A 72,089-nucleotide genomic window follows, 5' to 3' on the forward strand; every position below is an offset into this window, starting at 1 on the left:
ATTTCATGCTTTAAATTATCTAAAAACTTTAAAAACGCTGATTTTAACATGTTTCAGGCTGCATCCTTCGAAAATGTAGGATGTAGTTTTGAACTGTGGATTTTGAGTTCTTTGACCAAAAGTTTTGTGCCACTTTGTTATGTTCAGGAGATTTCACTTATCAGAGCACACATATTAATTTAATATTCATCCAGATTTCAAATATAATCATCGAGTCCAAAAAACGAGTTCGAAACATGGCCGCTTTCATAATAAATTATTTTAAAACAATCTAAAAATATTCAAAATAAGATTAAAAAATGCAAATTTTTTTTCAAGCCTAAATTTTATTGTGCTAAATATTTTGATGCAACACTGTTTTGAACAATAATACAATAAATTATTCCAGGAATCTTTTAAATACATATTACACAAACAATAGAATTCATGATAACACAAACAAAATACTAGAAATTATGAAATTTCGTTCAGTTTTCATAGAAATATTTTAAATCCGGATAAATCTTTTTGTTTAGTTTGCTACAATAATTATTTTAATCTTGTTGTATATAGTATAATTACTGTTTTATATAAAGTATAATTTTTTGCAGTTCTGACATTTTTTTAATATTGTAACAAAAAGTGTCAAAATTTATATTGAGGAAATGTTCATTAGAATAACTTTTTTTGCCCTCATTTTCTACGCTTCTGGCTTGAGCTTCATAAATAAAGGTAATTAAGTTAAATATGTGTTAGCTTTGTTTTAGGGTTTTAAACATAACCGTGCAAAATTATATACATTAACAAATTTTAAAAAGTTTTGCCAAAAACTTAATTTTTTTAATGAAAAACTAGCATTACTCTTTTAAAATTAAAATCAAAAGCATTTTATATTTTCTGCGTTTCTGTTAATGTTTTATAAATTTAAAAATTACGAATTCAAAGCTAGTATTTTGAAATTCATATTTATTTTTTTCTGTAAACAATAACAGTGCTAAAGATTTCAAAACGATACTTTTATCTTAAAAACTGAAAAAAAGCACAAATTTTTAATTTAAGCATGGCTTTACTTAGTTTTTCTTAAGGAAAAACAGAAAATCACTAAACAAAAGGAAAAGATTTATAAAAAAATCTGTAAAAGTTTCATAGAATGTTTTTGAATTTAAAGAGTTCTTTTCAAAATTACAATTTGTTTGAAAATCTTTGAAATTTTAAATGATTTTTTCCGCAATTTTTTTTCTTCATATTTTTGTTTTAAATAATAATTATTTAACTATACTTACAGAAAAATTGAGCTCTTTCGTAATCTTCATTTTATAAGCTCGTACTGACTTGATATCAAAAGTGATGCAAAATGAATAAGTATAATAATAAAAAAAAAAAAGAGGGTGAAAGATAACATGTTGCCAGATATAAATCTCAACATTTGTATCGAAATTTTTAATAACACTGAAGAGATAAAAGTTGTTTCTAATTCAAAGATTCTATAGCTTCTGAAGTTTCTAGCTCTCTATAGCTACACTTAACGGAAATGGTTTGTTGATTTAGTACATGTGAATAATTGACACTCTACCGTATATTATGCAGTGTCTTTGTTATATTTTTCTTTTTACTTGAATACTGTTATATTTGTCACATAAATGAATAATAATTTTTTGTGATTATTGTTTTAAAATTGATTTTTTTTGCTTAATTTCAATCGCATTGAATTAAGATTGGACTGCATAAATTTATGCTAGTTTTGTGAAATAGTTTCATTTATGAAGAAACGTGTATTTTTCCAATGAATTCCAAATCCTACATTTTGATTCCATAATAAGTAAAAAGTATTTTTTTCATATTTTTATTTACTGTTCTTTCCATTTCTGTCTTTTTATATAATGAATTCTACTACAAACAGAGAAAAGAAAAAGTAGTCTACATTAATAACGCTTTTTCGTATTTATTCTACTGTTTAAAAGAATTAATTATGTATTTCCTCCATGCTAAATGGTATTAAATTTAACATTAAAATAAATATAAAAAGAAAAATGATGAAAAATTGAAATACTTAAAATAAATCACAATTTGCAATGCAAAATGTATTTTTGTCGTCATTTACAAACGATATCCTTAACGAATAAACATATTAGTATTTAATAAAACTAAAATGATACAAATGGCTAAACGATTATAAAGAACTTTATAAATTCTAGTAAAAATAAAAGAAGTAAACGATAAACTCCTCAATTCACCACTTTAACTGATAGTTAAGCTTCTTGCCGTAGCTTGGCACTAAAACCGTTTGATCCAGACTGTTGCCATTTTGGTGCACATCGATAAAGAAAAAGCGTAGTCTTTTTATGTGCTCTAGCATAGAGTAGAAACTCTTGATATATTTCTCTGTGTTAAGAAGTAAAATTTCTTCTCATTCATTACTCTTTATTGTGTAGCACATTTTGTACCCCTGAGTTTAAAAAAATCTTTTTTCCAGCCCATGGTTTCGAAAGTCCAGGTATGACTTTCATTAAGATAAATATATTAACAAAATGTGTTTACATAAAGTAATAATAGTTATAGTTATATATAGTAGTTATATATTTTTTCAACTAAATTAATTTTTTAAATCAAATTTTAAGGAAAAAAAGTTATAGAGGAGAAGCAACTACGGGGTTTGGTGAGCGGAGTGAACAGAAGACTAGTCAATTGAAAAATGTTAGAAACATGTGAACGCTATCGGAAATAAATTATGCATTAATAGACTGTAAATCTTTCGAATAAATAAACTATAATAAAAAACGTTTTTCAAACGTGAGAATTAATAATAGTCTTAATTTGAGGTGTATTATGCATAAACATGTTATTTGAGATGAAGTTTTAAATTTGAGTTATTGTTTTAATTAAATTTTTATTCTAGTTTCTTATTATAAAAATTAAACAGAAAATTCTAAATAAATATATATTCCGAATCGGCTAAAATGTAAATTTTTGATGTTAAAATATTATAAGAGACGGTTATTTAATGTTTACATTAAACTTTATACGCTTGTTTAATTATTTAACTAATATATTTAAAATGAACTGTGCTACTTGCTACAATTTAAAAGTTTTTCAAAAATATCGCCTTTTGACCAAATATTTTTATAAAAACGTATATTCTAATCAATCACTTACTCAATCAATTATTTAAGGTGCTAAATTAAAATTAAATTAATTACTTAAAGTGCTTAAAAATCAAAGAATATTAGAAGATTATTCAGTTTGTGAAAGTTAAAAAATGGTAAAAAAAATCGTTAAATTACTTCTCATTGTCAGACACCCCTATTTCACTAACTTATGCATCATACTTATAATTACACTGTTTTCCAATACTGTTTAAAAATGTTTAAAATAGTTTTTATACTGTTAAACTATTTGCAAATGCTTTTTATGTGTGGATACTGCCAAATTAAAAGAGAAAAATTAAAAAAAATATCAAATTATCTTGTTGTATCAAATTAGATTGTTCCTATTATTTTAAATTCTATCAGTCGAGTTTTTTAAGAGCATAAAATTTGTCTTTCTCAGGTGTCAGTTCGGCTTTTGGAGAAACAAAATGTTCGCCGTGTCCTTCTTGTCCACCATGCAATTCATGTCCTACTTGTGCACCATGCAATTCATGTCCTCCATGTCCTACTTGTGCACCAGGTCATGTACCATCACCACAATCATGTAATAATTGCCAGCCAAAATGCGATAATATAATACCGCTAGAGGATCAAGAACGAAATTCTGCACTGAAAAATAACAGAGAGCGAAGAACAATATTTCCGGTCGACGTTCCTCCTCCTCCCCGTCCTCCTTATCGTCCTAAGCCCTGCCGGTCCAAAAAGAAGTGCAAAAAATGCAAAAAATGTCCTAAGAAACGATCATGTGTAAGTAATAAAATATTGCTTAATTTTAATCATATCATTCACGTTATATCGATATTTGGGATAGAATTAGCCTTTCCGATTACTGAAAACCATTGCCAGTGCAATAGTGACAGAACCTAAAAAATCTCATGGATGATTTCAAGGTTTAGTCTGTGTGCCTAAGGAAAAAAAACTTTTCGGAATAACTTATGCACTAATGATTGGGTTTTGATAGATTTTGGGATAGTGTTTGTCTTTGAAACTATTGGGTCAATATCTTCCAGATTGAGGCTACCTTGGAATTCAAGAGGTCAAGAATCCAAATATATAAAAAAAATTATGTTTATTCAAAGAAAGTGTTTTTTTTTGTCTGATTTCGTAGTTCATTGATCACTTAATACTAGTCAATACTAGTCAGCACAGTGGTTGATGCAAGCCAGATGTAGAATTCGTATCGACTAGCCCTGGCTGGGTTTCGAACCCGGTTTACCTCAATGGAAGACGAACGCTCTATCCCCTGTTGAAGTTCTTAAATATCTTTTTAATATTTTAGATGCGTGGCTGGGTGGCGCAGTTGGTTTGTTGTCGGCCTTCTGAGCCCAAGTCTGGGGGTTCGATCCCCGGCCCAGACACCGGATTTTCGGGATGCAGAAAATCCTCAGTGGCCATGTCGTATGATTATGCGGTATGTAAAAGATCCCTGGAGTGCATTATTGGCTCTTGGCATTTCCGGCAAAATTAAATTCCTTCTGCACTTTAGCATCCAAGTAGAGTCTCGGTGCTGCCATCTAGTGTGGCAGAAACTGGACGTCCAAATTAACATGACCAACGGTATCTTACCCATTGTGGTGGTCCTGAAAGAGTGGATACCACCTCTGGAGAACGCACTAGGTCTGCTCATCGACAAGACCGATTGTGCAGCTCATTGGAAATAAAAAAAAAAATAATATTTTAGATGCTTTTAGGTTAGCAGAGGCAAGCTAAAAGTTGCTATAAATGTAGACGTTCGCCAACTTTTCTTTATATTATAACAATTTATTAAAATATTAATATTATCCTTATTTATCTTTTTGTTTAGAAATGCAAAAAATGTGATTGTCATTGTAAACCTCCACATGGGGCTCCAGCCCCATTCAATGGCTAATAAGTAAGTTTGTCAAGAAAATTGTTTTTACATACTATGTATAAACCAACTTAAAATATTTGTAAGTGTTTTTCTTGGGTTATCAAATTAAGTTTTTTCTTTATTTGATCTTAACTTTATATCTTTGACTTTATCTAAATTATTGTAAAATTTATCCGAAAAATTGTAAAATTTGTTTAATTATGTGAACTGAAATATACATTTTTAAACAAAGTAAAGAAGACTGACTCAATTTCAGTTGGTGAAAAAACTAGGTGAAAAATTTCCGACGGTCATAAAATAACGGAATTGATATAGAAATGAGCACTTTGCATATAAAGATGCACGCTTTTCTTCTTATGCTCTAAGGTATCATAAATTTTTCCAAATTTTACCCCATTTTCCAAACTTTATCAATCATTTTAAAATCCTTTCATTTTTTATTTTATCAAAATCATTATCAAAGACTTTCGGTAAAAAGTACCCAACTTTTGTGGGTTTCCCATAGAGCCAGAAACACGATGAATTTTACTATATTCTGGTAGTTTTGATTATAGTGTTTTTGCAATGTGGGAAACCTTTATAGATGAAAATTTCATCCGAATTATATAAACTAAAATTATACTTATATTCATTTAAATGTGACTTGAAAATTTCATTTTAAGCAAATAATTCATAGGTTTTCTTTGTATCCACAATTATAAATCTTAATGGAGACACAACAATTTTAAGCCCGTATTCTATTATAGATTCGTAAAATGTATTAAAACCAAAGAAAAAAGTTTTTAAAGTAAAAAAAAAAGATAAAAATAGAAGTATGCTAGTATGCAAAGTAGATGAAAATAGTAGTATGCCAGAGTGTAAAAAAATAGATTGAATAAGCGAACAACGTATTTCTGGAGGATGACCTACGTTCGTAAAAGTCATCTTTCTCCCAGTTAATTATTTCAAACTAAAATGTAGCCCTAAAGTATTGTACTACATGCGTAAATTAATAATTACAATTGAAACAAAAATATAGAACAGTTTGTATTGTATGAATCGCTTGTTTTTAAACTTAAATTTCAGTCCAACTTTTAACTTTTTTTTCTCAAGGCTAAAGTAGGTTTTGTGATTATATGCTCTTTAGTATTCTATGTCATATAGATGTTTATAATTACTTTTTTACTTCTATTTTTTAGAATTGTATCTGCTAGAGTAAATATAGATTCACCAATGAATGCAAACCTGGTAAACCTGATGCATCTGTTTCTAAACATGTGCAGCAGAGTAGGTCTTGAAACATCATCCTAACGAATAACAGTCTTTTTTAGCCTTCAAAAACATGTATTTGAACTTAAACGTGTATTTGAACTTAAACATGTATTTGAACTTTAACATGTATTTGAACTTAATTGTTGCGCATTCATTGTATGCTTTTTGATTTGCAATAAATATTTTCTTTAAAAAACGTATTATTATTATTATGCATTGTTGCTCAATATTTATAAGACTTAGAAACCTGAAATTGCGAAGGTGTGTAGACTATAGTGCAAGGAGTAAGATGGAATTAAGAAAACAGATTTTATTATTAATTGCTAATTCAGATCATTAATTGTTAAACTTGTAGTGAGAAATACAGAGTTGAAATTGGATGTTCCGATGAGATTATTTTGAATTACAAACTTAACGAGAAATGTTTTTATTTAAAATTTCTACTTGTTCTAAAACTAATGCAATTTTAAGTGGTTTTTTGCAATTATTTTCCTTAAATTATAATTGTTTATCTGTTGTTGTAGAAAAAATTATTATCTTTCTCACAATTTTCATTTTATAAGCTCGTACTTGACTTGATATAAGGCATTAATAAATAAAAAATAAGAGAAAAATTAGATGTTTCCAATTGAATTAAAAATTTGTAAAATATAGTTTAGAATATTAAATGAGTCAATGTACTTTTAACAAACTTTTTTTTCAACTTACAAGTTTTTATCTTTTGCTTGACAGTGAATATACATCTGAAGAAATGTCAAAAATAAATAAAATATTTGTGATTTTGTTAATTGCTTATTGGGTTATCAAAAAAAGTAATTGCGCAAAGTACCCTGGAGATATTTCCGTTGCACTTGTTTATGTACTTGCACCATTTGCATTAAAAATTTGCATCAATCAGATTATAAAAAAATTAGTAGCATTTGAACCTTGTTTCTTTAATAAACTAACGTTAAAAGTAGTTGGAATGACTAGCTACATACGAATGTTTTTTGAATCACATTGCTTAGTATATAACTTCTTTTTTTAACTGCAACGAATCACACTTCGCTAGTTTCGACCACTGTCTTACATGAATTGTCAACAGATCAAACATATTTAAACAAAAATCAAATTTTCTATTTCGAAAGCCATTTGAAAATGAAAACCATTTCAATTGCCATTGAACAGGTTTTGACTGATATCAGGCATTAGATTATCTACAGTGCTTATCGAAATAATAGCCGAAGACATCGAATAATGGAAAATACTTTTAAAATTTTTAAGTATTAATTGTCAATAAGAAGTACTTTTCTTGGTAGAAGGAAATTCTAGAATAATCTTTAAAATTTTTTTTAGGAACTATTTTGTGATAGTAAATTGATTTAATAAAACTTTTATTACGAGACTATTTAAAAACAAAAGTCCGCCTTATAAATACTCGCAACAAAATGCTTATTTTCACTAGATTTGCAATATTATTGTAGTTTGATCTTACTTTGAAACTGTGCTGGTTGCCGTAGAAATATCTAAATAAGTTGAACATCACGCTGTAATTAAGCGGTCTAGATTGTCCTTCCTAACAAAATTAAAAAAGAAATATATGTTATGATCTGTTTTATTCTGAGCAATTTGGCACCAAGTACAAAACAATACTCAAAACACTTTCTAAGTTACCACAAAAATACTAAAAATCACTCTCTGAAAACAAAAAAACACAACCAGAGTATCACCTTGCCGATTACCAAGTGTCAGCAAAAATATTTTTGGTGGTTTTCCCGATTAATAATAATAATAAATATTTATGAAGTAAAATAAATTTAAAATCATACCTCTGAAAATAAATAAAAATCTGCAGTTTTTAATCTTTTTTTTTATAGAAATGAGTTACAAAATACTTATATAATGCACTTTTTTTAAAAATTGTGTAAATAGAAAAAAAAAACGAAGGGAAAATATTGTACCCTTAGCAATTTCAGAAGAACAATAAGAGTTATAAATCTCACCCTTTTATATTTTGAAATAATTTTATTTAATAAAGAAAAAAATTAATAATAGTGAATAGCATTTTGTTTTACTGCATATTTTAACAAGCGAAAACGGTAAACATGAACGAAATATTTTATTTTATAACGGTCGCTGAACAGCAGACCCAATTTTTTGTGTTTACGACAGCTAATGTTTAAGATATGATTTTTTGTTCTGTAAAAAATTCTCTTCCGTAAAAGTGTTCAAACGGAAGTTTAATTTCTTCCTTGTCAACCGTGTTGACAAAAGAAAGTACAATGAATTTTTTTTCTTAACCTATATTTCTGCAAATCGCATAGCATTCAAGTTCCAGTTTTAACTTAATTTACAAAAGATATAACTTCTTTTGTTTAGTAATGAAAATGAAAATATAAATGAATGTGCATTTAGATATAAAAATAGGAGGGATTGTTTTAATGAACACGTATTTATGAAATGTTTTAAAAATGTATTTTTATGATATGCTTTTTATAATGCATTTTTATATTTTAAACATCAATAACTCCTTTTTATGTTGCAACGTTAATAAACGATTTTAAGGATTTATTAATCGTTTATAATGAATCGAATAATACTGAGTACTCGAATATAAACGTGAATTTTTTTTTACTATCGTTATTATTTACTATCATTGTTTTAAATGTAACTTGATAGTAAATTTCTTATTTCGACTTATAATAATAGGATAGATTTAAGTAGGGATATTTATCAATAGGGATATCAATCAATATTTATACTTTGTTCGCAATTTTTCAGTACCATCGGTTATATTGTAAAATTTATTACCAATAACCACATAAATAAGTATTGTTTACGTAAGCAGACATTAAAAAATCAATCATTAATAAAATATACTTTCAATTCACAAAAATAATTGTCCGATATGGGCTTTTTTAATAAGTATGGTAATAGGTATAGTATATTTAATTTTATAACCGTCGTTGAACAGCCGACCCAATTGTTTGGGTTTACGACTACTAATGTTCAACTCCGTAGCCTTGTAATTTTGAACCCATGGGAACTCCTGGACCAAGCATTGGGAGAAGTTTGCCTTCATCCAGGACTTTTTGATGGAACTAACTTGCATTTGTCTTGCATTGAGAGAAAAACCACGAAACTCTCTCACGGTTATGCTGAAGGCAAGGAATTTGCATATACATGAGGCAAAGGCTTGGCGCTTTTAAAACATTTCTTTTGGATATTATGAAAAAATACATTGATATAATTTTTAATTTGTTAATATTTAAGAAACTTTAAAATTATTATTATTTAACGAAAAGCAAAAAGAAAAAAGAGCTAAACTAAATAGTATATAAATGTAATAATTAAATTTGAAAAAAGTAAAAGCTAAAAAAGACAGTATTTTGAACTTTTTTTTTTATAAAAAAAAGTTCAAAGCTGTTCTTTGTGAATTTGAAAAACTATTAAAAATTTTAGATGAATATTTTCTTAAAAAGAATTGAGCAACAGGATGTTCAGGGACTGTGCGTTCTTCTTCTAACATTTTCACAATTCGTTGATTTTTCCGGCAAATCTGATGCCAACTTCCGCCTACTTATTTTTGTTAGAAATTTAGTAATAATTGTTTTTGTGAGTAGGCCAATTGTTGCACCGAATATTTGCAGCATTCTATATTATTTCTTTACAGAAAGTAGCCTATCTTTAAAAATTTTTTGCTAGGAACATTGTGATACTTGAAATCAATAAAATCAAGTCCACGTAAAAAAAGAAAGAAAAGAACTGTGCTAAAAAAAACAGGAAAAAAACGGACCATCTTGAAAAAATTTATATTAATGACTGGGTCTTCACATTCTAGGACTTAATCTTAATGGCTTAAGAGTGTGACCTCAAATATGCAAATAAATTAGTGCAGACGATATTTTAAGTTACGAAATCAGATACAAAAACATACTTTATCTGAATATAAACAAACCTTTTTTCCCCACGAATTCGGTTTTTTGACCCCCAAAATAGAGGGGATATCTGGAAAATGTGGTCCTAACAGTTTGGCCAGAACACTCCAAAGTTTGGACCCTGTACTGTACTAATTTTACTTTTTGCGTATTTCACTATATCCCGAGAACTTTTTAAGCGAATTGAAAAATTTTGCTCATAATTCTAAAATTTGTCTATCCAAGGACAATATTAAGCAAAAATAACTTTTAGAAAATATTTACTATTTTTCATAATTTTCTTTTAATAATGATCAAAAATTTTTCAGATTGTCAGGCATAGAAGTTTTGCATCATTTTAAAGAACATAATTTTACATAGCAAAATACAAAATTTCAGCAAAATCGGTTGAATAGTTCCTGAGAAATCAAATTTCAAATATCAGATTTTTTTGAAATTCAATTTCTCAGGAACTATTAAACCGATTTTGCTCTAATTTTGTGCCTTATCATGTAAAATTATATTCTTTTAAATGATACAAAAATTTGTATACCTTACAAAATTTTTAAAAATTCAGAAATTTTGTGTTAAAATTTTTGTTCCTTTGAAAAAAGCAATGTCTTTTCATTTGAATAAAAAGTTTAAATTAGTTCTCCCATTATCAATAAATTAATTCGCCAAATTTTTAAATTAATTCACTCAAGATGTGATGTCTTGTAATGAAGACTTGCCTCTCAGTGATAAAAATTTTTTTAATGGCTGGAAATATTACTGGCACAATTAGATTTTCTGAGAGATAAGTTTTTGGTTGTTCATTAAAGGTATTGCCTGGATTCAGACGTATAGCCAGAAATAAATCAGCTATCGTAGATAATCATTTGAATGCTGAATGTTTCAACATTTACTTGAACAATATTTTTTAAACAATCAAAGCACATTGTCTGAATAATGATGCGCCTGATTAACCACCTAGTAGACCTCAATTCAGTAGATAGTCACAAAATCAATCCTAGACATACTCGGAATTATGCAGGAAGGATACAATATAATTGTACAAGATTTCGCAAAAGATATGTCTTCCAAATGGACAAAAATCAAGATGAATTACTTAGAAGAACTTATAGATTGCGTCAAATTGTCTAAATTGTAAAATTGTGTCAAATAAAATTTATGAGATTATTTTGAAAAATTTGGGAACAATTCTAATTGGACACTAATTTAATTAAATTGCTTTAGTAGATTTATATATTTGAAAATACTGTTTCGGATAATTTTTGTTTCTTTTCATTATCTCTATGATTCGAGAGTTATTTAACATTATTTGTTCTAGGTATGAAATAAGGTAGTTATTGAAATAGCACACAATATACTTCTTTTTCAAACATAACTAAAATTTGTATTGTTTGACTTTTTATTTCGATATACACAGCATTTCAAAATCATAATTAATAATAATTAAATACAGAAATACCAAAAGGTATGAAGATTCGTGAAGAAAAGTAAGCTACATTCAAGAAAAAAATTAAAAAAAAAGTTTGCACAAAAACAGTTTTCTTACGATCTTTGCGAATACTGACAAAAGGAAAAAATGTAGAAAAAAAAAAACAGATTCTGCAGAAAGTATAATGACTAATAAGTACCAAATTTTAGGTTAATACATCCTGTATAGTGAATTAATTTTTTGAATTCAAAAATTCATTTTTTTATAAGAAAAAGTCCAAAATAAAAATATTTTACACAAAGGTAACTTCTTCACGATCGATATGAGTATCGGCTTAATAAAGAATGTATAACCAAGCGGTTGTACTAAAACCAAAAAGTATTATACGAACTGATACGGACAAGATAATAAATAAACAAGCCGCAATTTTTAAGCTTTTATAGTTTTTATCGTTCTTCATATTTAACTTTTTTAGAAGTAAAATACTGAAGTAAAAAGAAAAATTACAAGAAAATAAGTTTTTTTTGCAATTTTTGTAAATGGTGTGAAATAGATCATACGTTAAATTTTTTTTTTCGGTTTCGTTAATTTGCACTTAATTTTTGAATAAAATAAATATTAAAAATTTATGCTTGGTGCTATTGTCTTAATTATCTTTAAGTTAATACAATGGCGCATTTGTTTTTATTTTATAAAGATTTAAATATAATTCTGAAAACTTTAATCTAAAAAACTATTGAGGAATTTACATAAAACAAATCGTAATTTGTTAAAAAATATCTGATATTTCCAAACTTTAATCGTCTTTTGGAAAATTTTATAATTCAATTCTATTTTCAAGTACACTGTTATAGTATATTCTTAGAATTCGTTAAACACACTCCAAGTCATTCGTGGTAATGCAAACAATAGGAACTCGTAAGAATAAGTCCAGTTCATAGAATTGTTTTAAATTCGTCAAAATTAGGATTAAGTTATTTAGTTTAACACAATTATACTTTTATTTTTGTCGTTTAAAGCCAGAACAGTTATATATAAAGTATACTTTTTAATAGACCAGTTTTGTTTGCCACTCTTTAGATTTAAAAGTGACTTTTATATCGAAGAGATGATTACAAAAATCAGTATTTTTATCCTTATTTTCTACATTTCTTGTTTGGGATTCATAGATACAGGTAATTAATCGAATATGTTTATGTTTCATTTCTGAAATTTTTGACATAACTGTGTAACAGATTTGAAAATTATTTACATATCTTTGCTTTAAAATGGTTTATAAAAAAATTCTCTCCTGATTAATCAGTAATATTATTTAAAAACAAAAATTATTTTTTTTTCTGTTTTATATTTCTATTGTTTTACGTTAAATAAATTTGAAAACTATGAATTTAAAATTATGATATATAAATTTATATTTATGATTTTTCGTCAATCATAACAAGAAAGCTTAGGATTTAAAATAAAATATTTCTGCATCTTGAAAGCGTAATAGATCTTGAAAACAGAACATGAATTTCAAGTGTTGAAACATGTGCGTGTTAAAAAATTTTAATCAAGTTTTATTTTTAGGAAGAAGAAAAAAATCATTTTAATTTACTCAAAGAAATTTCACAAAACTTAAAAACTAAAAGGAAGGCGTTAAATAATTACGCCGAAGTGGCGTAATTACTCAATTTATGGAATTACTCAATTTATGGAATTCATATTTCAAATTCAGAGAGCGGGGATACATTCTTTAATCTTGATGTCCCCTAAACTCGTATTTTGAATAGAAATTTAGTTCATTATAGTCAGGAATGCATTTGTAAATTTATTGTAATTGAATTTATTTTTCATTTTTAAAATTTTTCAATGGCTAAATTATAAATTTTATTACATATTTAAATTTACTTTTGTTAAATTTTTTTAAAAAACTAATTCTACAACTATAAGAAGAATATCAAATTTTTTAATACTTCAAATTTTAATTCTTACTCAATATGTTAAGTAGCAAGTTATAAACAATGCTATTTATTATACCCGAACTTATTGTAAAGTATAATCTTACGTTTAGTGAACTAAAATTTACAAAATATCTTTAATAGATTCGTTAGGCATAGCAATTATGAAAATAATAATTTTTGTGCAAAGCTAAATAAAACTATTCACTAGGAATTTATTTTAATTTAAAATTTGCCAATTTCGTTAAAAAAATATGTCAAAATGACTCCTTTACGTTAAAAAAGAAGCAAAACTGAACTCAAATGTAAGAAATCACTAGCCCTATTTCGAATGATTATTTACAATAAAAAAATAGCTCAAATGTAAGAATTATTTAGCCTTATTTCGAACGACTTCTTTATACTAAAAGCAAGGAGAAAAAATTACATCAAATGTACGAAATGATTCGCCTTATTTTGTGCATTTCCTGTTAAAAAAAACAAAGATATTTATATTTAAGAGCTAGTTTATTTGTTCGGAAATTGATAGCAAAGATTTTTCTTTTCATTTCTTTTCATTTTCTTTTCATTTATGACTGCTTCTTTTTTAAATATTTCCTTTATTTTAACAAATTTTAGCTGATTTTAACATATGTTAGTCGAAATTATTTTAAAATATGTCTTGAAATAAAATCATTATTCTTCTTAAAGAGAAAATTAAGGACATTTTACACTGTTAAGATATCGCTCTAAGTCAGTTATATCAGTTTTCAGATCTATTCGTGGTAAATTAAATTGACACTTGGAACGCATACTTAAACTCGTGGTAAAAAAAAGATCCCTTGTAAAATTTCAGACCAAGAAACTTGGTTTAGAATTAGTAAGTGTGAAGTAAAGTGATTTCAGTTTAAATATAAATATATATATATATATATATATATATATATATATATATATATATATATATATATATATATATATATATATATATATATATATATATATATATATATATATATATATATATATATATATATATATATATATATATATATATATATATATAGTATAGCTAGTTTAAAAAACAGTTTTAGCTTAAGTATATTAAATCACAAAAAAACGTTGCTTATTTGTAAAACTCTTTATTTTTTGTTTGTTCGAAAGGATTTTAATAATTTCAATAGAAGTGGAATCATTAAAATTTAAATTTTCATTTCAAAATTTTTCGGAAGGTTATAGTTCTATTGTTTATGCCTTCTTATTTACCACTTAAAGAAGAAATTAATGCGGAGAGAAGAAATTAACAATAAGCAAACAGAGCATTTTGGTGGTTTGCTGAATGTGAAATTAAAAAGAAAATCGAATCTGGGAAACGGGATATTTTAAGTTTTAAAATACGAAAAATGTTTCGTTATGAATTTTCCCTTAAATTACAAGGACTCAAAAATCATTCGAACATTTATAAGTATCTAGTTTCTGCGGCAATGGTGCAATTGTCAAAAAGGCTCAAATTTAATGTAGCAATAATTTAATAAATAAAATCAACAAAACAGTACACATAGTATGCTGAGCGATTATAAGACTACCTAAGTCTTAAGTCTTTTATTTCATTTCATGCTTGCATCGCACGTGATTCAATTACGTAATTTCTTTTATAATTCATTTACATAATATCGAAACGCTATGTTAAAGAAACAGAAATTCGCAACAGAGGTTGTAAAAAATATAGCTAGATATTGTGAAATAATATAGTTTAGGTATAAATAAGAATTAATGAACGATGTAAGAGAAGTTAAAAAGTTACACTGCCTACGGGGTTTCGAAACGAGGTTCATCAAAATTTTGTATATTTTTGCGTATGGTAAATGCATCTTTGTTTGAGTTCTTGAGTTTTTCTCTGCGTACGTACGTTACCTCTTACATATTACATCTGCTATTTAATATAAAGCTTAGTTCTAGTTATTTCATGACATAACTGATAAAGTTAGTTGAACAATCTAGTATTCTAAAGTTTAACTTGCTCGTCTACAAAACTACAGTTTCCAAAATGGTGAAATGAGTTGTTGGAAGCAATGTTTCAGAAATTATTGAGCTAGTTTAAACTACACATATTATCAAAGTGGCTGCCGTCTTTATATGGTGCAAAAGTGAACCATACTATCACATTTTTTAAACTGTACTACAGTTCAGTTCGAGCAAAAAACTGATTCAGTTTAATACCTTGAAGTTGCTACAAATTGGCACTGTAATATGGATTAAGGTACTGATATTATAGTTCAAAGTTTAATCAATTGTTTGAGAATTTAAAGTCTTAACTGGATTAATGAATGGTTCATGAAAATTAGAGTTTCAATTGAGGGGAGGGGGAAGATACTTCAAAATATAAAATGTTTTTTCTTTATTTCGCATATTTGATATATCATGCATTTTTGGGGACCATTGAAACATGGTATATGCATGTTTTCGGTGGTTTTCAGCCCGTTTCTATGCCAGTAAATAACAAACCCTCTTTTTCTACGAAAGTTTATTTTTCTTCTCTGTAACATAATATGTTTTAGCCACATAATTACCTTGAACGGCCAACTTGAGTACATTTTCCTGGATGTATACGAATATCATAATAAATTAAGACTGAATCCTTAACGCCTTACATGCCTTACAAAATGATTAAACCCGTAAAACAAACGTAAATAAAATTCTACTAAATATATTGGCATCTATAATGCTATTTATTCGTCCATAGCTTAAAAAAAAGATTTATCGTTTAGCAGTGTTAATGCTTGTTTTAATTGTATACAATTAGGATTCGGTAAAAAGCTTTTAAAAAGATTATAAATCAAACATGGGCGTGAAACAATTTGCAAGTCTTTTACATAAATGTTTTACTTGTAAGTTGATTTTATATAAGTTTGTGATAAGACTTTAATAATTTTTTTTTATATTACGATTTAAACTATAAAGGAATTCCTTTAATAATCTCGCTTAAATATTAATTTCAGCATTTTTATAAAAAGTAGAACTTGCAATTTGCACTTTAACCGATTACACATTAAAATTATTTCAAAATTGGATAATTTTATCATTTTATGTGCTTTTAGAAAAAAAGCATTGTTAGCGACATGAAAATTTAATTTTTAAATTTTAATTCCCCCCTCCCCCACTAGACATATTGCTGTCGATTCTTTTGAAAACAAGTTATTCTGTTTTTTGCGTGGTGTGAAGTAAAACACATAGTATTCCGCTTAATTTGAACAGAAGAAACAAAAATCAAATTAATTGAAGATTACGAAATGAATAAATATTTTCGAGGTAAAAGTTTGCGTATTTGTTATCATTTTCGAGACATTTTTCTATGTTTTTCTTTCGTTAAGTTAGTCAAAAATTAATTTTTGCTCATTTTTACCAATAAGTTATATGGAAAGGAAGTAATGAGGGGGGGGGGGCAAAAGCAATTTTGCATAAATTTTTTTCATCAAGTACTTACAGTATCATTTGAACTAGTAAATTATAAAAAATTAGAAAAATAAATGGGGAGAAGAAATTTTGCAAATTTTTTTACCAACATGTTACTGAATTATAATAAAATATAATAGTTAATCCCAAAGGTAGATACAAAATTCTTTTTTTGAAATTTTTAAGCGAAGTGTTGTAGAAACAGAAATAAATGGCAAGTCATAAGAAAAAAAGGGGTGACGGGGCAAAATGTACTTTTATACATTTTTCAAGCATCATAGGAATAAGAAAACAAAACAAACCGAAAAATAGTAAATCATTAAAAAAAGTTATCAATAAAAGATTTTTTTACATTTTCATCATCTAGATGAATAAAATTATGAAAAATAGTTAACATATGGATATAAAAAGTAAGATATATATATATGGGTGATTCTCACGAATCATGACAATTCGGACCAAAAAATTTATTCAAATTTAAAGTCTTCAAAATAATCTAAATTTTTTTGTATACTTCTTTAGCCACACTTATTAATATCTTATAGACAGCAGTGTAGTTTATTGACATTTGCACGAGAAAAAAAATAGAAATTCACCAAATCTTGAATACCAGGAAAATGACATATTACCTTAGAAATTTAAAAAACAGTCATTTTAAGTTAATAGTAAGTAACTCAACTTAAGCCTTTATGTTAGATGGACCATAAATTGCTTAAATTAATTCTTTTTATCCATTGTAGAAAGAAACAAAAAATTGTTTGTTCCTGATATGCGCAGAATAAAATTGTGCATAATAATCAATCATTATATAAATAAATAACTTTGATTACATCCAAGCATATTATAATCATACATAAACTTGTTATTAGGTTAATATTTGCTTTCCCTCTTTACAGTATTAGCAGTTAAAAAGAATTTCTGGTAACACTTCAATGTCCTGGCATTCATAAGCCAGGTAAATGACAGCCAGGATAATGACAAATTCGCCATTTTATAGCATATAACTTTACTTTAATTTAATATTTTGGCCAAAGACGTTTATATTCTTCAGAAAACAACAGTATTTCTTAAAATAACCCAGATAAATCTATGTAGTTTTTGTTATTAATGATTTCAAGAAGCCAGGAAAATGACAGCATAAAAATTTACTCACCTTGAAAAATTTTTTGAAATTGATTTTTACCCAGAAAATTGGTTCGTTATTCCTGCAAAAAGACATGTTCAGATAGGAGGGTATCTAATCAATATATTAACATAAGATATTGATTCCTGGCGCTATCTATTTTGGTTATAAATCACTAAATAAAAGTAGCCAGGAAAATGACAGATTTTCATGGGACAAACAAATTATGGACAGAAAAAATTATTTTAAACTAAGTTTTAGTAAGCAATACTCTCTGTGTATATTCTGGAAATGCTTACATAGGATAAGATAAAAAAAATTAGATTTTGAAAAATGTATGAGAAGTTTTGAAGCTCTAGTTATTATTGGAAATATTGTTTGGGACATGCCAGGAAAATGACATTCTGATATTCAATTAAATTTTTTAAGTATACAAAACAGTCAAAGCTAGTGCAAAGTCATTTTAAAATGCTAACAGCAATGCTATTTATTATTTCATTTTTAAAAAAAAGTTCTTTTAGTATTATAGTATTAGATCTTGGAGCAAGGGACAGTGAATTGTCATGTTTCGTGAGAATCAATGTGATATAAACGTTTTGTTTTTGAAAGAAAACAAAAACAATGTGTAATAACTTTGCAATCTTAAAAATTTAAAATCAACATTTATTTTGTAAATTGTCTGAAATAAAAGAATAACCCATGATTTATAATCCATAAAATAAAAAGTTTAATTTGCAAAACAAATCTCGTTCATGAACGAAATATACAGTCCAAGCCTATTACATGAATAAACAATCATAATTGATTGAATACAAACGGTGCCTACCTCTAAAGTAAGGAATTGATTGAAAGACTTTTTAATATTCGATGGCCATTTGAATTTTAAAAACAGCAAACAGCAAACCTCCGAAAAAAAAAACTTGCCAACAAGATTCACCGAACTATGCATATGCCCTAAAAGTTTTATATAGCATCGCTCTAGAACAGGGGTTTCCAACTCACATGCGGCCGGCGGTTGCAATTAAAAACACCAGTCAAATGGCGGGCCACAACTTTATCAAAATTTTATATAGGCCTCTTTTATGTTTGAAGGAACATTAAATATTGCTGTCATATTTTTATAAAAGTTTTTTTAACATTAAAAAAGAGACAAAATAACAAGCATTACAAAGAATGCTTGTTACGCATCATTTTGAATCTTCTCCTAATCCGAAACTTAGTGACAAGATTTTTTTTACTTTCAAATTTAATTCTGTGATAAATTAAAATTTTTTCGACTTATTAGCAAAAACTAAAAAAGTATCTGAAATTAATTTTTTTTCTTCTTTTCCGCTCATGCGATATTCAATTCAAGGAATTTAGATAAAACATGATATTCATTCCCTCTTTTATGCACTTTAAAATTTACAAATGTAAATAATTTCGTCCTAAATTAGTGGTTTCAAAAAGTTAAATTGGAGAATTTCTGATACGCACATGCCAAATTATATTCACAAAAAAAATTATATATATAAAAAACGAAATAAAAAAAGAGAGCAACATGCACGATTATTTTTGTATTTAAACAAATATTTTCTTGGATGCAAAACCTGAGAAATAAATTTTTTTTTTTGCACCGTTGGTATGTTAAATTTCACAGATAACAAAAAAAAATTAGTTTTTTTTTTTAACGAGAAAAGTATTTTAAGCCCGCGTAATTTTAAGTAATTTTTTAGTTCGCGGGCCATAAAAAAAGGCTTCGAGGGACGGATGTGGCCCGCGGGCCGCCAGTTGGAAACCCCTGCTCTAGAAGTTCTAGATAATTCTCTGTTTGGAGCAATCTACAACTTCAAATTAGACAAAAAATTGGTTCCGTTGAAATCCGATATTTTAAAAAGATATAATTGTAAGAACCAAAGGGCGACTTAAACGCTGCCTTCGGCTGCCATCTTTAAAACTCAGGCTAATATTGATGCTAATGCTCTCTAATTGGTAATAACGTTATATATTTCAAGTCATATATAAACATGACTAATATATTAATAATAAAAAGAAGTTGCTTAATTTATGGGACACTTTTTCCCCTTTTTTTCACTATTTCAGTGTTTTTTCCCCCGTACACAGTCGTAGCGAAAAGTGAGTTATTCTTTGCATATGAGTGTTTAGATACAGACTTTCTTAATATATATGTTTGATTCTTATTACGTATCTTTGTGTCTAGTTACGACTCAAAATCAAGGCTGGCTTTAGTTAACTGTACTTAAGTTACACTGTACTGTACTACGCTCGAGGCAACAAAGTTAGAGAATCACTTCTGTAGTGTATAATACACTAAAAATTCCTTCTTTTTATACTTTATTTGCTAGACTGTAGTTTATAGAGTGAGTAACTAGTTAAAGTGTAAATATTTGGTGTAAAAACACAACACTTCCAAACTTTCACTAAACAAATACATTTGCAGATAAATTCAAATATAATTCATGGGTTCTGCAAATTATCAGCAACAGTTTGAATGCTTCTTTCAAAAGTTTCATTCAAAAGCGTGTAAACAGTTTGAATCTCTTTTAAAAATGTCCGTTTTTGATTGATAATTTTTTCCCATGAAGAGTGTTTAGTTCAAGCAGTAAATTAATCACTTAAAGTGCTCACAAAACTGTATTAACAAAATTGCTTGAGAGCCCTACGTAATGAGGCATCTTACGAATTTCATCTATTCACGTATCAATTTTATACATGTCTTATCTTTGTTCTTTACCTAAACTTCAACTTAAATTCTTGCGAAAAATATTTTTAATGTGCATACCATCTATTTAAAAAGAAAAACAAATATTTAAAGAAGTATAAAAAAAGTGGTGTTGCCCTTTAAAAGCATAAAATATGTCATTTTTAGCTCAAACTTCGGTACTTGGGGAAAAGAAACAATGTTCTCCGTGTTCCACTTGTGCACCATGCAATTCATGTTCTGTACCATCGCCTCTATCATGTGATATTTGCCCGTCAAGAACAGAAAAGATTGAGATACCTCTCAAGAATTCCGTACATCCCAATTCTACGGTCGAAAATGGCAAAGAACGAAGAAGTCCATATTATCCACCTGGCTGTCCGAAGAAGAAATGTAAGCCGTGTCCGCCTAAGAAGAAGAAGAAGTGCAAAAAATGCAAAAAATGTCCACCATGTATTGCCGCACGTCCATGCAAAAAATGTCCTAAATTAAAACCTTGCGTAAGTAATAAAATTCTACTTTTTTTATATGTTTTTAATGTTACCTCGATATTTGACATAATTTTTCATTACAAACTATTGCTAAGACAAAGATGATAAGAACTGAGAAGAAATATATGAGAAAATTTTAAGGTTAAGTAGATACGAAGGTCAATCAAAAGTTACATGGCGAAAAAAGGCAAAATGGGGTGGAAACATTGTGACCCACCTATACGAATTCAACCCTTCGAGGTCCACATTGTATCCACTAGTTTGAGGATTCAACCTCAAATCCACTAGTCCTTCCTTCCTCAAATCCACTAGTTTGAGGATTTGTTTCTGTTTATTGCTTTAAACTTTCAGTGTTAGAAATTTTAGTGCAAATTGGAGGGTTAATAACTTTTATCGGTGGTCAGTTGGTTCGCCCACACATACTCATAGGTAATCAGCTATGGCGTACCAAACAAATGGTGGGAACGCATTAGTAAGCATAGCTTTCAGTTAGTTCAACTTTTTTAGTTTTTCTATTTGTCTCATAATGGGCATGGTCTCAGCATGGTTACTTGATCTTTGACTCGAATGCTTAGGGCAAGTTACAGCTGAGGTTACATTAATTGGCTTATGAACTTTATATCCAATATATTTTATCCTTTGCATGGATCTTTGGATTTTCGTTTTGTCCACAAATCGCTTTCAGCAACTCTTGTGATATGCAAAATTGCTGTCTATGGGATGTCTGCAAGTGACGTAATGCGGGTATCTCGATCCTGACTGGCAGATGAAGCGTGGGATTTGTCTACGTTAGCAGCTGTTCTTTCCGTTCTATTTTGAGTAAGGCAATCTCGTCTAGTATCAATTCTCTTAAGTGTTTCATTCCATATTCTTTCGCAAATATTCTTTCATAAAGATCTCAATTCTTTCACTATATATTTCTTACTTAACACAAAGACAGGTATGAAGCCATGTAGATCATAAACAAACTAATTATGCATTGCCAGGTACACAAAACAAAAATATATCATGTTTACAATAAAATACATAAGCAAATAAAGAATCAAAATAAAGTAAAAGACGTAGACGAGATAGAATTATTCTTCAACAAATTCGATGTGCGATACTGTTCTGTATTTAATAACTACTACTTCAGTAATTTCACGTTAATTGACATTTTAAGTTATGTGGAGAAACTAAGCTCAACTTTTACGCTCCATTTTGCTTATAAACGATCAGCTGCCGCTGTCGTCATAGATCACATTTGTTGGTATCCGTGATCTTCTTCGTATTGAAGTACAAGTACCCAATTACTGCGTTTGCAAAAACCAGCGATATGCAAAATTGGGATTTTGTATCTCCTAAAATTAAATGCAATTGAAGAAACCTTAAAATAATTCAAATTTCGATAACAATGATATTAAAATGCAACAGCACTTGTCACTTTTTACAATAAAAACGTAAACAAACAAATCGCAGAAAAATGCAAAAATAATTAAAATTAGACTTAAAATGAAAAATAGGTTAATATCAAATAGATTTTTGTTACATTAATGCTTTTTTTTTACATAAAATAAATTAAAATGAAAACAGTAATTAAAAAGACCTTTTTTTAATATAAAATATTATTTCACATACATACAACTGCTAATAGATAGTGAAAAACAGTTCTTAATTTAGATGCTATTTAATAAACAAAGTACTCACTTAATCTTGTGAAAAATGTTATTTTGAAAAAAAAAAGAGTATTTATTATAGTTTAATAAAAATTTTTCGTGGTCACAACAAAATAGCAAGCAAAAATGACCAATATCGATGCTCATTCCATGGTTTATTAAAAGTACTTGGTTCAAATTTAAAACTTCTACCTTGGGAAAACATGCTATTTAGCCTTACTGTCCATTATGGGCCCTTTATTTACCTGGATAAATACAAATAAAGAAAATAAAGCAGTACTTCTATTTATCTGATAAAATAATAATAATTGCAAAAGAATAATGGAAGTGAAACTTTATCACTGCTTCATAATATACCATAAACACATGGTTTAAATTTGAGGCTTCTATCCTGGTAAAAATGTATTATTTAACGTTGATGTCAATTGCAGCTAATTACCCCTATAATTACAAAAGAATAACAAAAGTTAAACTTTTTTACTTTTTCATAATGCTCTATAAGAAACACATGATTCAAATTTTGAAACTTTTAACTCGGTAAAGATGTATTATTGAACGTTACTGTCAGTTAGACTAACCACCTAAATAATTATAAAAGAATAATAGGAGTGAATCCGTTTTACTTTTTCACAATATACCATAAGGAACACATTGTTTAAATTTGAAGCTTCTATCATGATAAAAATTTATTACTTAACGTTACTGTCAATTAGGCTAATTACCCCTAATTATCCCGATAATTGCAAAATATCATAAAAAAAATTATTGTAGTTTTTCTATTAATCGCATAAAGAACAAAAGTTCTAAATTTTAGTTTTCTATCTTAGAGGGGAGTGGGGAAATTAGTGATGAGTACGACTTTTATATATACGGAATATTTTTATACAGATATTATATATACAGTTTTTTTAAAAAATATTTACATAAGTCAGTATCTCGAAGTAAATTTCTTTTGATTTTCTTGCTGCACATATTCTCTAGTGATTTTGTAAAAGCTTTAGAGGTGCGAATCTAGGTTACTTTGAACGCAACTCAGAGAACAAGGGAACTCCATGATTAAGCATTGTAACAAACTAGCTTTCATGGAGAATTTTTTGATAAAACTAATCCGCATTTGCGTTACGAAGAGAGGAGAACTACGAAAAACCTCCTACTGTTAGCCCGATGGCAAAGGGATTCTGACCCATGATCCATCTACTGGGGATATTATAAGCCAGCACCGCGCTTGGTGAGAGCCGGGTGTCAAATTCGTATCTACCGGCCGCAACTAGGATTCGAATTTGGATAATTTCAGTTGGAATTGTACGATCCATTACCTGCGCCCTCGCGGCCTTATTTTAATGATTTGAAAGTTAACATGGAATAAATATAACGAAAAAACCAAACTCCTTAATATACAATGAAGTTATAAGTCTAACTAAAATTTAAGAGAAATACTATCTTACAAGATTTTGTCACTTATGTAACAGTTACTGCTGGGCCCCTTTAAAATAAGTTTCAAATATTTTTTTTCTTGCTTTAAATAATATAAAAATGTATTGCTTCACCAAATAATCGAAAAGAGTGTTACCATGGTATGTAATAGGAGAGCAACACGGCGTGGATTGATTTGATTGATGCTAAAAATTTGAAGAAAAAAATTACTTACTGAATCGCGCTTTATATTCTTAAATGTCTTATTTCCTTAAAAATGTTGTATATGTTTACTGTTTTTAATGCAATATATTTAAGCGAGAGTTATTATAACTATGTGAGATGTTGTTTTCACGAAATTTTCTTCAAAATCGCGAGCGTAGATTGACAAATGAATGGATGAGTCAAAGTCTTGTGTATAATTTTTTATTTTATTACAGTAAATATTTATTCGATGAGTATGTTGATTGAAAAATTTAAATAGCTTTTTGGATCACTACATTAGAATATTAACATTGTTTTTATCTTTTCGGTTCTTTCCCCCAAGAAATGTAAATGTCATTGTCGTCCTGGAGCTCCAGCACCTGTTCAATTCTAATTTGAAAGATGGTCAAGAAAAAAATATTTTCAGAAATATTATAAAATTTTACTTGTTATTAAGAAAACACAGTTTCATGAAAGATATGTAAATTGGATGCATTTTGAACTTGAAATAAAATACTTTGATCCTTTTGACTTTATTGATTTTGTGAATCAATCTTACACATCAATTTTGTTTTATAGAGATGATATTACATACCAGTTTATGCACGATACATATTGACAAAAGTTAGATATGATTTAATTAACTTCTTGAATGTGATTCCGTAATTTTTCTTTTTAAAAAAAAGATGTCATGCTACTTTTTTTAAGCTTCTTTAAAAAAGAAAATATTAATATAGTTCAACTCGATTTTCGGTTTATAATAAGATATAAGATATTTATCATCTTTATAAAAAGCTTTCTGTTTGATTGTTTGCTCTTTAAGAGTTTCTGTTATAGCCAGCTTTATTTTAATTAGGAATGATACTTATTGACATAATATTTTGTAAAGAAAACTTGATTTTTTTAAAGAATTTTTTTATTGTCCAGTTTGCATTATTATTGCATATAATTCTTCATTCCATGTAATTTTGTATTTCAAGCCTCATAAATCACGAGGAAATATTTTTAAAATACTCTGAAAGAATGCAACAATGTAATTTATTAAAATCATGCAATCGGTAGCGGATGTCCCAGAAAACAATTAAAAAAAGAGAAAAAAAATCTTAAAACGAAAAAATGTGTAACTTTTTATATTCTTTCTTGTTTTAATAACAAATTTGTAAATATTGAGTCGTGATTAATCTTTCACAAGGCGAAGAACTGTCAATGTGTTGAATAAAATTTCGAAGATTTGGGAGAAAGGGTCGTTACATTGCTGGCCACATGGTCACCATCATGCCGTTGGTTACGAAAATGTTGAGCCTCTACTTCCATGACATACCTGGTTCAAAACGGGCTGTTTCAGGTTTGCTTTACTTTTCAAATCCTACAGTAAAGAATTCAAACAAGTTACCACACCACTACAGAGATTATTGAAGTTTATTAAAAAGAAGAGAAGTTAATCAGAAAGCGATACTTTGTCTTAGTTTCAAAAACTTTGGTCGATAGATTTTCCACTGAATTAGGCAGCAAAAAGACAATTTGTCCAGCTTTGTTTTGGATTCTTTCTGAAACTATCTTAAGATGACTCCATGCAACGGTATAAATCCAATATGGCCGATTCTTGCTAACCTACGTAAGAAATTTATAATTTAAAGTTTAGAAAAATATGAGTTTAAACTTGGAGTAAACCATGAAGTTTCTGAGCCGAAAAAAAAATTCAAAATCTAAACAGATTATGGCAGGATTACTTAGGATTGCACACTGTGTAAGTTATCCTTCAATAATCTGTTTGTATTTTGATATTTTAAAAAGATATTTTTGTTATTTGAAACATCTTTTTTTTTAACTTTAAATTTTAAAATACCAATAGGGGTGAAACAGATTTTGAACTGAAAAATCATTCACTCGGTATAGCGTCTTCTAATTTCAGATTAAAACATTCTTTAACAAATTCTATGTATGCAGCATACTAGAATTTTATAAGCAGATCACTCATTCCTGGAATATTTTTTAATACTCCATCATGATTAATATTTTGTTTGATCATTCCTTCTAAATCAAAAACTAGAGCAGCTTCCCTGAAGAATATTGGATGTCAAAACCTAGACACAATTTGGGATGCGCAGAATTGAAAAAAAAACTGTAAGGACAAGTTATGTGAAAAAGGGTGTAATTTTGCTGAAAAAAAAAAGTTGGAATGTTGTTGCTGTTTCGAATGCCACTTGCCAATATCAGCACGCCTGCTTGGAGAAAGCAAGCAACTTTAGGGTAGATGGAGCGTTTCTCATTTTTCAGTGGCACCATCTATGGCCAAGAATACGACTTCAGCCACACACACGTCACAACCCAGTTTGGAGTGCGAATTCATTCATACACCCATTTATTCATCCAAAGATCACAATTTTGACCTGAATCAGAGAATCCTATTTAGTACCCTAGGAGGAATCGATTCATTATAGGAACTTGGAAGACTTTGGTACCCGACAGTTTTGACGTGCACTAGTCACCATTTACAACACAGGGTATGCGGGTGTTCAGTTATAGTATAAATAGAAAAAGAAATTTAATGTTAATTTTTGTTTTGAAATGGTATTTTAACTGAGGCGTTGGAATTTTTTTTCTATACGTAGTGATTAGTTATAATGTAGTTTTACGTAAGTCATTTATTGTTAGTAAATGTTTTTCTTGCTCTCTGGATTAGCTATTTCTTCTTTTTAAAATTCACACCGTCTATGATTTCATGTAACATGAAAACGGAGCATTACATCAAAAATAAAATTATTTTTAATTTACATTTAGGAAAAACATGGGAATCTAATACAGGTGATTATAGTCTTCGGACTGTTGCATACAATGTAAAAATTTGTGTAAAAATCGTCATTATTTATTTGAAAAAGGCTAAAAATTTTTGTCTTTTTTATTAATTTTCAAACGGAGTATCACTTATGTAACATTTAGTAACGGATAAAGGTTTTATTTCATATATTTTAGTCCTCAAAGGGACTTCTTAGTCCTCAAAAACAATTCATCAAGAATTATCAATAAACGTTAAAAGATTTTGTAGTTATAAATTTGAAAAATTTACACCTTTTAGAAATTGAAATTTTAAATTTTCGTCGGAAAAAATCATTAAAAAGGAGATTTTTTTCAGTAATTCACATAAAAGTTACTTTTTCTCATCTACAGATTCACTAATTCAAAGAAAGATACTTTATTTTATACGAATACTTTAGATACGTAAAGCTTTTTCTTGGCATTCGTTTTTGGGATAATTTTATAATCATTTTGATGATTTTTAGTATTTTTATAATGGAACTATTTTTTTTAAAGCTGTGGCTTAAACGTAGTTTTTTTTAAAAATAACAACTGTAAAACTAATTTTAGTTTCTAAGTCCTGAAAGGATAAATTTTATAATGTAAAATAAGAGTAAAAAAATTATATATAAAATTCAACGTTTTATGTTTCCGAAATTTAAATGAAAAGCTTGAGCCAAACTTAAATTTTTACATGATAACCTAACATAAAGATTGGATTGAAAATTATAAGTCAAAAAGGTAAATCTTAATTAAAATTTTTTACATAATATTTTGTTATTATTTATCAATGGAAAAACTTTATTAGATACAAATATTAAGGTGCCAAAAGTCATGATGTTTCGAGTGCTCAAAACAAAGCACTCTTTTTCAAGAGTGAAGCTTAATGAGGTTTTTGCAATTTTTACCCTCTAAATGGGGTTTTCAAACCCTTTAGGTAAATTTTCATCCTCCATTCCCCTTTTATTCTGGGACCTCTCTGTATTTGTTTGATGAATTTTGGGAAAACTTGTATAGCGAGAGTAATGTAAAAAAAGGATAAAAAATAGGATCTAATAGGTAATAAATGAATTGTAAATAACAAATGAATAGTAAGTAAATGAATAGTAAATAAATGAGTAATATTAATAAATGGATGAGAACTGATGAATGAATAATAAAAGGAGATGAATTTCACTCAGAGCATAAACTGTCATAATTTTTTTTGTTCCACTTTCATATCCAGATACAGATAATACAGATACAGATATTGATAACGTTTGTTCTTTGTTTTTGATTTGAACTAAATTTATATTACTTCCTTATTTTATTTAAACTATGTGTACATATTTTTTCTTAATTTTTAATATGGCCTTTTAAAAATATTTATGCGAAAGATGATAACATCATGTTTGTCTATATGTAATTTTTTATTTTTTTTACACAGATTTTGTTAATTCGTTGACCTAGTAGATTGAAATTTTTTTCCCTCTTATCACTGTAATAGTAGATAAATAAAAGGATTGAACCTTCCAAAGTAAATATGTTTTGATTCTGTATTAATTGGGGACAAAAAAGATCACTCTTTGCAAGCATGTCAATAAATAAATAAATATAGAAGTAACATTCAAAAATGTTTTTTTTGAAATCTTGCAATAATAAAAAAGAAATGAAAAGTAAGAAAAGTATCATTTTCAGTTGGATGTTCTTCATTTCAAGAAAAGAATCAGTGTCCTTCGTGTCCAACTTGTGCCCCATGCAATCCATGTCCGGTGCCATCATCTCTATCATGTGATAACTGCCATCTAATAGGCGAAAAAACTGTACTTCTTAAGAGACGAGGACATCTTAACTCTACGCAGGTACATTATGTAAAAAAAAGAAATCCACCACCACCTAAAGTATATCCTCTTGGATGCCCAACGACGAAGTGTTTACCTTGCAGGAAACAGCCATGTCCGATTTGTCGACCCTGTCCACCATGTCCACTTCCACCACCTATACTTCCATGTAAGGAATGCTCTCCAAAGAAAAAATGCGTAAGTTATGAAATAATTTTTTGATTTCTTTATTTCTTATTGATGTTATTACGATATCAAGATGCCTGTCGGACATTACCACTTTTTCTATCCTTTAAATTAAACTAAGCGATTCTGTAACAAAAGATGCATTTATCAAAATCTCCCCATATAATTTTTTTAGAATATCTCCTTTCTCGGTTCCTGTGGATATCTAACTTCATAATGCTTCTAATACCTCGAAGCTTCGGAAAGGTAAATAAAGTTTCTTAACCAAAAATTTCACTAAAGTCGACATTTTCGTCACGTTGGTCGCCAAGGTGGTGCGTTAAACCACTGTTAGTTAAAGCACCTTTCCTTGCCTGTAAGCAGCTATTGGCTTCTGATCAAAAACGTAACGTTTCCGAGCTAAAATATGGATTTTCGGAAAATTGTGCGCGGTAAGCAAAAAATAATTACACATTTATTGTTATCAACCAAAAATATGAAAGAGACATATATTTTAATCTAAAGAAGTTTTTTCATGTTGTACAGAAAATATAATACATTATTCACCACATTTAGGAAATTTCATATGCAAAAAAATGACTATACTCCATTGCAAGTTAAAGAAGCATTACGGTATTGGATTTAAGTAATTATACGAAGTCAAAATTCTTGATGGTTCCATTGAAATTTTTTGATGATTTATTTTGGTTTCAGGGCGATTCATGATAGTCCAACATTCCTTGAGGGTCACCATCATCCAACATTTTCCATTACGTGTTCATGGTTTTTGATATGCCCACAAACTTCCATCATTCAATGATGGAGAATGCTACTTACTATGATGGTCAACCATCAAAAGAGGTTTGACTCTCATGAACCAACAGTCTATGATGATCCGTGGTGGTTCATGGTGGTTCCAACTTTGCATTTCCAGGATCGTTTAATGGGAATTCTTGTCAGTTCTCAGGAATTAAAACAGCCATTAAAACCATTTAGTTTATCATTACTCGACCATTACACAATTACTCTACCATTAAAACAATTTAGTTTTTATGTTGGATTATCATGAATCAGTCCGAATTCCAACATTGAGGTGATGGTTACTTATGTTGGTTACTATCAAAGATATAATGCTTCATGATAGGATAATTGATTGTTACCATTAAGATTATGTTGGAACGATCAATGGAAAACTATCAAAAAATTTTGACTTGGGGAGACTGCATATAGCATTGCTTTTTTTTTGCTTTTAAATTATACAAATATGCGCTCAAAACAATTTTAAAGGTTTTTATGTAGATATGCCAGACAGAAATTTAATTCATGCTACCTTTCACGAAATATATCGTAGAATTATTAAAAAAAGGCTATAACTTTCGAAGTCTTATTGGAATCCTAGACTTGGTGACATATTTCGAACTTACGTTCTTGAAAAAGAAACAACTGTATGACGTTGCAGGAGCATTGGATTTGATTGGATCACTAAAAATGACGTGTCTTATGTTGAAATGCTCTTAAATCAAATGTGAGATAAATTTTTACTTTTGTTTAGCTGTAGGAAAAAATCGTTAACAAGGAACATTTATTATTTTTTTATACACTTCTTTAAATGCGAACAGAAGGACATGTATTTTTAATGATTTTTAGATAACATTTTTATAAATTTTCATTTCCTGTTAATTGATAATTGTTGTTTATAAGAAATAAAGCAATAAGGAGGCTGTGGCGCGTCGTTTCAAGAGTTGGCGATGCTGATAATACGTTTGCGCTAGAAGTTTTTAATTCATTTGGCTTGCACTTAGATGCAGACTCCCTCCATAGGAATAATGTTTTTTTCTTAACCTGCAACAGAGTATAACCATGCATCTTTCTCCTAATCACTTTTCTTGAGCCGCGATGTCTTCGGGGATAGAGCGTTCATCTATCAATGAAGTGAACCGGGTTCGAATCCAGCGATGACTGGTCGATGCGAATCAGCATACCGACCGCAGTGCTGACGTGAAATATCCTCAACAGTACACGGATAATGGGTTAGAGTCTCTTTGCAGTCAGGCTAACCGTGGGTGGTTCTTCTGGTCTTACTCTCCATGCAATGCAAATGCGAGATTGTTCCATCAGAAAGTCATCCGCAAAGACAAATTTATCCTATTACTAGATCGAGGAGATTTCTAGTTTTCTGGATTGGGTTCAAAATTACAAGGTTACGGAGTTGAACTTAAGTAGTCATAAACCCTAAAATTGGGTCGGCTGTTCAACGATGGTTATAAAATATGAAATTATAATAAAATAATAACTTTTCTGGGATCAGTTCTTAATATGCTTTAAGAGCTACTTTTATTTACATAACAGCCAAATTTTGATAAGATTATTAGTTTTTTAACTGTGTGGATCGTAATGGAATTAAGTATCTATTGTTGTATTTTTCACCCTTATTTTAAACTATTGAATATTCAAAAGCAATAAGCTTTCATTTTTAAATCATCAACAAGTAAAAGCAAAATTTTATTATTTTATATTTAAATAACCGCTGCAAAATGAAAAAAAAAACGGAAAATTATGCAGCCTTGTGATATGTCTTGATGATTGTGTCGAACTTGTGAAACTGCTTTTGGTCAGCAAACAATTTATAGGCAATTCAGATTTAGCAGTGAGTGTAAAAACAAAATTTTAAAATTGATAGTTTTACTGATGGTTGAGGAAGTACTTAAATACTTAAAAAACATTTTTAATCGAAATGGAATAATAAATGTAAAAAATTCGTTTACATGTATTATTCCGCTCTAAAAAAATTCTGTTAGCTTATTATATTTAATTAGTTTTTCCAGAATAATGGACTGTTAGCATAGACAAAATCGTATGCTGCAAGAATATGGAGATGAAGATTCTTCGAAAAGAATACAAAAAATCTTTTATAAGTTTACAGTATTTATTCAAGTATTCTTAACATAACCTATTTTAATTAAGTTTCCCTAATATAACTTAATCGGTTTTAAAATCAATTTAGTCTCCCCCCCCCCCCAAAGAGCTAATTTAATATTCATGTATATCAGATTCATATCACGTAAAGAAAATTAGTTTTACTTGAAAATAAGTACAGGAATATACTTTATGAGACAAATATAATATTTTATATTTGAATATTCCTCTATTTTCTAATAGCTTGGGTAAATTTAATTTATTTTTTAATTTTATTCTTTTTTTCGATACATATTGGATATGTTAAAGAAAATATCAATGACAGTGACATCATCAAAAACAGCTGTTTATTATTGCTAACAATTGGAATAATGGGGATAATAAAAAAGCAAGGGTGTGTGAGCCATTGCTACTTCACACATTTGACCGGTATTCCCTACACTGACGTTAATCTGATTTTCTTTTGGTTTATTAAGTGTAGTGGTAATTTAGATAGGGAAACCACCAAAAATGAATAAGAAATTCGTAATTTAACTTATAATAGCTATTGCTTATTATTTTCTGTCAAGATTTCTTTCCCAATCTAAGCTTTAGAAATCAAAACGTATCGGAGGTGGGGTGAATGATTTACATTGCTACGATTTACATTGCTCATTGACAAATTCAGCTTTTACGCTCCTTATAGAATAACGAAAGATTTAAACGAGGGATTTTTAGATAATCTGAAATTTTTAATCAATCGCACTCGGTTTTATTTTATTTAAATTGTACATTGAATAAAATTCTGCAGTTATAATATTTTTTCCATTATATAAATTCGTAGAATCTCATTCAATGTAAACGTTGTTACAAAGTTAAGTTGATAACTTCATTAATGAAAATCTATGAATTTATCAGCATAACTCATAATTTATAAATTTTCATTTCATTTGGTTTAAAATTTAATTTAATTTCATTCGGTTTAAAATTTAACAGTGTACGATACTAATGTGTAGTTTCTATTACTCTTAGATGTTTCTGATTGCGTCCATTTATTTATTTTTTTAATTAAATAACCTGTTTCTGAAGCTACAGATTTTTTTAAAATGACATTTCTTTAAAAAAATCTTTATTTTGTCTAAAGTAAAAAAAAAAAACGATTAGACGAAATTAGTTATTTTTTGTTTAAATGTGCTAGTTCAATGCCTATGCCAAGAAACGTTGCTGTATGAGATTAGGAGCGCTTTCTTATTATGTCTTGTTCAAAAGCACACAAAGAAACAGTTAAGAATCAATACGCGCTCCTAGTGGCGTATGACGACATTTCCTGAAATGGGTTTCGTGCAGCTTTAATCCGGATGATGTTCTCTACCACCCATAGAATTTTTTCGCAACATTTACGCTGCTGCCTGTTAAATGTAGCGTTTTTAAACTTACACATTTCGACTAAAAATAGACTAAAAATGACATTTAGAAAAAAAATAGACATTTAAAAATTGTAGCTTGGGGAGAAAAATCAATTGCAGATTTGATATCAGCTATTCGAGATTTGTGTAGAAATCTTATGTAACCGAAAATATTTTTTTCTTCTCAGTATTATCTATTGAACAGCTTTTATATTAAAATATTAATATTATTTTTGTCTTTCCGTTTAGAAGTCCAAAAAATGCAAGTGTCCTTGCGCCCCTGGAGCTCCAGCACCACTTCGATTCTAATTTAAACGTTGGTCAAGAAAATTTATTTAAAAAAATTTTGTTATTTGTGACACTGTTATAGAAGATATGCATATTGGAAGAGTTTGGAATATACAATAAAATATGTACTTTCCATTGATTTTTCTGATACAATTACTTCAATAAAGATGATATGCAACATATCTAAATTTTAAAAGCGAGATTATATGGTATATTTCTCACTGAGAAAAAAATATGTTCAAAATTACTTAAATGAGATAAAATTTACCGTGTTTCTGGCTCTGTAGGAACAAAAAACTCGGTAATTTTCACAAAACCATTTTGAATGCGAGTATTGATTTTGGTAAGAAAAAATAATAAAATATTGTTTCATAATTTGTGATATAATTTGATAAATGTGGTAAAATTTGGTAATTTTTTCATCATACTTTAAAGCATGTCATAAAAACTAAATTTACTTTTCAGTTTTGTATTTTTTTTAGTAAGAGGGTAGTAAGAACTATAATTTTGAAAACCTGAATTTCAGGTATCGGATATGAACGGTGAAATTTCCAAATTTATATTTTAAATACCGCTTTATTTAATACTATTACCAAAATTATGTCTTTTTCAAAAAACAAAAACAAAAATTTTATTATTCCATACTATACGCGGCTATTTCTCCCGATATTTTTCCTCCATCCACCATTAAATTATATGATTTTAAACGAAATTCATGCAATATTTTTTTAACTACTGTAAAAAAAGTATGTGGCATATAGAATCAAATTGGTTCGTAATAAGATATAAGATGCTTGAGTTTTAATTAAATTACTTTTCATTTGATTGTTCTTCTGTTGATATTTGACTTTATGTTGAATATCTTTATACACCGATTGTAAAATAGCTAGCATAAAACAGCGCGGTGTTCGGAAAAACTAATTTCTTTTTTGTAATTAACTACATTTATTTTAGTTAAAATGCAGTCAACTGCCATAACAACTATGTTTTTAAAATGAAGTGAATGCAGATTTCTTTCGAAATGTAGTTGTTACCGAGAACGACAGAAATCAAGAGATTGTCGACTTTCCCCGGGTGAACGTCAACAATCACATAGTCGCTTAGGTGAATGCCCAAAATATTTGTTATATCCGATTTGATATTAAGCTATTCGTTGGTATAATTATATTTATTCTATATTTTGTTATATCCTGAGGATATTTTTGGAGAAACATCAGTGTTCAGAGATCCGGTTAAATGCATACTAGGCAGTGGCGTTGGACCTTAAAAATCATTGATGTAGGGCATACCGGGCAAATACAAAGCATTTCTAAGGTTATCTGAAATCCCGTGTTTATTTTGGTTTTAGCTATGCTCTTAAAACGTGTTATTACAAAACTAAATAAAAAACAACGGTACGTGAGATAAAAAAAGTTTTGTATTGAAAAGCAAAATTAAAAGAAAAATGAAACTAATGATAATTAATTTTGGTAAGAGTAAAATAATGAGCAATAAATAAAAGGCTGCATTAATGGAGAAATATTAGTTTTTCCTTGAAGAGAGTGTAAAAAATTGGCAAATTGTTATTGACGTTAGACAGGGTTCGAAAAACCGCCCGTCCTCGGCAGTCAATTCCCCGAGGACAACGAATTTCCCGAATCCGACGTCCGCGCGGACGGCCATTTTCCCGTTTATGTTCGTCATTTTCACTTTTTGTTATCTTACAAGAGTCTAGCGCCTCACTTCTAAAATGACCTTTTATTACTGTATAATGTAATCCTAGTATATGTAATCCTAGTATCTACTGATTCATTGTGCAATGTATATAAATGTTTGTAATAAATAGGAGAAAATTATATTTTTGTTTATTTAGAAACTACGGCTTAGTTTCAAAGCCGTAACAAGCCGTCCTCGAGGACGGGAAAAATTTCTGAGTTTTTTCGAGCCCTGACGTTAGAGATGCTTAATTAATTTTGGTAATTGAAACAGAAAAATACAAACTTTGAACTAAAAAACACAAACAAGAGAGAATATGTTCTTATTCGTTACGGGTAAAAGTAAAAAGTCGCCAAACAATTATAAACACCAATGATGCCTCATTTTTGTAGTAACGTTAGGGTGATTTGTCGTTTGCAGTTTTAATGGGTACAAAGCGCACTCTTACATAGGTATTACTAAGTATTTTATGAGTAAATTTGATGCTGATTACTGAATGTTGATGCTCATACTGATGCACCATTACTGAACCTTTGTATTACAGTTTTTTTAAAATTTATTTTGATGGGATGATCAACTAAATACGCGTTTTGCTTAATTTAACAAAGTAAAGCAAATGAGAAAGTCAACAAATAATAGTAAATAACCGTGGGAAGCTTTATAATTTGTGTCGGAATTTGTCTAAAAATTTTCTGTACTATTTTGTAGTGTTGTTGAGTACTGATTAATTAATGCTCATTTTTTTCCTTCCTGTATGAAGAGCGGGTATTCAGCTATTATCTTAATAAAACAATTTTGTGTATTCGATATGAAAACACTGCACTAAAATGACGAAAACAACCTAGCTATTTTTTACCAACTCTTGTTTATAATGAAGCAAAAAGGATATACATTAGAGGTCGCAAGCTTATATTTTTGCAAGGAAAAAGCAAAAAAAGATTGATCCTGAGAAGGAATTCAGAAAAATGGCATCAGGCGTGAAAGACGGAACACTGAATTTTAGTAAACGTTCAAAAGAGCCAGATATGTTTGACTACGTAAAAATCAGTCATCTCAACTAAGTTGGCTATATTATACGTATGAAGTACAGTAATACTCTAAAAGAAATATTTTCATCAAAACCAATAAATATAAGAATAAAAGAAAGACCTAATGCAGGAGGGCAGTTTTTTCTTCAAATTGTAAGAACATTTGCTGCCAGTAAGAGTGGCCTATTTAGAAGGCCTTGTCTAAGCATACATTGTCATGCCATGAGTGATAACGATGTTCTATCACATTTCTTCCCTTGCCTGCAGGCGCACTATTTAACAGGAAAATATACTGTGCATTTTTACGTTTATCATGTTTACGTCATGTCATGTATTACGTTTTAAGTCATGTCTTTGATATGCGTTTAGAGAGTTATTTATTCTTTGGAAATGAATTTTTTCCCCATATGACGGGTTAACAAAAGATTATTGCTTAAAAATTAGGTTGTAAGGACAAAAATTATAAAAGCTGTATAATTTTGAATTTGTTTTTAATAAATGCGTTTTATAAAATATGTACATTCATACAGGTGTGAACTAAACAAATGAACGTATTATTGATAAATTTGAAATATTGAATCTTTGTAGACTTTTTAAAATTTCTTTTCGATGCTTTTTCCATGCATTTCCAAACAAGATGAAGAGTATTTTATGTTATGCTTTTACTTATTTTTTTTAAACTTTCTGCTGCATAACCCTTTAAATCCTCATCCAATTGATATTCCGCCAGTTGATCCTCCTCCTAGTGTTATTCCACTTTTCAAACCTCCTCCTAATGCTGCCCCACCTTTCAACCCTAATCCTAGCCCTCCTATTTTTAACCCTCCTAATAGTTCTCCTACTTTTAAACCACCTCCTTGTACTCCAAATTTCAATCCTCCTCCTAATTCTGATTCGCCTTTTAATCCTGCTCCTAGTCCTCCTGTTATTGCTCCTCCTAATGCTGTAGCACCTTTTAATCCTAGCCCTCCTCCACCAATTAAACCTCTCCCTATGGTTGATCCACCTTTTATTCCCCCTCCTAATGCTGCTCCACCTCCTAATGCTGCTTCTCCTAGTAATGCTGCTCCTCCTGCTAATGCTGCTCCTCCTCCTAATGCTGCTCCTCCTCCTAATGCTGCTCCTCCTCCTAAAGCTACTCCTCCTCCTAATGCTGCTCCTTCTCCTAATGCTGCTCCTCCTCCTAAAGCTGCTCCTCCTACTAATGCTGCTACCCCTCCTAATGCTGCTCCTCCTCCTAATGCTGCTCTTCCTGCTAATGCTGCTCCTCCTCCTAATGCTGCTCCTCCTCCTAAAGCTGCTCCTCCTCCTAATGCTGCTCCTCCTCCTAAAGCTGCTCCTCCTCCTAATGCTGCTCCTCCTCCTATTGCTACCCCACTTTTTAATCCAGCTCCTAGTCCTCCTGTTAATGCTCCTCCCAATGCTGTAGCACCTTTTAATCCTAGCCCTCCTCCACCAATTAAATCTACCCCTATGGTTGATCCACCTTTTATTCCTCTTCCTAATGCTGCTCCCCCTCCTAATGCTAATCCTCCTCCTAATGCTGCTCCTCCTCCTAATGCTACCCCACCTTTTAATCCAGCTCCTAGTCCTCCTGTTATTGCTCCTCCCAATGCTGTAGCATTTCTTAATCCTAGCCCACCTCCACCAATTAAACCTCCCCCTATGGTTGATCCACCTTTTATTCCTCCTCCTAATGCTGCTCCCCCTCCTAATGCTAATCCTCCCCCTAATGCTACTCCACCTTTTAATCCAGCTCCTAGTCCTCCTGTTAATGCTCCTCCCAATGCTGTAGCACCTTTTAATCCCAGCCCTCCTCCACCAATTAAACCTCCCCCTATGGTTGATCCACCTTTTATTCCTCCTCTTAATGCTGCTCCCCCTCCTAATGCTAATCCTCCTCCTAATGCTGCTCCTCCTCCTAATGCTACCCCACCTTTTAATCCAGCTCCTAGTCCTCCTGTTAATGCTCCTCCCAATGCTGTAGCACCTTTTAATCCCAGCTCTCCTCCACCAATTAAACCTACCCCTATGGTTGATCCACCTTTAATTTCTCCTCCCAATGCTGCTCCCCCTCCTAGTGCTGCTCCTCCACCTAATGCTGCTCCTCCTCCTAATGCTGCTCCTCCTCCTAATGCTGCTCTTCCTGCTAATGCTGCTCCTCCTCCTAATGCTGCTCCTCCTCCTAATGCTGCTCCTCCTCCTAAAGCTGCTCCTCCTCCTAAAGATGCTCCTCCTCCTAAAGCTGCTCCTCCTCCTAATGCTGCCCCTCCTCCTAATGCTACCCCACCTTTTAATCCTGCTCCTAGTCCTCCTGTTATTGCTCCTCCTAATGCTGTAGCACTTTTTAATCCTAGCCCTCCTCCACCAATTAAACCTATCCCTAGAGTTGATCCACCTTTTATTCCTCCTCCTAATGCTGCTCCTCCTCCTAATGCTACCCCACTTTTTAATCCTGCTCCTAGTCCTCCTGCTATTGCTCCTCCCAATGCTGTAGCTCCTTTTAATCCTAGCCCTCCTCCACCAATTAAACCTCCCCCTATGGTTGATCCACCTTTTATTCCTACTCCTAATGCTGCTCCTCCTCCTCCTAATGCTGCTCTTCCCGAAGCTGTAGCACCTTCTAATCCTAGTCCTCCTCCACCAATTGAACTTCCACCAATTGAACCTCCCCCTATGGTTGATCCGCCTTTTATTCCTCCTCCTAATGCCGCTCTTCCTCCTGATGTTGCTCCTCTATTGAATGCTGATCCTGTTCTTATTAGACGTACTCCTTTTGTTTCAGTCCTGTATCTTGTCACTGTTGTTCCGTTTGCTAATCTTTCTTCAGTCCTGTATCTTGTCACTGTTGTTCCGTTTGCTAATCTTTCTTCAGTCCTGTATCTTGTCACTGTTGTTCCGTTTGCTAATCTTTCTTCAGTCCTGTATCTTCTCACTGTTGTTCCGTTTGCTAATCTTTCTTCTTTAATTAATCCTCCTCCTTGTGATACCTCTGTTTCTGGTTGTGCTCCTAATTGTAATGCCCCTGTTTCTGGTTCTGTTCCGCCTTGTGATGGCCATGCCTCTGATTCTGCTCCTCCTCGTGATGCCCCTGTTTCTGGTTCTGCTTCTCCTTGTGATGCCCATGTCTCTGGTTCTGCTCCTCCTTGTGATGCCCCTGTTTCTGGTACTGCTCCTCCTTCAATTTTTACTTCTTCTTCCAGCCCTACATCTTCGACTTGCAACTTTGCTTCCCCTGAGTGATAAAAGTAAACCGCAAGTCAATTTTTTTTTGAAAATAAAAATTAGAATGTACATCTTTCTGGTCTATAATAAAGACCAGTATACAACTTTAGTAAGTGATGAATCAGAAAGTACAGTGTATGACTCATGTGTATGAAAATCAGAAATTTCTTATGAATATTGGTATGATTTGACGAAGTGGAATTTTGAGCGCTAAGTTTTGGTTTTAGAATTAAGAAAGAACATGAATTATTATGTATTCAAAAATACCCACTTCTTTAGTTCTGGATTAACGCACACACTTAAAAGTGGTGAGCAATTGTTAGCGTTATTTGGGTGTTAAATTATTAATTAAAGGCTAGAAGTAAACATTGAATATCTAATATGCAACTCAAATTATGCAGAATTTTATATAACTTATCCAGTTTTTGGTAATTCTTTCTCTTTAGAGGACATTTTTTGCCAGGTAACAAAGCCGCGTACATTTGGCTGAATAAAAAGGGTGTTTGGCTAGCTAGAATTTTCTTCTCACCAAACGATTGATAAAAACCCTGCCCCCATTTTGCCTATACCTCCTAGAAAAGCGAAGGCCAAGGCACGGGTTACCGTTACAATTTGTTCCTTTAGTAATTCAGACGTAATGACATCTTCCGTATTTTCCATCACAGCACAGCTTTGTAGCCCTAACGTAGTGACGTCTTTTTTATTTTTCATCCATTGCACAGCTTATGTTCGTTACGTCAGATGACTAAATTGATCCGTGCTGAGGCCTTCTCTCTTCTAGAAGGTACTGATCTTGCACCGTGAGCTTTGAACTGCTGTTAACTGATATTTTCCCGATGTGCGCGAAATTAAGGTAAGTTAAGTTAATATTTTTTTTTTCTATTTTCAATTTTGAATGCGTGTTTTGTTTTTAAGTATTTTATTACATATCAATTTTCTGATTATTATTATCTTCCTACATGTTATATTGTGAGATTATATATCTATATTTAAGAACTAAATTCCATTGACTAAACGGTAACAAAGTCAGATTTATGTCAAAAATACTTTGAGTTAGAAAAAAAAATTCATTGTAGCCCAATAATCGATAACTTACCGATGAAATAAAATATCCTGCCAAAGATATATTAGATTTTAACAGAATCAAAGATTGTATTTTATTTACAAATATTTGTAAGTCCAAGCGCTAAAAATTAATGCTAAGTTTTCAGAATTGTACTTTACTTTATAAGAAAAAATTACTTCGATTATTATTACTAATTTATCAATAATAAAAACTGCGGTCAGATATCATTTGTAATAGAACATCATTTGTATTCATATATTTTTGTAAATAGAACATGATTTTAACTGTATTAAATAATACCAACGTATTATTGCTGTACTTAATGTCAATTTTTTTTAAAACTTTGTTTAGTAGCTGTTACTAAATTACTATCATTTTGCATATTTTATTCTCATAAATTGTAATTAGTATTGTATTTAATGGAAATGGTTTAGTAATAAGTAAGGTAAATGATATAGTAAATTAAATATTGTTGTTAAAGCTATGGTGGCTCAGGGGATAGAGCATTCGCCTCCCAATGAGACGGCACAGCTTCGAATCCCAGTAATAGCTGGTCGATATGAATTCTGCATCCAGCTCACACTGACCACAGTGATGGCGTAAAAAATCTCAGTGGTAGACGGATCATGGGTTAAAAGTCCCTAGCCATCGGACAAACCATGGGAGGTTTTCTTGGTTTTCCTCTACATGCACCGCAAATATGGGTTAGTTCCATCAAAAAAGTCCTCCACGAAGGCAGACTGGTTTAACCAAAGAATATACGTCGGTGAAGAATGCTAGCTTCCATAAACATAATGTAAATCAGTCCCTCATGGCTTAGTGTGGCCATTGTGTACGAAGATAAAAGGAACATTTAGTGACACAGCAGTCGAGGTCCTTGAAACGTGCTTTTGCACCCTCCACTCCGCCCAACCACCACTGGGGTTGGGAGGGAAAGAAAAGTCTTCTCTTTCTATTTATTGTTGGTTTGTTCTTTATTGTTGTACTAAACATTATTGTACCATTACGATACTTCTTTGAGAATACTTTTACATCCGCCATGTTCATTAAATCTGCTAACAAATGATAGAAAGAATAAAATGGCGTTTGGCGGGAGGCAGCGTACCCAACCATACACGTAGAGTTGTCCAAAGACCAGTTCACAGGTGACGCATCTCACTTCGCTTCTTATGCGCATGCGCCGGGTACATATGATGCTCTGCTAATTGTGAGTACGTTTCTTCCCCCGTAAGTTGTTTTTCTGGTATAGTATATTACACCGAGCAGTTTCCCAATTTAGTGACGTATTCGAAGAGCTGAACTTCTCCTTTCTATATTTTGTGGTTTAACCCATCACAGCAGTTGAACTATATGCAAGTTTTATTTAATACTTTTGCTATTTATTTATATGATTTAAACTGTTTTTAAATTATAAATGAAATTTTTATATTCAATCTTTCAAAAATCTATTTTTTACAATTATTTATATTTGATAGGGTTGATTTGTGTGCAGTCATCTAATAGTACGCAAGGTATAATCTATGCGAGACATTACATTAATTAGGATTTCTTACCATGTATTTTGTAATTTCAGATACCTTACTTAGCATTTCCTGTGAAGTAATTCATATCCCATGTGTTTAAATTTAACTTTGGATGCAGAGTGGTGGACTGCCCACATGGATAGAGATATAATGGGATGAACTAACTGATGTTGGTGACATCAGTTAGTTAATAACCCTGATAAATATAATTATGAGATGTGAATTGATTCTGTGGGGCTTAAGTATGGTAACTTGTTCACTTTTTTAATATTAGCCTGTCGAGCCTTTTAAGCTTCATCACCCAAAAAATATTTAAGTAATAGTATCAGTATGTGAGTATGCAGATGAGTATATTACCAAATCGTTTAACCCTTTGACACTGATAAGACACCCGTGTCCCTTTTAACAAAACTAATTACGGTCACAATAAAATACTTAAATAAATAATAAATCTAGGTTTGCTACAAGAGGTAGACTAGAAATAATTATATTTTAACAAATTAGATATACAATACGGCGTTCATTTAATTAATTCATCGTTACTTAACGTTCTAATTTATGTGGAGAAACTTAGCTGGGTCCAAGTCAGCAATATCCAGAATATTAAAACACCATCTTGTTTATAAATAACCAGCTGGTGCTGAGGTCATAGTTTAGGTGTCTGTGTATCAGTGATCTTCTTCTTGGGTAGCAAGTGCCTAATTTTATATAAAAGTTTTTTCTTTATATGACATTAAAATTACTGTAGCTATTAAATTTAATTAACTTTTTTATATTAAACTCTTTTTTATTTTTTATATTAAATTGATAAAACAAATTTAAAATTAAAAAAAAAAATCAAATTTAAAATTTAAAAAATAAAATTTACAAGATTTATCTTTGAAATTGAGAAGTATAATGAGTAAGCATAAACATAAAGATATATGATTGTTTCCGTCATCAATTATGGCATAATATTAAAATTAATTTGGGTATTACTTATTTATTCTGCAAAATAGTTAATATTTTTTCTTGTCATAATAATAGGAAGATGAACTAATTTTGAAAAAAATTAAGAGATTTTTAAGAAGTTAAACAGAACGCTTCTCTCCAAACATGAAATTTTATTCTTAGTGAATATTGATTACATTATATCTTGTTATTAGCCATATTTTTATTTCATTTATAAAAAGCAAATTTTATAATTCTTTCCCGCACCCTAATTAGTTTGTGTAAAATATGTGAACAATCAATGCAATCATTGAGTTGTGCAGTAGGCAAAAAAAAAAAAAAAAAAAAAAAAAAGAAAGAAAAAAAAAAGAAAAGATATCACCTTGAATAACTTTCGTTCTCGAATTTTCACTAGCTAAGTGTCAATCTTAATGATTCCTGGGGGTGGCCTCAAATGTGCTAATTATTGCTAACTAATAATTAAGTTATGAAATCAGACACAAAAACGCACTTTCTCTGAATAAACATACATAATATTTTACATATATGGAATCCTGACCCTTAAAATTAGGGGGTAAACAAAATTTCGAAAATATTGGGTAGTAAATTGGGGTGTAATAAAGATTTATATACATGGCGAATATTTTTTGGGGGCTGCTTTCTTTGCAAAGGAAACAGATTGTTTTCCTTTCTTCGTTGAAAATAAATTTTGAATCGATTTATAAATTATTTATGATTTTACAAGATTTTAGAATCTGAACGTTGAACTTTTTATCTGACATTATTGGTCTTTTTACAGCTGTTTTAACTTCATTTGTATGAAAATTTTCTACTAAAACCAAATTTACATACGTTATTAGAAATTTATGAAGAGTTGTAGGGCTAATTGCTTTAACACCTCTGTTCGAGTCTCTTAGGTAAGGGAAAAAAAGATCAAGTAAAAAAATTGAAGGAACTGAAAAAGAAAGCGATTTTTATGCACAATAACAAGGTCTTATAAAATTCACGATATTTCTTTTCCCTAAAATTGAAAAACTTTGCAAATGTTAAGTGGCATTTTAAAAGTATTTTGATATATATATATACACAGTGCTAACATTTATCACCAAATAGGGCTACTAAAGTTTCTTTGTTTTATTCCTTTATTTACAAACTTATTTTACGATTCCCACCATCCCTACCGACACCCGATACGATAGTCTCATTTTAGGTAGAGTTCGTAAGGTCCTTAAGAAATTAAAAATGTGGCAGCAAAACTAAGAAGATGTATTTTATTATGTTTATATTCACCACAACATTCAATATTTAATTTTAAAAACTTGTAACAGGTAATTAACATATTTATTTTAAGAGTAAAATGATGTATAATATATTGAGAAATTTAAAGATACTTAAGAATGTTGACTACGTATTCGTATTAATAATTATAACTAAATATTGAAAAAATTTATAAACATATTATTCCAAATCTGTGCATACGTTTTTATATTATTGAAATTGTATCAATTATTGAAAGAACAAACTAAAAAATAAAATTAAAAAACTGATGTATAATCACATTCTATCAGAAACATGCTTTTATAAAACGTAGTATTCGTCGAATAAAATGCTTTTATTCAATAAAATGTTTCATTCAAATATCTTTTTAAATTACGAATAAATTTTTAGAGGACTAAAAAGAAGCATCGTATTTTATAATTTAAAAAAAAAGGATTAGCAATCGGTTATTAGTGAAAAAATATGAATGAAATTTTAAGCTACTCGCGCGTAAGTAAAGTTTCTCGTAAATTAACCACATTTAAATATTAATCTCCCCACTTAAATATTTCTTCATTGTCGCCAAATTATTTTTTTAAGTTTAATTTTTCTCGTCTTCTACCTAATAAAAACTTTAGAAATTTAAGATTTTGTAATAGAAAAATACGTAGCTTAATATGGTAGAAGAAAATTTATACCTTATATTTCTAATTTTTTTCATCCACAATTAAATTAAATAAAAAAAATAGTAAATAATTATTTAAAATTATTTTTGACCTGAAATTATCTTTGGGTAAATGAGTTTTATAAGTGTGTGTAATTTTTTTTTGATTTGCTGAATTAGTTTTAAAAATATGACTAAAAACGCAAAAAGTGCAATTAACATCAAAGGATCCGAACTTTGGATCGCTCACATGATAAAACTATGGGGAGAAAATACGAGTACAGAGAAAGTACGTTTGTGTCTGATTTCGTAACTTAATGAATAGTTAGCATAAAATATTTTGCACATTTCAGATCACCCCCAAGAAACATTAAGAATGACACTTAGTACGTGAAAATCCAATCATTAGAACGATAGTTATTCAGATTGATATCTTCCCCCCCCAACTGTACCTAGTTGTTAAAAAGGCTGAGATCTTGACCAATAATAATAATAATAATTAATAATCATAGGAGCATCCATAAAAATATATATATGCATGGAACTTGTGTCAAGTTATCAGATCACCAAAACCAAAAATCTAAGTCTCTCACGGATAAGGATTCACAATACTTGGCTTCTATCGCCGTTTACACCAGGTGGCGGCATCAGAATGTTGTTGTTTGCGCATGTGCATTTGCTCAAGCAGGTGTACGTGGAGACACGAGTTTACCTACATTAACAAAACAATAATAATAATAATTTAAGTTGCGAGAACTGTGGTGGCTAAGGGGTTAGAGCACTCGCCTCCCAATGAGGTGAGTCAGGTTCGAATCCCAGCAGAGCCTTATCAGACTGTAGACGGATCATGGATTAGAGTCCCCTTGCTGTCGGGTTAACCGTGGGAGATTTTTGGGGGGCATTTTTTCTCCATTTAACGCAAAGGCTGGTAATTTCCATCAAAAAGTTCTCAATGAAGGCTAATTTGTTCCATTGCTTGATCCAGGAATTTCAGGAGTTGAACGTTGATAGTTGTAAACTCAGAATAGAGTCGGCTGCTATACGCTGGTTATAAAATAAAATTTAAATTGCTAAAATTAGTTTTCAACAAATGTTCTAAACCTGTAACTGTTAGTGAATATTCAATAAATATATTATTTTACATTGTTATGAGTGACTATTCAATATCCTATTTAAAACAGTACAAAAAAATTTTGAGAAAGAAAATTCAATACGCCCATTTTCTCTTTCATAGAAAAGTAAAGCTTTGGAATTTGAACCAGTCTCACTTAGAATAAAAAAAAACATCTGGCATCCTGACGATTACAAAAGAAAAATAACTCATGAAGGAATTTTGAATTTTAAGCGAATTATAGCAGCTACTAATACATTATGGTTTTAATTTCCAATTAGTGTATTAGAAGACTAGCAGGGCAAGACAGCCTGTTTGGCAGAGCGCTGGACTCACGTTCGTAAGAAAGAGAGTTCGAATCCAGTCGGCCGAAGATTCCCAGTGTAGTAAATGGTGATTGATGCACGTTAAATTTGTTGGATCACAAAGTGATCCCTGTTCCCATAACAAGTTATACCTCTGGGGGTACTGAATTGGAGATTGATCTGGTTCAGATCAAAGTTACAATTTATGGATGAATGAATGGATGTATGAATGGGTGCTCCCCATAAACGGGTGGGACGTATGGGTGTGGCAGAAGTTGAATTCTTGGCCCCATATGGCGCCACTAGAAAAAAAAAGAACTATCGTAACCTTTGCATTAATGGTTTACGACAGAAGGTTTGCACGAGTTGCCCTGTAATTTAAAAATATCTAAATTTTTGATAAAAATCGTTTAATATCTTAACTCATTTCGAGAACGACGCATTCTTCAAAGTTTTATAGCTTTTTAAAAATATTTTAAAAACTGTAAGATTATGATTGTGTGATGAATGAAAACCGAAAAATTATCAGATTACAAATTTTTTGCTTGTAATATTTCCTTACCCTAGTTGTTAAAATTATAAAGTGAATCACGTAAAGTTTACAGACAGTTTAATTCGTATATTTCAGAGAATTTGAAGGCTTTACGGTAAATGACTCCGATATGGGCACTACCTACAATTTTGAATGTAGATCCATTTATTATTTTAAAATGAATTTGAAGATTCATAATTTTGAAAATAACTCTATTTGTCTAGTCAATTTGTCTAATCAATGTCAGAAACTTAAATAGGTATAGGTACAAAATTATACTTTTTTATCATGTAACTCTTATAACTGTCATAACTTTTAAACTTTTTTTATATCGACTTTGTTCTAATCAGTTTAGCGTAGAAAAAGTACCCATCATCCAAATTTCGTTTGTCTATACAGCTATGTCAGGTAGGTAAAAGGAAAAACTAAAAAATAGTATTTTGTATAAATATTTACATTAATAACTTTTTGGACTATTAGTTCCATTAAATTTCTTTAGAGCTTATTTGATTCAGCTTTAAAAAGTACATTGCAAATAATGCCTCGAATCTCTACATAAAGTTCTTAGATGTGGCAGTTAATGTATATCAAAAATTGTAATTATTATTCTTCATACTTTCTTATTGGATTAAGCTTAAAAAGTGCATAACAAATAATACCTCGCATGTCTAAATAAAATTCATAGATGTGTAAGTTTATAAAGTTTAAAAATTGTAATTTTTAATCTTCATACTTTCTTATTCGATTATGCTTAAAAAGTATACAACAAATAATACCTCGCAGTCTAGGTAAAACTCTTAGATGTGCAAGTTAACATAGATCAAAAATAGTAATTATTATTATTCATACTTTCTTATTCGATTCAGCTTAAAAAGTAGATAGCAAATAACACCTCGCATGTCTAGATAAAATTTTTAGATGTGTTTGTTAATATACATCAAAAATAGTAATTATTTCTATTCATACTTTCTTATTCGATTCAGCTTAAAAAGTAGATAGCAAATAACACCTCACATGTCTAGATGAAACTCTTAGATGTGCAAGTTAACACAGATCAAAAATAGTAATTATTATTTTTCATACTTTCTTATTCGATTCAGCTTAAAAAGTAGATAGCAAATAATACCTCGTATGTCTAGATGAAATTGTTAGATGTGTAAGCTAATATACACCAAAAATTGTACTTATAAATTTACGTACTTTCTTAATACCTAATGACTTATGAACTATTAGTCGTAGCAACTTGTATAAGGTTTCAGTTTATTCATAAAAAACAAAATACATATACATAGACAAAATATATAGGAAACAATACCTCACTTTTTTGCATAGTAAAATTTTAGCATTTTCACTTTTGTCTCCTTTATTTATACCTATACGATTCAATTACAATTGGTTCAATAGCTATATTTTTAAAAATTTTCGTTGAAAAATGAATATTAGTTGCCCTGTTATGCTTTCTACGTATAATGAAAGAGCAGAGAAAAGTGTTGATAACAGTTATAAAAGGCTTCACATAGAAAGAAAGAGTAGGAGACGTGCTGTCATACATGTTGCTTTTTAAAAGCATATAGTTTTGTTACTGCAAGTTTTTCTATTGCATACCATTTACTTCAACTTAATTTTTTTATTTTAATAACTTATTATTGATAAAAAACTTTAATTTCTTAAAGAGGAATTTGTTTTAATGATTTTAATGATTGATTTACGCTAGATCACATTTCAAATGATGTGTTTAGCGGCTCAGTTAAGTACCGAGAGCAGCAAGCATGTTTTGCAAAGCAAACCAAATTAGACTGCGTAGCAATCTTTGATTATAAAAGGAACTCACTACTAGAATAAAATTTTTCTAAACGATTTTTTTTGGGTCAACTTATGAAGGATTTAGAATCACATTCAATAACTCTCTCAGACAAGTGTGCCAACACACAAGATAGACAAGTGGTTAGACTACAAAGATTTTGACCTATTTTTTTATTTAGAATAAACTTTGTTTTTGATAAAAGAAATTAAATTAAACAAGTAGTGAATTTACAAGGGTAGACAACAGGTCTAGTTTCGCGGTATTTGAAATCTACGTTGAAATTCTATCTATAGAACTTTCTTTCTATTATATTTAAGTATAAAGACAATTTTGACAGAGGGAAACAAAAAACATGAAACGTGATATTATTTACTTACTACCAACAGGTGCAACACACCTACACCTACAGGTTACTTGCACCAACAGGTCAAAACACACCAAAACAATAGCAAATTTCATTTTCTCCATTAAAAATGAAACTAACCGTATAAAACTTGGAGAAGGAAATAAATTTGTCAAGCTATGCGTAACAAGATATTTAAATATAAAAAATCAAGATCATGATTTATTAATTCAGTCATCAAATTTCCTATAAGTGATATTTGCTAAAACATCAAAAAAGATTTTTATTATAAAAGTAACTATTGTTCTTGTGTCAGATCAATTATTGCTTCAAGCATTCCTCGTGATATAAGAATGGATTTCTTAAAAAATTGATCTTAATGAAAAATAATTAGTGTTATTTCCCCTTCTCATTGAAATGAATTATTTCCTGTTAGATTATTTTAAGTATTGACTTAATTTAAAAAAAAAATTGGAAGGTAAGGACTGAAAATCAAGGATCATGATTTTCTAAGGTTCATGACTCTTGCTAAGAAAATACACAAGCGATAATGGATTCAACAGCCACTTTTGTTTCTTAAAGAAAAAAAAATTCAAAGCAAAAGTATCTGATACACAAAAAATGATAATAATAATGTTCGATTAATTTGTGAAATGGCATAATAGCAGCCGAATTCCAAAAAAAAAATTATAGGCCTATTTTGACACAATTTTCCACAATAAGATTAAAGTAAAAAGCAGAATTAAGTTAATTTGAGAAATAAAAGTGCAGTTTTAAATGCGTATGAACTGGGGAAAACATAAGCAGGGAGACATAAAGGGGTAACGCCTCTAGTGGCGTACAGTAACATTTCCGAATTTGGGTTGCTCAGCTGTTCTCAATCATTATGAAATGCCCTACATGCCTCCCAACTGTAAATCCGCTATACTAGATCATCCTTTATATTATTGCATTTTTAACAAATTGCATTGTTTAATAAATTTATTTGTAATGTGTGTTAGCATTTCTGAACAAAACGTTCAATATGCTGTAGAAATGTTGAATCGAAGCGTAAAAACATTGATCGTTTATTTTATTTGCACTTATACTTATGATTTTCTTCGTGTATACGCACATTGCATTTTTATTTATTTATTTATTTTTTATTTATTTATATATCCATTTATTTATTTATTCATGATTAAAATTTTTGTTGTTGAAATTTTCAGCATTTTGCATCTGGTTAATACTATAAAACAAGATAATTCACATAGTGTTCAATTCCAACTCGGGAGCAATCAGAAAGTATTACTTCTGAAACATATTTTTTTTTAGAATAAAACTACATTTATCTACTCTATTAAAATATTTCGTCCTTGGTAAATTGAAGATGGTAGCTAAAACTCTCCACGCGAGAAGGAACATACTTTGAGTATCCATATTTAGCCCTATCCCTGATTTTGAAAATAATTCCCAGCTTTCTTTTAACTATTTCTGTATACAATTATTTAGAATGTCTCCTAATAGATACAGCAGAGAGCAAAAGATTTCAAAACGGTATGTTTTTCGATAAGCAAAATTTCTTAATAACGTTGTCGTTCAATTACGTCGCACTGGAGCTGCATAATGGGTTATTGGCGACGGTTCGGGAAACATCCCCGAGGATGATCCGAAAACATGCCATCACAATTTTGATCCTCTTCAGAGAGGATGGCACCCCCACTTCGGTAGCCCAACGACCTGAACGAGAAGTCGAGCACTTTACTGTAGAGCAATTTTAAGAGGACCAATACCGCACACCCTCGGTCCCTACGCAGACTGATCCAAGTGGTTACCCACCATATATAGCAGTACTTTTACTTTCGTTACTTGTACCGCCGGTACAAGTAAAAAGTACGTACTTTTACTTGTACTTCGTTACTTTTTAAATTTAGTACTTTTACTTGAACTTTCGTTACTTTTTTAGGGAAAAAATACAAGTATTTGTAACGGAAATGTCGAATGAAATCGTTACTTTTTTCTTAAATTCGGTAAGCTTTCAAAAAAAAATCCAATCGATATCCAATCGTAAAAAAATTATATGTGAAATATAATACTGCAGTACCTTTTAGTGCTCCCATGGAGCGCTTATTCAGCATGGCTAACCACGTTCTGAGAAATTCTCGCAGCAGACTCAGTGACACCACTTTCGAAATGTAATTATTTTGCAAAATGAATAAAAATATTAATTAGCAAATTATTTTCATTCATTTTCGAGTTTTATGCATTTATTTAATACATTTTAAATAAAAAATTTTGGATTTTGTTATTACGTTCTTCAATTTATCATTTTGAACTCACTAATAATACATTTTTGTCTTAATACATTTTTTACCAAATACATTTTGACCTAGTACATTTTTTACTAAAATTATGTATATGCCCGACCTTGTCAAACAACGACCAGTCAAATCTCTAAGAACTTCAGAACTATTTGTGCTATTGAAAACTATTATAATTACTATTTTAACTCTTGAAAACTCGAAGATATTAATTTAGCCGCTGATACTAAAATTCGTTTACAAATTTTAATTATTCCGTTAGGCAGAAATGTTCGGAAAATGATTTTCTCGCATGACTTCAGCATTAGTCAATGTTACAAATAAAACTGTAGACTGTTCTGTTTCAACTTATACTGCACATTCAATTATCTTTTACTAGCTCAAAGGTCACAAAGCTATCTGAAACCCCGTGTTTGCTTTGTTTATGTTTGTCCTTTTAAAACGCGTTTCTATAGAGTAAAACAATTTTATATCAATGGTAATTTAAATAAATAAAAATAATAATCTAAAAATTAAAATCAATAGACAAAATTTCTTTTTCGTGCAAATTCATAAAAAGTTTGATATTAAAATTATATTTGATTTTAAAATTATATTATACGATTATATTATAAAATTATATTATAATATTCTTCCGAATTTAAAAATAAATTAATGTCCATAACTTTCAAAATTAAAAATAATTAAATAAATAACAACAATTTTGCAAAAACAATAAAGAACATAAGAATATTATTCAATAAAAGCTTAGGTTACTTTGAATTTTCGATTTCCTAAAAATGTACATTTAAATCGTTACCTTTTTTGTTTAGTACTTGTACTTTTACTTGTACTTTTTACTCGTTACTTTTCAAAATGAGAACTTTTTACTTTTTACTCGTTACTTTTTAAAATAAGAACTTTTTACTTTTTACTCGTTACTTTTTTTGAAAATGCTTGTACTTTTACTCGTTACTTTTTAAAAGTAACGTTGCCATATATGTTACCCACCCTCACACTGAGAGCGGCCAATGATGCTTGAATTCGGTGATCTGCTGGGAAACCGTGTCTTAACGATCCGCGTTCTGCGGGACTCTTAATAATATAAACTAGTAATTTGTAGCTTTTAGTCATCTGGCATGGGGAACATCTAATAATAGAATTGGGAATTTTTTATTTAACAAACACCAAAAAAAGAATTTGAAAAATTGAAATCAAAAGTTTTGAGATGGTTTAACACAATTCATGCTTTTAATACCTAACTTAAATATATGCAATAATTTCTCACACAGGGGGGTCCTAAAGCCCTTGCAAAATAGTTAGGGTTGTTTATACGGAGCTACTTAATATCTTCACTTTCACCCACTTTCAGAAAAAATTATGGCTATATATTTTAATTATTAGGGGCTATTCTGTGTAGGAAAATGATAGCAAGAAGTAGGAATATATGGGAAATAAGTCAACCAACTACGAAAATAATCCACTCTAAAAAACCTTTTTAATGATTTTATGTGCCGGGATAGCCTGGTCGGTAGGGCGCTGGGCCCATGTCCGAGAGTTCGTGGGTTCGAATCCCGCCGGCCGAAGACTACCCGTGTAGCAAATGGTGACTGATGCACATTAAATTTGCCGAGTCGCAAAGTCCTCCATGTTCCCATAACAAATCAACACCTCTGGGGGTACTGGATTGGAGATTGATCGTTCTCTGATTCAGGTCAAAATTACGATCAGTGGATGATGGATGGATGTATGAATGGGTCCACCATATAAACAGGTGTGACGTATGGGTGTGGCAGAAGTCGAATTCTTGGCCATAGATGGCGCCACTGGAAGACAAGAACAATAGCACCCTTCTGCCTTAACAGGTATACGTCAACAACATCAATTTTATGTTTAGCATACGTCAGCAGCAACAATGATTTTATTTTCTAATATATTTTGCTAAATCTGTTTATGTTGTATAGAAGTTTATATCTCTCTCGTTTAGCATTTACCAATTTTTTTGGCTATGGAACCCTAAATGATCGATCTTCTTTTGGCGAAACTCCGACTTTTTAAACAAATTATTGTGATAATTGAATAATTGTGAACGTATTAACTAATAAAAGTCTATTACATTTTGAAAATATTTAATACGAGGATTGACATGGACGTAAAATATCCTCAGTGGAAGACTGACCATGGGTTAGAGTTCCCTTGTCATCAGGCTTGCCGTGATAGGTTTTCATGGTTTCCCTCTCCACGTAACGCGAAAGAGGGTTAGTTCCATCAAAAAGTTCTCCGCGAAGGCAAATATCTCATAATACTTGATCCAGGAGTTTCCTTGTCTTCTGGATTAGGTTCAAAATTACAAGCTTACGGAGTTGAACATTGGTAGCCGTAAATTGAAAATTAGTCGGCTGTTCAACGACGGTTATAAAATAAAATAAGAGGATTGAGAAATATTTTCTTCATCTTAACATTATGTTTATGTTATGTTTCTTAAATTACGTTTTGTGTCCGACTGTGGAATTCAGTCCCAAATCTGAATATAGTCTAGCAATAATTATACGTTTAAGGTCAAAATAAATACAATAAGCGGAATTATGTTTTTCGTTGTAATGAAAACTTAATAGAACTGCTATAAGAGATAAAAATTATTGTTAGGGAAACGTATTTGTCTCTTAACAAATTTAATTATTTTATTATGCTTTAACAAGCTCGATGGAAAATGCTAACATAAATTTTTAAAAAGGCATAATCTTTCAGAAGAAAATTTATTCATAGTAATCTATTTTTTTAAAAAAACATTGCCAATTTTTATTGGCATTTTACTTCAAAAAATTCCATGAAAACAACCGAAATACCAAATGAATAATGTATTTTTAACTAGGATCTAAATATTTTCATTAATAATTTCGTCAGATTACAAAAATTGTTAGAAAAATCTGATTAAGAAAGAAGCCTAACTCTCGGAATCTCTTAAACTCTTCCACGGAACCCTAGGGTTTCGCGGAACACTATTTGGGATCCAATTTTTTAGTCCCTCATAAGTAATTTAACTGTTAAAATAATACGTCCACCCTTCAAATCACATTAATAGCAATACAATTAGCTAAATGTGATTAATTTAGAAAAGAGACGTACCCAGAAGATGATCTGCGATGGAAGAAAATAAAAGTCGTATTCAAGTAGTTATTTTAATAAAAACCAACTGGGATAATGTCGGTTTTTTTCATCCTTGATGTCAGGCTAACCTTGGAAGGGTTTTGAGGTTTTCATCTCTATGTAGCACAAAAGCGGTTAAGTTCCATTGAAGGATCCTTCACGAAGGCAAATTTCCCCCAGTACTTGATCCAGGAGTTCCCTTGTCTTCTGGATTGGGTTTAAAATTAATTATAAGGCTACGGAGTCGAACATTGGTAGTCATAAATCCAAAACTTTGTCTGCTGTTCAACGACGCGGTTATGAAATAAAATAAATTAAAGTGCAGAGCAATTAAACCACTGATTATTGAAACCCTAAGATATTAGCCGGCCTAAAGCACAACCACAAGCGAAGTGATCTTGTAAAGTTAGAAAAGCAACAAGTTGAAACAGAAAGTAAGAATGACATATCGGAAAATGTGGAAAAGATTGTAGTACGGTGGAATTGAAATGGTTGAAGTTATATGCAATTGAAAAAAATAACAAAAATGCATTCGATAGATTTCGGGAAAAATGGCGTGATAACTATTTTCTTTCTGTTTAACTATTTTTATTAAAATAAACTATTCTTATATTGGAATAAAATTAAAAAAAAAAGATTTAAAAAAAATATTTTTGCAATATATAGCTTATTAATTACTAAAAATCCCAAATATATAAAATTCTCAATTTCGAATTTTTGGTTGCAGATGCTGACTTGTCAACTGCACGGCAGAATAGAGATTTCGCATTTCTAGTTGTAATCCCGCTTGCTCTTTATGTTAAGTAACTGAGCATAAACACATGAAGTAGGCAAACGCCAGTGTCGGTTATGTGCACTTTTTAACTGGTAAAAAAGTAATAAAATAGTTAACGAACATGCGCAGTTACTTCAAAATTTATGTACGTAGCGAGTGAGTTGACACTTAAAATTGCGAAATCTCTCGAATGATGATTAATTCGAAATATGCTATAATAAACTTACCGTGCGTGATTAAAATAAATATAAAAACACATAACGGCAAAATGATGGATTTCATTTTCTTGAGTTAAAACGATATCGATCGCTAGTAAGCAAATAAATCTGAAGAATTTTTAAAAAATCCTCGAGTTTTATAAGAAAACATTAATCACAAAAAATAACATTAAGTGATATCAAATATTTTTAATGCTAATTAAATTGATAAAAAAATATCTGATATTTGAGTAGAGAATCTGATGTACTTTTGTCCTTGAAATGAACGGTTATTGCAAAATTATTTGTAATTAGTCAATTGTTTCATAGGTGCCGTTTCTCTAAATATTCTTTACAAAAATATATCTTCTCTGCATCAATATACAAGTATAATAGCGAAAGTCTGTCTGTATTTATGTTCGTTAAAAACTCGAAAACGGAAACACTAATTTGAATCGTGTTGTTTTCTACAGTTTGCTATTTTTTATGGGGTGGTTTGTTAATAGTCGTCGCTTTAAGGCGTCGTGTGGTTCACACGCTATATCGAAAATACAAAATTACATTGTATTAATCCATTACTACAGATTAAATTTTTCTTAATATCTTTTGAACAGCTTCACCGATTTAAATTAACAATAATTGGAATAATCGGGATAATAATAAGATAAAAATGTTTGCTCGGTATGCATCTTTTTGCACGGACTTCCCTTCAGTGATGATTTTTTAAGGTACTGAGCTATTGTCCGGTATACATTTAACCAGTATTCCTAAAGTGCCTTCTTTGGTTCTTTGCTATTGCCCGCATTTCCTACACTTATTTTTAATAACCAGTTAATTGCCAGTACCCCATATTTCCTACACTGATGTATTTTAAGATTAAGTAAAACTTCCTGGTTCATAATTGCCAGGTATTCTCTATACTGATTTTTTAAGGTTAAGTGACACTTACCGGTACAAATTTGACCAGTATTCCTTACACTGATAATTATTTTAACTGAAATACTGCTGATTTAATAAAATTGCTAAGTCGCAAAAGCAAATAATGTTATAAATTTTCCATCAAATATAACTTGCATATTTCTGAAGTATAAGTATAAAAATTAAGTATAAATTATAAGTCGTAAAAGTATTAAAAATTTAATGCTAAAATGCTTTCTATTATTTTTAAGAAATTTTTAAACCCAATTTTATCATACTATTATCATTATCATCAAATTTTCAACTTCATAGTACATTTCAGATGGTAATTTTTGTTTTCGCATGGTATTTTTTACTACAAGTTTACCAATTCTCGAAATAATTCTCAAATTTTATTTTATTTTTTAATCGACAGGTGAACAGGTTACCCAATTTTTTAGTTCCGAGGGTGAGTTTACGTCTATTAAGTAATCAACTCCGTAGCTTTGTAATTTCTATTCAACCCAAAGAACAAGGGAACTCCTAAATCAAGCATTAGGACAAACTAGCTTTTATGGGGAACATTTTAATGGAACTAAACCACATGGGATATGGAGAGAAAAAATACGAGAACCTCCCACTGTTAGCCCGACAGCAAGGGAACTCTAATCCATGATAAGTCTACCACCGGGGATTTTTGCGTCAACACTGTGGCTGGCATGAGCTGGATGCAGAATTCATATCGACCAGCCATCACTGGGATTCGAACCCGGTTCACCTCATTGGAAGACGTACAGTTCGCAAAAAAAAAGACATCACCCTGAATAACTTTCGTTCTAATGATCGGATTTTCAGGAACTAAGTGTCAATCTTAATGGTTCCTAGGGGTGACCTCAAATATGCTAATTAATTAGTGCTAACTATTAATTAAGTTACGAAATCAGATACAAAAACGTACTTTCTCTGAATAAACATATAATTTTTTTTTACATATTTGGATTCTTAACCTTCAAAATATAGGGGGTAGCCGCAATCTGGGAAATATGGTCCCCATAGTTTGGTCAGGAGAGCGATCCAAAGTTCGTACTCCTTAATGTTAATTTCACTTTTTACGTTTTTAGTCATATTTTTAAAACTAATAAAGCAATTCAAAGAAAATTTCACCCCACCCAGTCATAAAAATCATTTACCCAAAGATAATTTCATGAAAAAAATAATTTTTAATAATAATTAATTATTTTTTATTATTTAATTAAATTGAAAATGAAAAAATTTTGAATTATAAGGTATGAATTTTTTTATACCATATTAATCTACATATTTTTCAATTGAAAAATCTAAAGTTTCAACTGTTTTTATTTATTAGAAGCTGAGAAAAATTAAAATTAAGTATTTAAAAAAAATTAATTTGGCGACAATAAAGAAATGATTAAATGGGGCGATTAATATTAAAATGTGATAAACTTGCGAGAACTTAACATCGCGCACGTCGCGTAAAATTTCATTCATATTTTTTTCACTAATAATCGTTTGCTAATCTTTTTATTTTTATTTTTTTTAAACTATAAAATACAATGTTTCTTTTTTAGTCTTCTAAAAATCGATTTGCAATTTAGTAAAGAAATTTGAATAAAACATTTTATTGAATAAAAAACATTTTATTCAACGAATGTTGAGTTTTATAAAAGCATGCTTCTGATAGAATATGATTATACAACAGATTGTGCTTCTTTAATGTGATTACTTTTTATTTTTCAGTTTTTTTTACTCAATAACTGATACAATTGCAATAATATACATACGTATGAATAAATTTGGAATAAAATATTTATCAATTTCTTGAATATATATTTTATAAATATCAATAAAAATGCGTAGTCAACATTTTTTAGCATCTCTCACAACATCGCAAATTTCTCAACATCTTATAGGGTAAACTAACCAGTGAATGAACACTTAAGCTTAGCTTGCCCTTAAAAAAAATCATAAAAATCTCAAAATTTGTAATTTTAGCTAAATGATAGTGTCGACGTATTTGTTATTAAATGCAAATTATGTAAAAAAAATTTAGATAACTTACATAATATTGTTTTAAGCTTTTGGTGGCTTAAATAATAAGTAGTAAGATAACCAAGTGAAGGAACAGTTCTTACCAGTGAATAAACACTAAATTTTCCAGTGAATGAACTCTTAATTTTGAGAATGTTTGATGCTCGTTAGGAATCCATAGGCCACACAAATGCCTAAAAACAAGAATTTTCTTGGAATTACAACATATAACCACAGTTAACGTGGAAAATGTTACTTTTTTCAGGCATGGAATGGAAAGTAAAATATGTTTGAACACATAATTTAAAAAAATGTTTTTCATTTTTTTTTTCTTACAGTTTTGTAGTCCGTTCTAAATTTTGAGCGTTTATCATTGTGTAATCCGGTGATGTTTTTATTATTATTATAATTAGATCACTTTTTTGTTTACTCTTTTCCCTATATTTTTTAAGCTTTTTTAAAAATCTTTTTAAGTATTTTTCTTCTCTTCGTCATACTTTCTGCTTTAACTTTTTTTTCCAGCTTTTCAATCTCTTTAAATTTTCGTTCTTTTTCTGAAGTTAATGCAAAAAAGTAATTTATTTCTTTTTCTTTTGATTTAACCTTCCTCTTTTTTCCAAATTTTTGGCCAATGTAAATGTATCTTCGAAATTTCTTTTGATTTTTCCAGTACCATTTCTAGAATTCCTCACTGGATAATAAATGAGAAAAAGGAGTTTCGAAGTTTGAGTAAAATCCATCTCGCATTGACTTATATCTAGTGGATCTTCAGCAGTACTTACCATCTACTTATGGAACCAATTTTTTTTGCAACTAACAATGCTTCAAGAGGGCTTATCTCAAAATCAGTTTTCAAGATACTTTCATTATTAATGTTAGTTGTATCAGCTTCAGTGCCAAAATTTGATTAACCAAATTTTCTTTTTGAAATAAATTCTTCAATATTGAGAAAAGCACAGGCTATTGGATATTTGGGAGATTAAATTTTTCTGTCAATGTTCCTTTAAAAATTTGCAACATAACTTGTGAGATTTCCTTCTCAAGCTTCTGAAGAAATAGAGCATCGTTACTCTCGAAGCATGTGTTTTGTTAATAAGCTGTCTTGCTCATTAACTCTTGGTGTCTGTCTCACATGCATTTGTTAAAGTAAACGCTTTCTAGATCGAATGGAAAAATATCGCATTTCATAAAAGCATTTTAACTTCATCAGTTGATGCCTTAAAATCTTATTTAAAAATGGATGTAAAATTTTCCCGGCATATGTTTTACAATTCTTTTGTTTTCAAGATCTAACGGGAGAGTTCCATGAATTAGGTACTAAACCAGAAAATTTGTTTTGATGAACAAAACTTGCTCAGTTTCAAATTGATATGAGATTTATATCTATCCAGAAGAAGCAAAATAGGGAATTTGATAACATTTTTAATTAGCCATGGGTAGAAACATCTGCAATATATTTGTAAAATGTTGCTGCGATCATCGTTTCATTTCATGAATCGCTTTTTCCAATGAAATATATAGTAGTGACTGATTCTGTAATATCTCAAAGAATTCTTCAGTAAGGAAAAACTACTAATGGAGGCACTTTTTTCTTTCCTTGGTACTTTAGAATATAAATCCTTAAAATTTTTTGGGCCAAAGATTTTTCCCGTTTAAGGGCAGTATTCAACTCTTGTTTCGTTCGCATTGTAAATGCAATCACTTTCTAAAAGGGTGCCAGGGCTACTTCCCTCCTAAAGATTCTTCTAAAGTTCTTAAAACCAGTATTTCGAATATTATTCTCTAAGGGAAGTTTTGCCTTTTGAAATTATCTTCGCATTGCACTGAGTTATCGGTGGATGTCACCTTAAAAAAAACTTCACCCATTTTTCACCTGGATGATTGTCTTTAAATGGATTTTTTCTACCAGTTCCCGTCTGGACATTAAGGACCGCAATAAGATAATAATTTAGCTAATTATTGGCACAAAAACCTGCAAAGAAATTTTCGATTCAAGCTTTTATTATTATATTTATTTGTTATATTTAGTCAGTAAACATAGTTTATTAAGGTGTCTAAGGTATGATGTAATAACTAATCACTACATTTATAAAGAAAAATAATAATAAATAAATTATTATTATAATTCTTTAAATAAATTTAGTAATTAAATTTGCATTTTGAAATGAAATTGTTATAGGAACTATTCATACAACATTTAACTGAATTTTGGATGTCCTCTATACCTCAAAACTACTTATTATCCATGTAAAATCATATTTCACACATACTGTTCATTCACTGGGAAATCTATTCCCAGTAAAGGAACATGTATGTTCCTTCACTGGTTAGAAGCTGATTTTTGTATTTTTAACATAATTTTAATGTATAATGTGACTAAAGGTACAAGAAAATTTAAATTTTTCTTTTATTTTCATTAACTTGAAAAAATCCCAGTTAAGGAACATTTGTTTATTCATTGGTTTTTCATCGTTTGGTAATCCAGTTAATAAACACCCCCTAATCTCAGTACTTGCTTATGTTAAAATAAATAAATAAAAAAATGATGCTTAAAATAAATAAAACGTAACTTCAATAACCATATTTTGAATTCTCTTTTTCACAATGAGAACAAAAAACATTATTATATGCAATTAATTGTACTTTAAACGGATACCTACAAACCCTGACCTTATAATTTGTCAAAGCAACAAGGCGTTGAACAGATACTAACAAATTCAAAACTTTTTCCGGAGAAGACTCTAAGACCAGGTAACTCAGTGCATTGTTAGATGACTTCCTATTGTTAGGTAGTAAGTTATTGTTACCAATCAATCGAAATCAAAACGATTAAAATCGTATTTTTAAAAAATATCTATGAAATGTTCCTTTACTGGGGTGTGTTCCTTCACTTGTTGGTTTACCCTATATCGTCTTAATCTTAAAAGAAATTTCCGGAAGTGTTTCGCAGAACTATTTTACCAACTATTTAATTAAAGTTTAACATTTTTAAAAATCTTATTCTTTACCCTTTTAAGTTTATTATTTCCTCATTAATATACTAATCAATTTTTTTAGTACTTTAATTTAGGTTTTCTTTAAAGTAAAGTTCCTTTCAAAATTATAGTCAAGTTTTTTTTAAAGACTTATATTGCTCCAAGGGATCTACTCAATAATTTCGCTATTTTCAGAATGAAATCTGTTTGATCGAAACATATTATTCCTTGAAAATTAACTTTTATTATTTATCTAAGCTTATTCCATTTATAACGGTATTAAGGTTAAGGATATGCGATGGAAGCCCCGTTTACTACTATACTATAAATGCATTAAATCATGTAGCTGGAATAATTTATTTCAAGCACATTATTTAATAATTTTAAGCAAATAAAGGTGTAAAAATAAACTCGATCGAAATATTCTGAATGTATATCCTAAAATATATGTAGAATAAACTTTGAAATCGATATATAAAAAGTACCTTTTCAAACAACTTCGAGTAGGACAGGAACGCTAACTTGTTTTAAATAGTTGTCCTTGTAACTATTTAATTTCGATTCCTGGTGCTAGGGCACATTCCATTTTCACATTCGACTTTTGAAATTTCAATTGTAAATGGAATTTTCTTATGTCCTTGAATTAAAATGTTAAGGTTTGCAGCAAAAAATTTTTTTTACTGCATTGATTTTTTCACAAAGCAGTGAATTATTAATTTTTTCAATCTAAGAACCTGTGCCTCTAACTTATGTAAAACTTATTTTAATATCGAGTGAAATAATTTAATATGTTGTGTAACTAAATGGATAATCCCAAGAAACTGAATCGAAAATATAAAAACTTCATTGATTTAAAAAAATAATAGATAATAGTAAAAATAGACATGTTTTGAGCGTAGAATAATAAAAGTCACAAGTTATTCAAGCCAGACAAGTCTTGAGAATGGGCGATTATATTTGAACGCTCGAAACTTGTCGACTTTTAGTACCCTCTTCATATGTTTTGAAGCCAGTTGACTTTTTATTGTCAATTTATACTGTTTTACAGTTGATTCTTGATCATTATTTTGATAAGGATTTTACACTCGTTAAAGTAAACATATGCATTTTAATATTTTATCAGGATTCATGTGGTCTTTAAAAGTGTAAGAACATCAAAATTGTAAAAGTTATATTTAACTTAAAAATTAAAATTTTGTGACCAGATATTTTCAGTTAATGAAATTTAATATTTTATCTTTTAAGTTTTTGTGCCCCTATTTCAGTATCTTAAATATCTTACAAGCTCTGTTTAGAAAGAGAGTATCAGATATACATAAGGGAAACAAAAATAATCATAGGAGCAATATTTGGTGGTAAATGTAGCTTATCGTAATTGAAGAATATGCTGTGCGACACTTAATGGTGAATTTGAGAACGTAAGTTTCAGAATGTATCGAAACATGAGGATGCTATTTTCTAATCATCTTTATCCAAAGAAAACCATGTAACCTAAATATCTAGCAGAATGAAGTGATTTTTTAAACAATTAATCATACAATATGCAACATATTATTTCAATATCTTATTCTTAAACATAACATATTTCAATGTTTTTAAAATGCCACTAAACATTCAGCAATTCCTTGAGTTATAGAAAAAAGAAATATCGTAAATTATAGAAAACTCTGTGAATGTGCATTAGAATTACTATACAATCTACATTTTATTTTTCAAGCACTTTTTTTCCCTTCAAAAATGATAATCCCTAAAATTTTGTATATAGCTATAATAAGTTATGTTAATTTGATTTTAGTGTGAAATCCTCGAATAAATATAGCAAAAACAACATAATCTAAATAATATCAGATGAAAAGTTCATGTGTTTAAAAACTCAGAACGTAATAAATAATTTATAAATCGATTCAAATTTTCTTTTCAAAGGGGATTAAAAAAAATTTTTTTTTTTTGCTTTTTGGACAGAAATCAGCTTAAAAATTGTCTATTGCCTAGAAACTTCGAGATATTTTCTATTAATCTATACATCTATACATCTATACATAATAATAAAAGCGGCTGTGTGTGTGTCTGTCTGTCTGTAATCACAATATATCGCCCCAGAAGCCTCGCCAAGGCACGAAACTCGGCACATAATTGTGTTTTGACATAATGAAGAAGTATTTTTTTTCTTTTTCAAAAATTTTGATTAGTTATTTAGTTATCAGTCATTTTGTAAGTCTATGCTTTTCGTCTGCTTTTTCGTCTTCAAAGAGCCATATTCAAAAAACTATTAAAAAATGCATATACTTTTCCCCACTCTTATAAATGCATGCTAATGCGAACCTTACAATTGAAATATTAATTTTCGACAACTTAAACCAATGATATACGAAGGAATTAATAATTTAATTGTAAAGTTCGCATTAGTTTACATTTATTAAAGTGGAGAAAAGTTTAACTTTTGTATTAAAAATGTGGCAACATATTCGATACGTAAATAGAACGCTTCGCTTTGATATATTTGTCGCTGTTCATAATTGTTATAATAAGTTTTTCTTCTTCTTTCCACTCTCTATTTTTTTTTTCTTAAGCGAAGACGATAATTTTTGTAGCGATATTGTAGTACTTTGTACAACTAAAAATTCTTTTCACAACACTTTAAAAATATTTACTTTATTTTCTTTATATATACAGAGAACAGTCGGCAAAGAATTCGATTAGGTTGAAAAACATTTTGCTAAAAAGGAACGAATTCCAAAAGAAAAAATAAGCAACTTAAAGAATAAAAATGCTGATGCCAGCCAATTTTTTGAAAGTTAACTTAGAAATAACAAACCAAACGATGTTAAATAACAAACCAAACGATGTTAACAAAATGACGTAGAAAGCGCAACTAGATCAAAATTATACAAGCACAACTAGATCAAATTATAATACCTGAGTGCTTGACGTAACAGATATAGAAATAGAATTTGATACCATAAAAAATTATATAGAAATAGAAATTGATACCATAAAAAATTTATTCGTTTTCGTGTTCTTTTCATGTATTTAGCATTTTAGTTTTTTATTTCTTAAGCGTTGTAGCTATATAATTTCAAACATCCTCAAGAGCTATAACACATCTGCAGCAGAACTGGATATGAAGACAAAATTGCAGGACAGGAACACTTTATACATAATAATAAAAGCGGCTGTGTGTCTGTCTGTAATCACAATATATCGCCCCAGAAGCCTCGCCCAGGCACGAAACTTGACACAAAATTGTGTTTTGACATAATGAAGAAGTATTTTTTTTCTTTTTCAAAAATTTGGATTAGTTTTTTAGTTATCAGTCATTTTGTAAGAAAATCTATGCTTTTTCGTCTTCAAATAAGAGCCATATTAAAAAAAACTATTAAAAAATGCATATCTCTTATAAATGTATGCTAATGCGAGCCTTACAATTGAAATATTAAATTTCGACAACTTAAACCAATAATATACGAAGGAATTAATAATTTAATTGTAAGGTTCGCATTTGTTTACATTTATCAAAGTGGAGAAAAGTTTAACTTTTGTATTAAAAATGTGGCAACACATTCCATACGTAAATAGAACGCTTTGCTTTGATTTATTTGTCGATGTTCATAATTGTTATTATAAGTTTTTCTTCTTCTTTCCACGCTCTATTTTTTTTTCTTAAGCGAAGACGATAATTTTTGTAGCAATGTAGAAATAGAAATTGATACCATAAAAAATTATATAGAAATAGAAATTGATATCATAAAAAATTAATTCGTTTTTGGGGTAGACTATATTTGAGGGTGCCCCCGCCAAGTTGTGATCGAGGTTGATCGCCAAGCTGGGCGATGTTGAAAACCAATCGTTATTCTGATTGGTTTAGATTTTAATCGTGATTCTGATTGGTTAAGAATTTAGCGTTGTTTTTAAATGTAATTTCAGAGATCCGTTAGTTCTACTTTGGATACTGGCTGGTAAGGTTACTTTTGCTTCTGGTACTAAAAATGAATACTGTCAATAAGACAAATCTTAAGTTTCTGTACGATTTGAATAACAAAGGAAAAAAAGTAGTGATTGACTGGTGTATGAATGAAGGTTTAATTAGTAATAGATATAAATGTCCTGTTTGTGGGAAAGATGTCTCTGGTTGAACGTAAAGATTGATCAGATGGATTTGAATGGGTCGTGTGAAAGGTTCAAATGCTCCCAACATAAAAAGATCTATTAGAAAGGGATCGTAGTTTAGACAGTACCTAACTGCAATTAGAGAATTCTGTGCACCAAAATCTGAAGATATTCAAGCTTAATGAAGAAGTGAGTTATTTTTCTCTTTTTCTTTCTGTGCTTACTCCATTAATTTTCGTTTCGATTCAAAATGCATTATAGTGGGTTTATTAATTTTGATTCTATTCTGTTCACTGCAATTTTAAAAAGCTTTGCTTGAATTTTCAATTGTTTCATTGAAATATCACTATGTTTTGGCCGCTATTCCTGTTACCACGGAGTTCTGGCAACCAAGTAAGACGCCAAACATAAGTCGCCGATTTCGCCAAGGGGCACCCTCAAGTATATTTTCCCCCGTTTTTGTGTTCTTTTCATGTATTTAGCATTTTAGTTTTTTTTCTTGAGCGTTGTAGCCATATAATATATAAAATAGGAATTTAATTGTTTTTGAAGGAACGATCACACTTACCTTGGATCTCTTTGGTTTTTCTATTCTTTATTTTAACAGTTTTTATTAAATGTAATTAGTTATTTCAGAAAGTTTCAGTTTGCAGGTAAGCACTTAGATTTTAATACTGAAGTTTCATGATTTGCTTTCATAGTATGTTCTAAAGTATTCGTTGACTTCTTAAAAACCCGATTACTGACATGACATGGCAGAATCGCCTTCCAAAAAACTTTGTATTTTGTCAAAGAAAAGGATATTAAGAGATTCTCAAAGAAGAAGAAGGGCCCAAGAAACATCTGTGGAACGTCGAAGAAGGATGGAACATGACCGAATTTCGACAAGCAATTCTAGAGCCCAAGAAGTATCAGAGAAACGTCAAAGATTAGAAGAGGTTTTCACCTAATGATGATTTCGAAAGCAACTTTTGTATTATGCTTTTACAATTTCTGAGGCCTTTTTAAAAAAAAATTTAAAAAAATCAAGTCTCCACCTGATATTTATACAGGGTGTCCCAAAAGGTCGTTTACAAACTTAACATGCTGGTCTGTCATGTCATGATGAACAAAATTTACATAGGAACTTGTGTCCGAAAATTAAAACTGCGACCGCTAGAGGGTGATAATTGCACGAAAACGGGAGAGTGGGAAAAACAATCATTTCAGGCGTGGACGTTGAAGGAGAAGGATGAATGAGTTTAGTAACGCAGAAATGGCCGACATGCATTACGTATACGGCGCCGCTGATGGAAATTGACGAGCCGCGGCACGGACGTACCTTGAGCACTTCCCAAACAGACGTCAGCCAAGTCATGTTTTGTTTGGACGATTGTACCGCAGATTATGTGAATCAGGTGCTTTCGTAGCACGTAGCCACCTCGGCGGAGAACGTGCTACACGCACACCTGTCGTAGAGGAAACCGTGCTACAGGAGTATGCCATCAACCCGCAAAGAAGTCTCAGAGAAGGCGAACGTGTCTTGGGTGTAGCTCGTTCCACCATAATGCGCGTACTGCACGATGACATGCAACACCCTTACCACTTCCAAAAAGTACAGGCATTGTGCGCTGACGATTATCCCAAACGCATTGCATTCTCACGCTGGAATTTGCAACAGCGGGTCGCACAGCCAGATTTTCCATCATGGATTTTGTTTTCTGAAGAATCCTGCTTTACACGGGATGGTGTCGTGAACCTGCACAACATGCACGTATGGGCGCCTGAAAACCCAAGATGTATGCCCATGCACATCAACAACGTTTCAGCGTAAACGTTTGGGCTGGTATTATCGGTGACATGTTGATTGGCCCTTACCTTCTACCTGAACGCCTCGACGGAAATACCTATCGCATTTTTTTCGAAAGAGTTTTGCCGGATCTGATGGGTGACGTTCCAGCCGCTACACGCCGAAACATCTGGCTTCAGTATGATGGAGCGCCTGCCCACTTTAGCTACGCTGTTCGATAATACCTCGATAGGATTTATCCTAATCGCTGGATCGGTAGAGGCGGACCAGTCCCATGGCCACCGCGATCCCCCGACCTGACTCCCCTGGATTTCTACCTGTGGGAACACAGGAAGTCCATAGTGTACGAGACACCTGTAACATTGGACATGGATCTTATCGCCAGGATCGCGGAAGCGGCAGCACTCCGTGACACTCCTGGCCAATTTGAACGGGTTCGTGAATCCATGCTCCGACGCTGTGAAACGTGCATTGTGGCGAATGGAAGGAATTTTGAGCATTTGCTGTAATGTAATGGTGTTTTATAATAAAAATCATATTAACACCGCTATCGATATCATTTTTTTTCTCCTCATCCAAACCTGCACTTATCGCCCTCTAGCGATCTCAGTTTTAATTTTCGGACACAAGTTCCTATGTAAATCTTCTTCATCATGATATGACAGACCAGCATGTTAAGTTTGTAAACGACCTTTTGGGACACCCTGTATTATAGGTTAGATTACCATAGGCCTTAGGTTACCATAGGCCTTATGTTACCATACCAAAGTTACATCTTCAAACATCCTCAAGAGCTATAACACATCTGCAACAGAACTGGATATGAAATTGCAGGACAGGAACACTTTAATTGTCCACTAATTTTCAGATTTCCTGCTATGTTTTAAAAAGCTTTATTTGTGAAAACCGTTAGCGTGGCGGACAGCTGGCCGCCTTTAGCGGCTAGTAATTAATAAAACCTCTTAAAGCAATCACAGAACTTTATTTCAATTTTTTTACGGTCAGATTTTAGTTGCCTAGCAACCTAGTAAAATTAAACATTCCTCTTTTGAATTAGTCAATGGGTTATCTTAAAATATTCATTTGCGCAGGCGACTTTTTTTGGCGGTTTTCTGGACTATCGCCAAATATATAAACCTTTATTGCTACCCAATTTACCACCCAATTTTTTTAAAATTTTGTCTACCCCCCTAATTCAAGAGTCTAGATTCCAAATATGTAAAAAAAAATATATGTTTATTCAGTGAAAGTACGTTTTTGTGTCTGATTTCGTAACTTAATTAATAGTTAGCACTAATTAATTAGCATATTTGAGGTCACCCCCAAAAACCATTAAGATTGATACTTAGTTTGTGAAAATCCGATGTTTAGAGCGAAAGTTATTCAGGGTGATATCTTTTTTTTTTGCGGACTGTACACTCTATTCCCTGAGCAGGCGCGGCTCTCGAGCTGGCATAGCAGTAGCTCGATTTATTTTATGTTTCAATGAAAATTCTCAGTTATGAATTAAAACAAGTAAATTTCTTAAGGTGGTTCATACGACTCTTAAGCATCCAATTTCTTTTTACCTTTTAATTTCTCCAAATGGGTTGAATGTGTTAGAAATCATAGCTGATATAATTGTTGTTTCTATATTGAATAAAACCAGATAATGGTATGATATTTATGAAAATCAATTAACTCCAAATGCTTTGTAATTTTTTTTTATTTTTAAAAGTTCTCAGAATTTAAAATTAAAAGAAATATATATCATTTTGTTTGTTGGTTTTCGAACATCGTCGTTTTCTTACAAAACAGAAACTCACTCTTGCTAGTTTGCTGCAGTTTAATTGCAATTTAAACATTCCATGAAACTTTTTAATTATCATAAAAATCTCATTGTGTTAATTTTTCTTTAATCTTTCTCTTGAAATGATTTTTTTTCAATTTATAATTTGTTTTGCAATCATACATTTTCGTATTTGTTTTATTAAAGTTCTAATTTCATTCAAATATGATAAATTAATACAAAGTGTTGCATATTAACGGAAATTTATAAAAAATTCCGTTTCATTAGCTGTTACGAAATAATTCATTCGATTGAAATTATTAAATAAGAAAAATATGAAATATATGTGTAAATTTTTTTATTTTTACTTTCTTAAATTTCCTAAAAGAATACATTTCGAAATAAAAATCATAAATCTCTTTATACAACAATAGATTAACAATCGAAATCCACGAAATTAACAATCGCAATGAAAAACAATAAATATTATTTTGTAATAATCATTTTGTCTATTAACAAAAGATAAATATTCATTAAAATCTTTAAATTCAATGAAAAATAATTGCAAGAAGCAATATTTATTGTATTGGTACTTACTAAAAAAAGTATTTGAAAGGAATTAAATTTTACAATAGCAGTTTTTCAAGTACCTTTATGTTTTACTGAATTACTTTCGTTGATAAGTTAATTGTTTATCTCTAAACAATTTATTGCGGATGAATCTAATTACATTATACCAAAGGGTGCTCCGAAAAAAAGCCGAGTGTTCCGTGAAAGGTTAAAAGGGGTTTAAAGAATAAAGACTTGTATTTACTTAAAAGAAAAGATTTTTGAAAACTGTATTTATAATTCGATCAAATTAGTAATCGAATAGTCATTTAATATTTCAGTTCTCTTTGTGAAATTAAAGTAAAATATCAAAAAGATAATATTTAAAATTATTACTTTTCTAATGAATCAATATTGAATTAATTTTGAAATGGGTCTGCATCTTGGAAAAAACTGCATTTGTATTTCCTATTCTACTTTTAAAATCAAAATAAAGCAACTAAATTCGTTTGTATGGAAATATGTTTTTCTGGTAACTGTTTATAGAAATTCTTTTAGCTTTCCTTTCAACGAAAATCATAATTATGCTTATTTATTTCATATTGAGCTTAGTTTATACTGAAACCGAAATTAAAACTTAATTAGAAACAGCTGCAGAATTGCGAATTCAATTATCGGATATAAAACCTAATTTTAGACTACAAATGAGAAAAAAAACTATTAAAAAATTTATTCCTCTAATTAAATATTTTTTTTAAACTTGAGAAGTCTTTTAATGATTATTATACTTGCAATTGTTTTTATATACATTATTATTTAAGGCTGTTTTTTGAAGACTCCGTCGTAATATGAAATGATGCTTTCTGCGAATACTATGCTATTTTTATACTGTGAGTAGGCAACTGTTAGGTTAAGTTTAACCTATCTAAAGCCAGCACTCTCTGCTCTTATTTTGAAAATGGCGCAAAATGTCACTACGGAGGAAAGCCACAGTTTTATGAAAATGAAAAGCGTTTGGAGTCTAACTTTTTAATATTTAAAAATTTACTCCAATGCTGCAATACCTAGGCTCATAAAAATTTACAAAAACTGAGTGTGAGGTAGATGAGTATGATAATTTTCATCTAGGTAGGAAAATGCCTCTAAATTAGTGATTCAAGAAAAATTAATAGCTTTTAAAATATTTGAGTTATTTGTCTTTTCTAAAGCCCAGATAATTCGTCACGGCAAGATTAAACATATAGTTCAAAATCATCGCATTGCTTCAAGTGCAAATTACTTAAGCTATGCTTTCTTTATTTTCCTTGGCGACAGAGCTTCGAAAAACAGAGTTAAAAAGTCAGGGTTCCGCCGAAAGATATTTGATTATTTAGGGTTCTAAAGCCAAAAAAATTTGGGAACCACTGTTTATAGTAACCTGTTACTCTTGTGTGATAATTGTGTTTCCTAATTAGTTCATTTTTATGTTAAATTTTAAATTTTAATACAGAACTGTCTCAGTTTCTTATAGAGCTTAAGCAAAACTTGGTGTTCTCTGGATGTGTTCCATGAAAATACTAAAACTGTTTATTGAATATAAACACATGTTATTACTCAAGCTTACTAAGAGTCCAATAGTTAGAAAGAAAAAAACAAACTCAATTACAATCAAAGGTTTTTACTTTCTAAATTTTTTTAACCCCTTCTATAGTGTTTCAATGTGAATGAATTCTCCTCCCCCTCCGAGAAGATGATCAAAACAAGTGATCCGAAATAGGTTTGCTGTTTTTTAAAGGTATATTGCAAACAACGCTCTATATTGAAAAATTTTAGGCACAAAATTAATAAATTGGTAATTTCGGAAAAAATGAGCACCTATATAACATGTTTTGTTTCAAATCTCTTTACACATACTCAATCTTCAATCTTCAATCTACTCATTTCAAATCTTTTTATTCTATGAAAAATTTAGAAATACTAGAATTTCAATGGAAAAGTAGCAGGCATTTCTAGTTTATATGAGTATTTAAGAAAATTGTTCCTGCAATTTTCATGTTGTACAGTTAAGGCCTTACTCAAGGGGATAGGGAAGAAAGAGGGACAAGTGTCATTGGCCCCAAACCGCTGAGGGCCAGATTACAATTCCTTTCAAAAATATGGTTTTATTAATGATTTTTTTAAAAAGAAAATGGCGGAGAATT

The 72,089-nt window shown here is 30.1% G+C and overlaps 3 protein-coding genes across 4 annotated transcripts; 2 read left to right on the top strand and 1 right to left on the bottom strand.

The window, feature by feature from the left end:
* Positions 1-544: 544 nt before the first annotated feature.
* On the top strand, positions 545-6,418 carry LOC122269356 (uncharacterized). Its single transcript, XM_087166611.1, has 4 exons — positions 545-711; positions 3,526-3,872; positions 4,930-4,998; positions 6,156-6,418. Exons 1-3 carry the CDS (start codon positions 645-647, stop codon positions 4,993-4,995), a joined length of 480 nt encoding a protein of 159 aa, XP_087022737.1. The 5' UTR covers positions 545-644; the 3' UTR covers positions 4,996-4,998; positions 6,156-6,418.
* Positions 6,419-12,579: 6,161 nt separating this feature from the next.
* LOC107446847 (uncharacterized) lies at positions 12,580-34,075 on the top strand. Of its 2 annotated transcripts, none has more exons than XM_071179309.2 (3): positions 12,580-12,740; positions 28,998-29,338; positions 33,856-34,075. In XM_071179309.2, exons 1-3 carry the CDS (start codon positions 12,674-12,676, stop codon positions 33,913-33,915), a joined length of 468 nt encoding a protein of 155 aa, XP_071035410.2. In that variant the 5' UTR covers positions 12,580-12,673; the 3' UTR covers positions 33,916-34,075. The 2 variants fall into 2 exon arrangements, with proteins under 2 accessions (XP_071035410.2, XP_015917107.2); XM_016061621.4 differs by lacking the exons at positions 28,998-29,338; positions 33,856-34,075 and adding exons at positions 20,930-21,261; positions 24,868-25,054 and having other exon boundaries at positions 12,581-12,740.
* A 3,016-nt stretch (positions 34,076-37,091) lies between these two features.
* LOC122269353 (uncharacterized) lies at positions 37,092-55,906 on the bottom strand. The gene is made up of 2 exons (XM_071178893.2): positions 55,806-55,906; positions 37,092-39,852 (listed from the first exon to the last, which is right to left on the bottom strand). The coding sequence occupies exons 1-2, from the start codon at positions 55,858-55,860 to the stop codon at positions 37,325-37,327; spliced, it is 2,583 nt and encodes an 860-aa protein (XP_071034994.2). The 5' UTR covers positions 55,861-55,906; the 3' UTR covers positions 37,092-37,324.
* Positions 55,907-72,089: the final 16,183 nt, after the last annotated feature.

Source organism: Parasteatoda tepidariorum, chromosome 6 (assembly GCF_982258835.1).
Source record: "Parasteatoda tepidariorum strain Cologne lab strain chromosome 6, Ptep-v5.0, whole genome shotgun sequence".
NCBI lineage: Eukaryota > Metazoa > Arthropoda > Arachnida > Araneae > Theridiidae > Parasteatoda > Parasteatoda tepidariorum.

Bases quoted from the DNA above. Each gene is read 5' to 3' on its own strand.
- LOC122269356 (XM_087166611.1), top strand. From the start codon at position 645: ATGTTCATTAGAATAACTTTTTTTGCCCTCATTTTCTACGCTTCTGGC. The intron at 712-3,525 runs GTAATTAAGTTA...TGTCTTTCTCAG, and splicing joins CTTGAGCTTCATAAATAAAG to GTGTCAGTTCGGCTTTTGGA. The intron at 3,873-4,929 runs GTAAGTAATAAA...CTTTTTGTTTAG, and splicing joins GTCCTAAGAAACGATCATGT to AAATGCAAAAAATGTGATTG.
- LOC107446847 (XM_071179309.2), top strand. From the start codon at position 12,674: ATGATTACAAAAATCAGTATTTTTATCCTTATTTTCTACATTTCTTGT. The intron at 12,741-28,997 runs GTAATTAATCGA...TATCATTTTCAG, and splicing joins TTTGGGATTCATAGATACAG to TTGGATGTTCTTCATTTCAA. The intron at 29,339-33,855 runs GTAAGTTATGAA...CTTTCCGTTTAG, and splicing joins GCTCTCCAAAGAAAAAATGC to AAGTCCAAAAAATGCAAGTG.
- LOC122269353 (XM_071178893.2), bottom strand. From the start codon at position 55,860: ATGAAATCCATCATTTTGCCGTTATGTGTTTTTATATTTATTTTAATC. The intron at 39,853-55,805 runs GTAAGTTTATTA...TTTATCACTCAG, and splicing joins ATTTATTTTAATCACGCACG to GGGAAGCAAAGTTGCAAGTC.